Raw genomic sequence first — 72,089 nt, 5'->3', positions numbered from 1 at the left:
GGGAGTCGCCTGTCTATTTCCATTTCCTTCCCACTCTCCCCCTCGATTCCTTATTTATGTCTTAGCTCTTGCAGTATCTGAAATGTCATCAGGCTGAGTATGATAGTTAATTTCACATCCTTACTGTTCATGGCCTGTAAGAATGTGATTGTATTTTCCCTTCTTCCCTCCCTTGCCTTGAAGTGCTTTGAAAAACATTGTGTATAGGTGCTATATGAGTAAACAAATCATATCATATTAGTGGGTGAATTGTATACTGGTCTAAAATATTGGAGGCTGTAGTAGGATCTAGAAGTTCAAATTGGCCAGTTGATGAGAAATCCTGAATTATTTTGGTCGTTTGTCTCAGGTTTCTTTCAATGTTTATTTCTTTGTAGTATTCATTATTTTCTTTAAGATATTGCATGGCTTCTCTAACTTTGTCTTTTGTAGGTACACCATTCACTAGGGTAATCAAAGATTGATCTATTCGCCATTGCACTCCCAGAGTGTCTACATTTTCTTTAAGATCTAATGGCAAATAAACTACTTTGCCATGAATGCCTTTCAGTAATTCAGAAGGAGGCAACTTGGCTGTTTTCGGTTGAAAGCGTATTATCGCTTGAAATGGGTGTACTGTTTGGATTGCAATGCTCTCATACAAATTAAGCTGTTCGAGTGGTTTTGGCAGTTGGAATATTTCCAAGTTATTAGTGATAGCCTGTGAAGGCATTTGGTTATTGTGAAGTTTTCCAATGCAGTATGTGCAAAGTATTGAGGGGTTAGTAATTTCCTATTTGTTTTCTACTTTAAGATAGAGAGCTAATTTGAACCATTGGGATGCCTCATTGTCTTCTATTTTGTACATTATATCTACAGTTTTGGTGCTCCTTGTATAAAAGGTTCTGCAACAACACACACATACTTGGTTTGGTACTTCAGCAGATGTGCTTTTAAACTTTGCTATTTCTCTTTTGTACGTGTGTAATAGAAGGTTGGCATCTGCAAGGTTGTCGCTACTCTCTTCTAAAGTTACTGGATTTTGTAAGTGCCCCTCACTTCCAAAATATTTGCTTTGGATGTGGTCTATTTCTTCCACCAGTTCTTTGGCTGTACCACATAGGAGAATATGATTTAAATGTTCCAGTGCTAAAGTAGGACTTTTTGCATACTACAGTCTCTAAACAAGATTTTGTACAGTAGAATGGTGTGCTGCTAGCATTTTGATGTGGTAGAAGGTGCTTTTGCAAGCAAGCCCGGAAATGCAGGTTAATGAATGTCCTCATAGTCCTGTGTATTTGCGCACTGGACAGGAGTCCATGGTTTGTAATATTTAAATGTTTATTTTGTCTTTGGCTTTCACATATTGATTGAGGAACTGCAGCAAAGATTTGAAGGATTGTTTTCATACATTACAAATTGAGGTGCACAATCATTTGTAGAAGGGACAGATTGGTTTGGTGGAATGGAGAGTTGATTGTAGGTTTGTTGGGGATATTCTTGCAATCAGCATTTCTTCTGCCATAATGGAACTGTCTACCTATTCATACCCTCACCCTCTGTTATGTATGGCAATTGGGTTTGTTTGCTCTTTTTTTGTATGCCTCTTCATTGAAATATGGCTCTCTGCTGGTGGTGTGAATCCACTCACCTGCACAGACGTTTGCAACGGTATATATGTTGATATTGCATATGTTGCGAAGTACTTTTATAGTTTACTAATTCATTTTGTTAGTGGTTTCATTCTGGTTAAGATTAATATAAATAATTTCCTTTTGAGGAGCATTGCACTGTCTATTAGAGTTTCCAGGATCCGTTTTCTGAATTAAGTTTTAAGGGTGGAACGTGATTTCTCTCCTGTTTTTATAAGGTTCTGAAGGATTCTATGGTAGAACATTTTTTGTAAAATGATTTTTTTGGAATGCTTACTTATGGCTATGTTAACGTTGGTAGATGTAGTGTTGGCACTGCTGGTAGTTGCATTCTTCTTAATATATTTAATTTTAGTTGTACATTTTGGAAGAGAAGTCACACTTTTTTCCTGCTACCTGGTTCCGTGTTGCTCAGTGACTGTTTTGTTTGAACTTTTTGTACAAAGTCTGCTAGAGGTGGATGCCATTTTGCATGGTTTGAGTTTAATCTGCTCTATTTCTGCGTTGTTTTGTATGGAGTTGTTTTTTGGTAGGCATTGTCTCAAGGAAAGTGTTGGTTTGGAAGTTGTGCAATGTATTTGTGTGTACTGTGAATGAGTGTCTGAGTATGAGGATAGGTATACACAGAGGAGTGTGATTGTGTAAAGGGCTGTTACTTTTGGTTGTGAAGGTTTTACTGGTATATGTGTTTGTTACTGTGGCAAAGGTTTGCTTCAGTGTACATGACAGTGTAATGCGCTTGAGGAAGGAAGGACATTACAATGCTTTAAAAAAACTAGTGGGGATTAACATACTGGTGTTCGGATGACAATAGAAACAGTGGACCTGGGAAGGTGCAATGAGTAAGGGTGAAGGGAGTGCAGAAGGGTTGGATACAATTATCTAGGCTACAATTCAACAACACTGCACTGTCTGAGTAACAGGCAGAATACTACAACAGTACTGCACTTAATTTGTTGGATGTGAAGAGTAGGTTTCTTCTGGGTTTTATCGTCCAGCAGAGACGTCACTGGCTTTTAGGAGGCGGTTCTTCACTGCAATTGCAAAAGAAGTAAGTTAGTGGGTATGTGTGTTAATGGTACATTAATAGCAGTAGGAGAACTCATTGGGCATCATTACAAATCTCCCGGTATGGAAACAACGGTGGCGGTAAACCCACTGCCACCGTTCTTTCCATGCCGGGCGATCACAACTCCTGCAGGCGGAGGCGTAAAAGCCGCCAGGTCTGACCTGGCGGGTTTAACACTGCCCGCCTACAGGCGGACATGGAAACACCAGCACCATCACAAGATGGTGCCGGTGTTTCCATGATCCCCATTCCCATTGAGTCCTATGGGACTCAATGGGAATGGGGAATAACACCATTTCGCCTCCGGAATTCCTGGGACACCAGGTTTGTAATGCCCTGGTATTTCTGGGAGTCACGGAGGCGGAATGGTAAAACAAGTCCAGCGGTAACCAGGTGGTTTTACTGCCTCGGTTACTGCCAGACTCGTAATGAGGCCAATTGTTTTAGATTGTAGGAGGATTTGTTGTCAGGAAGAGTTAGTGTGTGTGCAATTGTACAGCACTGCATATGAGTGGGGACTTGGGAGTATTAGCATTGTTGGTATGGTGGCCAGTGCTGCAGTGATAACTGTGCCCCATGGGGCTGCAGTTTTGAACTGTATGAGTTGTTCTGCACTACTTGCTTTGGAAATGGATTGGTGCAAGTCATAGTAGGGTGAGAAAAAGGGCTAAAAGATGTACAGATTGGAAAGGAAAATGTTACCGTGTGTGGAATTGTTAACTTTCTCACACATAGATGCTTGCTACATGACTGCAGAAATCCCTTCCTGTTGTTTCATTTATTTATCCACATTTACAGATAGCACTGTTTTCAATGTACACATGAATTACTTTGCTTTCCTCACAATGGTGCATTTTGTCAATTGTGCAATGCATGTACTTGCCAGGCTTTCCTAACTTAGTGGCAGTTTCCCTTTTGTGTGTGCATTCTGGGCATTTCACATAGGATCTGGCACTTGAATGTGCTGTGCAAATGTTCCCAATGTGTTTTTTTATAACAAAATCACAGGCAGTGCTGCTGAAATTGAAATATGTGGTTTGCAGCTTTTATGCTAGTGGGCAGTACGAGAAAACTGTGAAAGCAAACAGCATTGTAAGTAACTGTTAGTTGATGTGAGGAGATGGTACAAATGACAGTATGAGTATTGAGTAGGTTATGCAGGGCAAGTGGCAGGCACCCTGTTCACATGCATGCAATCTATGTACTTGCCATAATTTGGTAACATACATGCATTTTTCATTTTCTGTATGCATTACAAAACATATGCATAACTGTAGTTTGTGTTGGTGGATGTAGATGTGGATGAATCTGGAAGTAGAAATCCTGGAGAGTTTTACAGTACTTTTGGATACAGGTGCTTGGGAATCATAGGAGACATGTGATCTGAGTGTTGAACAGTACATCTGCAGAGTTGATAGAGTTAGATGTAGAGATCTTGGAAGTGATTGGTGGATGGTTGTGGGACTGCTTACCAGTAGCCAATGAGAAAGTGCTGCAAAGTGTGAAGTGGAAAGCAAAGAAGCGCTGCACCTATGTTACGGGATCCGTGGACAACACGGTAGTCTGCGGATCACATGGACCACATCAGGGGCTTCTCAGCATGCCTGGCATGGAAATGGGACTCTGGGGATTAGCCAATCAGGTGTTAAGGGTGTGCTTTACAGGTAGGTAGGGTAATACTTTTTTCATTGCTGTGTTGGTGGAGTACTGAAGATGGCTGGAGTTATTGTATGGATAGTGGGAGATTCCTTTGTATGTGATCTGGAGATGTATGCAAAGGCAAGATGGTTTTCTGCAGATCTTGGTTTTCCAGGCCTGGAGGCTTTATGTTGTAGTGTGCCTGGTCACAATTTTCAGGCAATGCTTGCTCTTTGCAGAAACATGGCTACTTTTGGTAGTCCTGATGTTTTGCTGGTGCGCTGTGGTCGAGAGCATTTGGGCTACATCAGTTCCCCAAGTTTGATTCCTGTATTGAAGTTGAATGTGGAAGAACTAATGCTGCTTTTCCCTAGTGCAAATGTCTTTTTTTTTCCTGAAATACTACCAAGAGCACAATGGAACAACCCCAATGGCTTCAATCCCCAGCAAAATGTTGGAAGGTGCATTGTTAATAGAGGCATGGGCTGAGATGTCTGTTTTCTCCGAAAAACAACATTGACTCGCTCAGTGTGCACTATTTTACCGCATATGGCATTTCGTTGTCCATTCTTGGAAATGCTTGTTTCCTTTGGAATCTAAGGGATGCTTTGGAGAGCTTGATGTAAGGCAGTAAGGAGGAAAAGAAGAGAAAGAAAACCCTGCAAAAATACAAAATAAAAGCTGTTTGTTTCCAAGCACCGTTAAAAAAAGGCTCTTTTCAGAGCCACTGCAAAAGAGGAAACCTCCTACCCTGGTTAAAATGTCTTTCCCCACTGCCGTGAATTGCACGATATGTCCATGGACACCACAGTAGTTCACGGATCGCACACACCACATCTGGGGCTTTTGAGAATGTCAGGCATAGAAATGGGACTGTGGAGGCCAGGGGATTGGTCAATATGGTTTCCTGGGTGTGGTGTGCAAGGAAAGACTGTGGCAGAAGGTCTGTTTGCTGAGAGGAGTGCAGATGGCTATGGCTATGGCTGTGTCGTTCAGGAGGCAGAGTGAGTGGATTTTGGGGGACTCGTGGATCCATTGGTTTCAGGTGTATGCAGAGCACTATGGAGTGGCTGCACATCTTGGATTCCCTCATGTGGATGTGCACCTGTATGGAGTGCGTGGCATGAAGTGGCATATTTGCTTCCCCTTTGTGCCACTTTGGTGATGGAGCATCATCCAGCCATTATTATTGTGCATTGTGGAGGGTACAGTTTAAGCCGTGTTACTGCAATCTCTCTGCAGTTTGCAATGAAGGAGGCACTTGTAAAAGTCATGGACATGTTTCCAAACCCGTTGGTAATTTTTTCGTGCATTTCCCAGAGACAGATCTGGTTGCACTCTTCATCATTTTCTCCGCAAATGGAGAAAGACAGGCGCAATGTCAACAAGGCTGTTTGTGCATTTTTGTGAGATGTTGGTATGTCTTCCTTCCACAATGAAAACATTATATTTCGTGGCACCAACATTTTCCGCAGAGATGGCATACATCTTGCTGATGCTGGCAATCACCTTTTTTTGCGCAATATAGAAAATGCTTTGCAGCCATTATTGCAAGCATAGCAAGATTGTGTCATGTAGGTGTTGGCCACTTCAAAAGTTGAAAGAACAAAAAGAAAAAAAAACAAAAAGGCTCTTTTCAGAGCCACCACTTTCTCCCAGAAAAGAATGCAATGGTTAACATGCTGCCACTCCCCACATGCTTTGGAAGTCTGTGGACTACCACCCTGTCCGCTCACTTCTCGGACTGTACAGGGGCCTGCACCATTTCACTGGCACTTCTATTTTGTTAAAAACTGTGAAAGGTGGCTCTGAAAAGAGCCTTTTTTTTGTTTTTTTTGTTTTGTGAATTTTTGGGGATTTTTTAAACACAACACACAAGGGAGGGGAGAGTAGGAAGGGTAGGGAAGGGCCACCAACCACAGGGATAAGAAAGGGCAGATGTAAAGAGGAAGATGTTGGATGCGCCTCATTGAGGTAGGGGGACATTCCTTCATGGTCCCGGACAGCAGCCCAAAACCACTCTGGAGCTTCTCTCTCCTGCAGAGTACTGCATCGCAGTACACACACAAAACAGTGACCTTTGAAAGGTAAGGATTTACTGCGGTGTGTATGGCCTGCAAGGCTGTTGGAGGAATCCTCTGCCCCACAGGGGTGTCCAGTGTGGTGACAGGAGCAGATGTTGTGGATGCTGCAGTGGAACTCAACCTACTACCCTGTTTGAAGGGGACGACCCTCCGAACTGTTGCTTTATCGCTGGATCTTAGGTGTCGCTGCATGGAGGTAGTCCCATAACTGTACAGCCCAAGTTTACCGTGACTGAGCACTCATTGCAGCGAACCTTGGCCGCACTAGCCTTGGGCTTACCACCAAAGGTGGTAAAAAGGCTCCACACCCAAGACTTACATCGGCAGCTGGTAGTGGGGACTTCTACTACCTCATTCTCTTCTTCCTCTTCTTCCTCCTCTGCATCATCACGCGTGTTCCCCTCTCCAGGATCTTGGGGAGGTGGTGGGGGTGTTGGTGGGGGTGGGGATGATGCTGAGGCAGAGGCAACAGCAGAGGTAGACAAGGATGCCATTATCCAAGTAAAAGTAGCCTGGAACCAGGAACAGCTGGCTCAGAAAGTTCCAAAAAGTGTCCAGATCGCTTGGTCTGGGACCTCTGCAAGGGTGAAGTTTCACAGTAAAACACATTGGATTTGCCCAAAAAGCACTTTTTTGGTGTTCGGGAGTCCAGACCCTGTTCGCGAATAAGCGCCAATGCTCAGCATGGGTGCGGTCACATGGTGATGTCGCGAACATTCCTGAATGGGACAGCTGCCATAGGACACCTATCACGCGGGATCCGTTGTGCGCATGCACATAGGTGTCCTACAGACATGGCCGGGGACTCCAAACTAATTAAAAGTATGACACACGTGCAGCAGACAGTTCCGAACAGGAACAGTGTTCGTAAGGCCAATAGGATGAGATGCGCATGCGCCCAGGTGTCCGCTGGACATGGGTGGGGTCCCCAAACTAAAGTATGTCACTGCTTTGCAGACATACTGGACAGGCCCATTGTTCGTAGGACCCAGGGGATGAGATGCACATGCGCCCAGGTGTCCGCTGGACAGGGCTGGGGTCCCCGAACTGATTAAAAGTATGCCACAACTTTGCGGACATGCCGGACAGGTGCATTGTGTGTAGGACATAGGGAATGTGATGCACATGTGCCAAGGTGTCCGCAGGACAAGGATGGGGTCCCCAAACCCATTAAAGGTATGTCACAGCTTTGCGGACATGCAGACATGCATGTAGTCCTACGGACACCTCCATTTTGAATGCAGAATTTCCAGACAGGCGCGGTGTCCACAGGACACCTCCATTTTGATTAATTGCGGACATCCCGGACAGTACCGCACTCCGCAGACTCCTAACAGGGCTTTTAAAAAAGAAAACACACACACAGCAACAGTATACACATAGAACTTTATTTACACACATAAATACACCCAATTAGGAAAGGGAAGGGGTAGCAGAAATGGAAACATACACAGAGGAATTTGGGTTTTCCACAGATTGGGCATCAGGGGAGGAAGGGATTGAGGTCTCATCATAATGTCTTGATTTACAGGGAATTTGTGGGGATGGTTGGCTGGGATAGGGGGAAGGGGTACAGGTACAGGTGGGGCAGTAGTATTTAATATTGTCCATTATATGTCTCTGCACAAATTCTTTTAAGTCGCCAAAACTGTTCATTAATTGGTCCATTTTTGTCTCCAAGCTCACTGGTTTATTTTGCACAATGTGTATTAATTATCTTACTTTTCAAACTGCACTGTCTACCATTGGAGTTACTGATTTACAAGGTCCCTTAGCGCCATGGTGATATTAACGCCTGCTTTTTGCAGGCGTTAAAAACCATGGCGCTAAGGGACCATGGTGCTAATTATGCCACCGTAATTTACGGTGGCGTAATTAGCGCCTTCCCCACTCCCATTATGCCCTATGGGGCAAAAATGGGAATGGGGAAGGGTAAAATGGGAAATGAGGATTTACTGCCCCACTCACCTTGGAATGGGCCGGTAAATTCGCCATCCACCATGGTGTAAACGTAGTTTACACCATGGTGGTAAGGGTACGACCCAGGCCGTAACTTACTGCCTGGGTCGTAATGAGGCCCACTGTCTTCACTCATTTCATCATGAGGCAGATTTTCCTGAATCTACTCCAGGATGCTTTACATTTCTGTGTAAGAGAAACAATTTTTACTAGTATTGTACACAGAACAAACTTCACAGTTATAGTTTGCAGTACAGTTCTGCTGTCAGTATTTTGCACTTGTCCCACTGACAGTTGCTTCTCAGTTTGTATGTAATGCAGTATTGTGGTAATACTTTTGGAAGCACGTGTTATTTTCCTGCTTGGTGCATTCCATTATGTTGCACACTCTATGCAATCGCATTGTTGCTTTTAAAAGTACAGAGTTTGTAGAACTACTTCATTTTTCTTTATAATTCACTTATGTTTTGTTCTTTAAACATGTTCAGTGTCTTTGCTGCACGCTATAACAGTAAGACAACCCCTGAGCTTTTGAGCAGTGTAGATGCTACCCGAGGTCCGCAGACAGTCGCATAGTCCATGGACCCTGGGTTTATCAGCATGGGGCCAGAGGGTTCAGTATGTTGTATGGTACCTCTAGATAATTTAAGGGTATCCTGGTAAAAATCTATGAAATTCAGTGAAGAAACATTGTTAAAGGGACATTATGGTTAAGTTGCACTAATAAAAACCTATCAAATTCAGTGTAAAAACCTTGTTAAAGGGACATTATAGGTATTTTGCACTAATAACAACCTATCCATATTATGGTTATAAGTAAACCAAAAACCCCCAGAAATTCGCCACTTATGGTAAGCGAAGCAACCACCATGCACTGCTAAGACTAACACCCATGATATGAAAGATGACATCACAAATGTTATCAGGCGTGCTCCTTCCGCCACTCCTTCACAACCTCTGCCTCCTCATACACACCCACAATCTTGCACATGCGCCTTCTGCGCACTGCCACTGTTCACCTTGTCTGCCAATCCCAAGTTTCCAATACTAGCTCCTCACCGTCTTAAACTCTCCATGTCCTATGTTCAAACCTAGGGTGATGTCACAAAGCTACCAAAACAAGATAGGCAAATCAAATATTGCACACACACTATAATAGCCGTTACTCCCAAAACCACACAAAAACCCACAGCTGTCTTCCCATGCTCCAGGAGGAGTATACCAATATTCTCTTGTGATCGAACTGCACCCGCTGTGTCGGCTAGCGTGTGAAACATCTCACTCCAGGAGACTTAACTAGTTGACTCACCTTCGTAATCTAGACAAAGTCCCTTGCTAACCCTCACAGGGATACCATCTATGACCCGAGCTAAAACGCCCAACCCACAGAAATGTTCATATCTTCCGATAGACAGTCCTGTAGGTCGAATGCTCTCAGCAATAGATAGTTTCTTCTAAGGTGTGCTTGGGTTGATAACGATGGCATTGACATCAAGTAGAGACATCTTCTTCCATTTCACTCACTTGGTCCAGGATCAGAAGAATCATCCTCTGTGTCACTGTCTACCTCCATTTCTCTTCAACGTTGTCCTGCTTCCATCTCTTTGTACGCGTATTCGGGTTCGTAAGTGAACCCATGAAGCCCTGCCAATGAAATGTTGAAATGTGCTTGTTAGATACAAGATGCACAATGAAAAACACACAAAAGAACAGACCTAAAATATATTAAAAAAAATATACAAATGGGGTATTAGATTTCACATTATATTGAAAACAGGTTAAATGTCATTCCATCGTCCGTTTTTTTTTTCGCTGCTTTTTTGCTGTGGATTATTTGCCCCAAAAAACTCGTCAAATGTTTTTTTGCGACGTTACCCCCAATTCTCCCTTCTCAACTATTTACAACTAGTCCCCACACCCCCTACTGTATTTATCCCTTAACGCACCCCCCAAATTTTTCAATGACATTTTGGGGCATAAAATGAGCGGCAAAAAAAATGGGTGATGAATTAACGTTGTACCAAGGTAAAAATGGTAAGCGAGCAGTTTGTAAAAATAAATATTCAAAAAGGAAATGTGGGCAAAATGGCTAACACAAAGGCATTTCACAATACAAAAGTTACCAAATCTCTGCCTAAAACAAAGAATTTAACAATACAAAAGTTAGTAAATAACAGTGGATCACTGATGTAACAAACAGATCAGTATAGAAATATTAGCATAAATGCTTATAAGACAGTGGAAAATTCTTTCATTGTTAAAAATTATAGAAACAGATGTCTATGGATGCGCACATGTATACCTACAATAGCTAACGGTGAAATGCTAACAGAAATATTGCAAAACACTTACTTGGACTAATGGTACAGATGTTCAATTAAGTAGTACTTTGAAAAAGATTTAGAAATTGATATGTCAGATACAAACAAGTGAGGAGGAAAGTGAGCACAGGAAAAGGCTTTCTTGATATGTATTGCATGCTAAAGCATCTTGAGCATTTTCATGATGATAGGTTATTTATAAAGTGCTTAATACCCAGAGGTTTCTAAGCGCAGACCCAGGGATCGAACCTGTGTTGCTCCATGTTGTCTTGTCTCCAAGACGCACACGTTGCCCCTGAGTTATCTGCCCGAGACAAGTGACGTATGCATAAATGCGTCGCGAGTATGATTTGCTCCTGTAGCTGCATACATCACGAGCTAGGGCGTTTTGCTCTGTGCTAACACTGCCAGGACATTCGACCTTAATGAGATGACATTCGAGACGAACATGATTACAAGACAGCCATGGGGAAAACAAGCGGGTCGCCGTGATGCGTGCTTCGAACTGTAATTGAAGTGTCCCCAAAATGGATTTTAATACATCGCTTTGTGGTGCAGAGCAGGTGTAATGATGATTGGTGGAGAAAAAAACATGGGTTCATCGTAGCTTTAACAAGTAGGAAAAACCAAAACAGGCCAATAGTGTTTCCATATGGGTAAGCCATTTCCAGAGTCCCTGATGGCTGTTTATGACACCCTCCAGGGTCATCTTTCGCAGTAAACTTCCACAGGGTCTCCGTAGCCTAAGCCATAGCTGAATTGGTTTACACAGTGCTGCATATATAATAGGCTTAATGCCTGACTCCATATAAATGGAGAACATCGGAGCCTTCAAAGGGAGCAGCAATATCTTTTCCTAAAAACCTTTTTCACCAAGCTACAGGATCCTTGCTGATATGGCCCCATAGAAAAGCTTTAAATAGAATTGGCGCTCTAACATGAGCTTTAAAAACTTTGATAAAGGGGTATAACAGCCCTGCCACCATAGTGTTGTGAATATGATACCTTTACCCCTACCCAACACCCTAGACTGATCCTGCTATGTTCTGTTTGCCTAGACTAAGTCCCAGCTCTACTAAATATGATACCTAGGTATATAACAATCATCCTGTGGGATACGTTTTTCTTGGACTTGCAGAGGCTAATTTTCAAAGGCTTAGTTGGATGGCATGCAATAACCATTTTTTTGTGTATTCACAACTATGTTAACCTTGGAAACATAATTCATACAGGATAGCTAGTTGTTTTTTTGTGGCAGCAACAGTTTGCGATATAATGACCACATCGTCTGCGTACATAGGAATTTTAAACTTCCTTCCTCCTGTTTTAAGTGCAACTGCTTCTGCCTCCAGGATACTGAGTGCTCAGCCATTTATATACAACAGGAGCAACAAGGGGTGAGTGCACACCCCTAGCAAACACCTACACTTATGGGAATTCACGTTTTCCTCACCTCCCTAACAAAAGCAACTGTCAACTCTGTTGGTACTTTTTCTAAAGCCTGCCTTGAACCAGGTGACAATCAAATCTGCAATTACATTGCCATACTTTCTTGTCTGCTTGACTAGCCACCTACAAGAGGGAATGGTGGTAGTGGAATACATGCCTCTCCACTGCATCTTCCCAAACTGCATGCTCAAGATCCTCCTACTCATTGTCATACAACTATGCAGGCCTTGCATGCCAGCATTCCACATCAGCCTGTCCCTCCAATTCACTGCAAATAGAGTCACAGTCAAAACCTCCAGCAAGCATAACAGCCCTGCATGGCCACTAGTACTTGAGGTTTCTCTGTTAAGTGGGCTTGAAGGAAGGGGAGAGCTGAGGTCTAGTTCTGGTGTAATTCCTGATGATGTTTTGTACTTCCAGCATCATTTGATGGGCCTTCAGATACCTCATCTCCACCACTGGAGGGTGCTGTGGGGACAGGATCTGTGGCATGGTGGGATAAACTGAGAGACTAAGAGATGAAAGTGGGGTGACCTTAGGGGCCAGACCCCAGAGGTAGAACACAAGGTGCCCTCAGTTCCCCATCCCATACTTAGCCTTATCCATTGGACAAATCCTACTTCATATACTCTTGAAAACTCAATCTCACGCCGATTTAGGACCAACACTCTAAACCACCCTGCAAAAGCTGAGTAAAGCCCTTGAAGTGACTGCAGTCAAACAGCCTTAGAGCGAGCCTCAACATTCTTTTTGTAGACTCAAAGCTTCTGATTGGCTGCTCAACCTCCCTCCATGCATTTGAATGATCTTGAATGGTGCCTTTCATGAATATGTTGGATCCAATAATATTATTTATTTCCAAGAATCATTGTCCTTAGACGCTTTATTCAAATGAGGCCACATGAATTTCCCAATGATTCACCAAAAAATGTTGAGAGGGTGGCCGAGCAGAGGTCGGGTCAACCACATAGATGTGTGATTAAATGTAAATGATTTTCTCTTAGATTCAAGAAGCTCAGATATTCAAATCTTTAAACTAGCACTCCCGGGGAATTGTATTGAGGTGATATTACCTGGAGCGGTGTGTCTTCCCTGCCAGTAACAGCCTACTGCCAAAGTTAAGGGAACAAATGAAACAAGAGTCCGTAAACATGGGCAGTGGTGCAAGTACCGACCCGGTCAGCCTGCCGTTGGTGGTAAAATCACCATTAGAATCTGGGTAGCTCAAACGGCGGTGCTATGGCCTCTTTAGAGGAATAAAATAAAAAAAAAAACAGGCCTTAATCAGTAGTTCCTGAAGCCGCCCCACTAATAATGTCCCTTTTTTTGTTGATGACCAGAAAGTCATCAATGAAGAAAATAAATGTTACTAGTGATGCGGCTTCAGGAAATGCTGGATAAGGGTGGTTTCTTCCTTTTTTTTATCTAAGGAGCTCTAGGCCCCCGCATGTGAGGTCCATGGGTGCTAAGAGGCTTGGGGAGTCTGGCAATTGGGACACTGGCCATGATATAAAGGGCAGGCTTATGTCAGAGAATATAGCCTGTGTTCGAGCGTCCTAATTAGCCAGCATCCCCAATCAGGGTGCTAATGTCAATTAGAACCCCCACGAGGGTGAATCAGAATGTAACAACCATTCTGATTCGAGGAGGCTCGAAGCGGGGCCATCCCCGCTCCAGTTCTCCACACGGCTGGAGGCTGCCGTCGTCCCCAGCTGGGGATCAAGGTACTTTTTAAAATGTTATTGTTATTTTTTTTCTCCCCCTTCCCCTGCACACAATCAACCCCCCCCCTCCCAATCTGACTTGCCTTAGTATTTCTCCTTCTCTGGAGCGGATGCACTGGGAACAATTCTGTTCCCAGCGTGTCCGCTCCCGATGGCCGCCATGGAAAGGGAAAACGGAGTCCGTTTTCCCTTTCCCGATGGCCATTTCCTTTCACATTTTATTTTTTCTTTCTGTTCTGTTCCTGCACCGTTTCGTAACAGAAAAGAATGCTATTAGTACCCTGGTCTTGCAGGCCAGGTTACTAATAGCAATATGCCCCTCGCTGCGGGGGTATTACCGAGGCAGGTAAAATGCTCGGGGGCCTTCGTTAAGGCCCTTGCTTCGCTAGGCCGATAACTATGGGCCCCGGGGCATTACCTGACTCGGTAATGCCCCTGCGGCTCGGGGTATATTGCTTAAATATATATTGGAAGTCAAATCAGGGAGATTTGAATAATGAGATGTTAGAATCTTTGAAAATTGTTCTGGCTAAACATGGATTGTGCAAAGACAAAAAGTGATTTACATACAAATCTTTGATGGGAATTTATGGGATTTCAAAGCCCAATTTGAATCTGTACGAGAAAGGATGCGCAAACCTGCACAGGAAGATGCACTATGGAATATACATGAGGTCGACTGTGCAGCCCCCTGATGTATCAGAATGCCTGAAAGATAGCATTAACGTCTGCCAAATTTGGCTTGAGGACATGTAAAGTCCTTGGTACAGTAATATCCCAGCAAAACAACCTACTTCTTTAACACCATGGGTAGTCATCCAGGTTACATTTTAGTTAAACAGGAAGTATGGCACTGTGTTAACGAGTTCATTGCGGGGGGAATGGTTGAGAGTGACAGCAATCCAGGGTATTTACAGGTTGTCACTCAGAATTGTATGGCCACTGCCCTAGTAAGGGGTGCATCAAGTTGCGAAATTGCTGTGTCTAATAACAAGAAAAAGATTATGTTGTCACAACTCAATCTAGCTGAATCTCGTTCTGCTATTAAATATGCACCAATGCTTTTTTTCAGAATGTTTTATACATAACATCAGTGATTTTATTATTAACGCTGTCTATTCGCATTGTGTCATAGCTATGTAACTAAGCCATTTATATATATATATATATATATTAGAAAAAATGCTTTGAATGGGGTCAACTGGTTTGACAGGGGACTCTAGAAAAAGAAGAGACTCCTTATCACAACCACGAAGCATTCAAGAGAGTAACATTACCAGCTAGTCTGAAAGGCACTGTCTGATATAAACAGCTCATAATTAAGAATAGGCTGATGCAGAGAATAGAAACTGGGATGCCCTACTGAAGGCAAGGAATAATAAACCCCAATACAGTCCCTTAGCAATTGTGTCAGATGCAGTTGGCACACAGCTCTGCTTCAAGCTCCCCTCCACTGCCTCCACTTCCGCCTCTTTCATTCCTGACTGTCTGACTGCTATTCAGGCATGGTCTGCTGCCAACGATCTCTGCCTTAATGCCAGTAAGACTGAGATCCTTCTCCTTGGAACCCCAGCTCCCTCCTTCTCTCCTACCCTCTGCCTGCCCTCTATGTGTCCCCTCCCCTCACCCTCTTGTGAGGCAAAAAAACATTTTGTCATCTTTGACTCCGCTCGCTCCTTCTCTCCTCTAATCGCTGACCTTGCCAAGAAGGCCCACTATCAGCTGCAACTCGTCAGAGGCATTCTCCCTCAACTTCCCCCAGAAACTCAATGTCTCCAGAGCTCTGGTCCACTCTAGGATTGACTACTGCAACAGCATCATCCTCAATCTTCCTTTATCCTCCCTTCGCCCCCTTCAACTAATCCAGAATAAGACTGCAAGACTTATCCTTGGTCTCAAGCCCAGGGATCTCATCTCTCCATCCCTAAAATATCTCCACCGGCTCCCTGTTGCTACTAGGATCAAGTTCAAGACCCTCTGTATCATCCACAAGTCTTTCCTGGGCCTGGGACCGACCCCAATACATCCGACTCTCTCTTTCCCTAAATACCTCCCTCCTAGAGCCCTTCAGACTCCTAGCTCCACCTCTCTGGAGATCAGACGCTACTCTAAGCAGAGACTAGGGGGTAGATCCCACTCCTCTGCAGAAGCCTCCCTCTGGAATGGCCTACCTGCCCCTCTCAGGCTTGAGCCGGATCTCCTCAGTCCCAGAAGCCCCTCAAGACCCTCCTTTTCTCTTGTTCCTTCCCTCTCCCCCTCCCCTGCTAACACCCCCATCTGCCTCATTGACTGACTGCCTCATTCCCTCTGTTTCCTACAGGGCACCAGCCGCCCCACCAAGTCCACCCTTTTCTTTGCACTTAGCATGTGGACCCTCACTCCCTGCACCTCATGCAATTCCTGGCACTTGCTCTCCTGGACAACCCTTAGCACTCGCTTAGCCCCTGTGGCCCTCTTCCCCCCTTCTCAACTCCCTCTTTCACTTGCACTCTCTCTTCTTTGCCCTGCACTTCCCTTCCCACCCTAGCACTTCGCATTCACGCAGACTGGCTGTGCCGCCCTCCACATCCACTTCTACCTCTCACATCTTGATACTCCACTTGTAAAGTACAGCCATTCGATTCCATGAATCGACGAACGTGGATTTGGCAAATAATTCCATGAATCGGGCCCATAACAAGGAAAGCTGGCTATGGCCATAGACGGTATTTGAATTGGATTAAACACTTCAAACACAATCAGTTAGTGAGTTGAATAGTTCATTTCAGATACAAAAGTCCTTAAAACTACAACTAATACTAAGCATAGAGCAAATACAAAAATCATCAATTAAAATTAATTCAAATTCATGTGTCAATAAAAAAATGTATACAACATAAAATAGTATACCACATCAAAAATCCAGACATTTGTTTCCATTAAATAAGGCATATTTCAACATATACACCAGCTACTCCCCAAAGAGCATAATAAAAACGCCACCTGAAAATCGTGTCCACAATCACGCACATGTGTCAGCAGGACATGCCCCCCTTCTGGTGTCTTTTAGTTTGCAGGCACAGACCAAATATTTGGCCACTCTGCAAACCATGCACATATTGTGCATAGAATTGAAAATGGACAACCTTTTGCCTGTTGAAGACACAATGTAGCAACTAAAAACAGAGATCAGCCATCTTCTAGCTTACAAGTAAGCTGCGCATATAGGAAGCAAGTGCATTCAGTTTTCATTACTAGTAGGGAAAAGGGTACACACCAAGCTGGCATGATCATTCCAGCCAGGTTGAAACCTTGATAAGTACACATTTCCACATCTGAATTTCACATATAATGAGGATGCAAATCGATTGCTAATCACATAAAAGCAGGTTTCATAACCCAAATGGTTCTTAAGTGCTAAGCAACATGTCCCGGGAGGATAGGAAGCAAGACGACACAAAGCAACAAAGGTTCGATCCCCGGGTCTGCGCTTGGAAACCTCTGGGTATTTAAGTGCGTTATAAATATGCAACTAAGATAAGAAAAAAAACAAATTCTGTAACAGTGCTTTGATGCCCCTGGGCTGTGTGAGTGCTTTAAAAAAGCAAATAAATAAATTGCAAATAACTATTGTTACCTCCACTAATTAAATCTCTAACGTGCCGTTCCTCAAAGGGTTCCTTTACCACCCCCTCGAAGAAATCCCAATCCAAATCCCACATAGGGTTGGCCCAAAGGCAGCACAAGTCCAGCTTCACTAAGAAAAGCTTACCTTCTTGAACTAGAGCAGGTGGTTTGACCACGAGGTCATTAACAATTCAAGCATTTCTCTCCTATAATGAACACGCTTTGGAGAGTTCCATTGCTTGACCCAATACAAAAGTATTTTAGATTTCACTACATAGATAACTATCTTCCAGTAAAAGGCAAGTAGATGGAATGTTCATCTGAACAATCAATAAACTCTTAATAAATTTGAGTTCTACCACTAGAATAATAGTACAATTACTAGTGCACCAAATGTCTGCCCATATGTTGCTGCTGCCACAGCTTTATTTTTGAAATCATGCATAGCTGATCAAACGGATCTTCCCTAAAAATGCACTTTAATTGACCTACTTGCACTAATTTCCCTACTATGAACCCTTAAACCCAAAAGTGGTTTGAAGATTGAGTTAGTGTCAAAAGCAGCACCGGCTGATCCTTCTAGTTTGAATGCAGTTCGATCAATTCAGTTCAATGCAATGAAAACAGGGATGCTGGCTGTTCTGGCCCTCGGGATGCTGTGAGACCCACTGCAGGGGGCTCTAGTACCAGGTGAGTCCTTTCAGGTTCTGCTCTCCCAGCCTTGGGAGGTGTTAAGCAGAGTAGCAGCTCCCGGCCCTTGGCAAAAGTCACCCCCAATGTACCCTGAGGATGGGTATGGAGCAGAGCTTGCCTGTGCCTTAGGACAATTCTTCTTCACTTCAATGGCTGAGAAATTTGGAAAGATCAACTCTTCCAAAAGAGGTCCAAACAAATTGGACTGGGTGAGAGGCCCCCTTTTTCATAGCCAACATGCCCCACAGGATTGAAGGAAAGCAAGCCTGCTTCAAGGGGTCCAATCACAGTCCTTGTGACAAGTGGTCATTGCCTGTTTGGATCATACTCAAATGGTTTTGTGCTAAAGGAAGTGTAAGGGACAGGATGCAAGGAGAAGTACAGAGAAAAGCAAGATGTTGGAAACCTTCCCCCAACTGTTCTGATCTCTCACTGACTACACTTACACTTCCCTCTTGAAAAAAGGGACAGCAGCTGTTAAAAGGGCACATGTTACCTCTGAACCTGTTGTTCTGTGCCACTCGAGAGCAGAGGCTGCAGAACAGGAGACTCATGCAGCATGGCCCATGTGTCACTATTTATTTGGCAATGAGCTTAATGAAAGGAGGGTCTGGTTAGCAACCACCCTTTATGAGATGGAATTACCTACATCATTTTATTGATTATACAAATAAAAAAGCCAGGACTTCTACGCCATTGCAAGATAGCATTTCCTCACAATGAACAATAATAAACACATCAAAATATCTAGTAATATAAGGCATCGACAAACCTGCCTCATGTTTGAAAAGTGTATTGGAAGAAAACCTAGCCCTGGTGTTTTATTCAACGTCTCTCCTCATTCATCTTCTCCTCACTTTATATTGGTTTGTCCTCTTCCTTAAGTCCACGGCAGAATTGAAGGTTTAGCAGGTTGAAAGTTCTGAACTATTTGATGAAAGAAGGGAAGAAGGAGGACAACAGCACTGAGTACAAAAAATGACTCCTCTGATGCTCAATCAGCCAGCATAAGTCCATGCACATGGTTCCAGGCCCCTTGAGTCTGTATCCTTACAGCTTTGCAAGGTAAACCAGGTGAACATCAGGCATAACTGCACCTCCACAGGCAACCTAGACTGGCCAGACGGCCTGCCACGCTGTTGCAAGCTCTGATTTGGCTAACTTGGAGCATGTTTCTCTCTCCACGGCGATGATACTGTGCTGACTTTGTTTCCATGCCCTGCCCAGCCTAAACTGTCTCTCCTACTGGTGCTCTGCTTCAAAGAACCCAATCAATTGTTCCTCTAATTTCTTTGGGGGGTTTTCCTTTGTCTGTTCACACAGCATGATGTGGAAATGAGAGTTTCGTTTCTGTCCCATATGTCGTTCATTGTTCCCTCGAATCAGTAGTACATTTTCTGTTTCTTTGTCCTTTCGGTTTGAGTCTTAGGCGCAAATGGATTGAGCTCCTGTTATAGAACAAAAGGCTAAACCTTGACTTGGAATTCATGGCATGGAAGATAGAGCTTTTTAGAACTAGACAACTAGGTTCATGTATTACATCTTATGTCATGCTGTGCCACAGCTGATTCATCCTTGTTATTTCACCTACAATGTATAAACCTCTATTGGGCTCATTTTTCGAGTTCCCACTAATTCAGCAGCAAGGAATGCCCTTGTCCACCTCCCTGTGCCTCTGTAAAAAGCATTTGAGTTAAACTCCTACCTAATGAGTCTTGAGAAGTCCAGATTTCTGCCATTTGCAGTGCTGGGTTTGGTAGATTAAAGGCTTTAAGGAAAGTTCTCCCCCTGCTTCCCGCTGAAAATCAGACAACTTGTTAAACGGGAGATCATATTGTGCCTCCTTCTGTTTTATATTGGCCTAAGCCTAGTCGCTCTGCGAAGAAAACCACGTTGCAAAGTTTCGATTTTGGATCGACTTCGCTGCCATTTTAGAATCGTCCGCCATTTTGATTTCTGTTTGTATGTGAATTCTCTGTTCTAAAATGGTGGACTGTGTTTAACTTGCAACCAAGCCTTCCCGAAATTTGAAACTTGTTAATGGTTAGACTGTCTGAGGGCCGACTGTTTAGGCTAGGTAATGTGACCTTGCACCAAGTTTGACTTGTTGTCCCAGGATTGTCTGCACTAACAAGCTTCATCCACAAATACACATCGAGGACAATGTTATGTAAATGTCAAGCGTGGACACTGGCAGAACTACATTGTGAAGGGATATGCACTAAGGCTCACTGCTAAATCCAGGAATACACTTCGCCATTGTAACTTGTTGGAAACACAAACCCATGTAATCCATGTGCATATTATTGTATGAGCTATGTGTGAACTCGGCACAAACTCTAGACCGCAGATTATTAACCTGTAGTGGGGCTGGACAATATTGTAGGAAATGTATAAAAATGTAGATGTTAAGATGTCCAGCACTCTTCCCTCCTCACTCTGACGGGTTGGTACTCATTGCGGGGTGTCGAGAGCCAGATAGCTATCTGTATCCGATCTGTGTTTCTTTGTAACTGCGTAGTATTAAAGATCTCTGAATCTTTATAGCCCGTGTTTGGTGTATTTCCTTTTGTGGTACTCAGCCTCGATATTTCCTTGCTTTTACAAACTCTGGTGACATCTACTGTGATTAGTTCACTGGACTATTGTAATGGCATCTATCTGGGACAACCCACGTAGCAGATTCAGCTGATGCAAGTTCTGCAGAACGCTGCAGCTCCTCTGGCACTGGGGTCCCCCGTTTGACTTCTTTTCTGCCCTTGCTGCATCGCCTGCACTGGATCCCCGTGGCGGCTCGCATTGAGTTTAAGATCTTGTGTGTTGTCCATCGATCCATCCACAATGTGGGCCCTCACTTTTTGAAAAATAAATTGCAAAAATACCGCCCAACGAGAAATCTACGTTCGGATTCTCACCAGCTTCTTAGGATTTCCAAATTCTTTCCGAAACGTCTGGGTGACCGCTCTTTTTCTGTGCTGGCGCCCAGCCTATGGAATGCTCTGCCATTTGACCTAAGCATTTTGGCTGATTATTTTTCCTTCAGGAGAGCCCTGAAGACACATTTGTTTAATCTTTTCCTCCCGTTCTGCTAAGACATTGGTATCAGAGTACATTGAGCCTACCCCCCGCACCACGTCTCCGTTTAGCACCTAGATGCCCTGTTTGTGCCTTAGTTACACTTTATAAGTTTTAAATAAATAGGGACCTGTTATGTGTACATTTCCACATAAGTGGGTCCCCAACAGCGAATTTTGGTCATTTGCATGGCGAAGTGTAAAATGGGTGGGCAATTCATGCATGCTGATTTGTGTCCCCCCCCCTTTTGCACTCTGCCATGCAAATTGTGTAAATGCTCCCTGCAAATAAATCTCTATGGAGACTGCCTGCTTTTTGCTGGTGCAAAAACCCAGCGGACTCCATAGGGATCTCCATCATTCGCGGCGGCATGAAAATCCATGCCTGCGCAAATGCTGGAGTATTTGTATGTCGTGAAGGATGGGAGCAGCAGAAACAGACGTTGTATTCCGCTCTTCCTCTATGCCATACAAAGGATTGAAAATATTGCGCAAAATAAATCAAATGCTTAAAACCTTTACTCAAGGCTTTGGCACATTTTGTTTACATTACGCAATGAGGAAAGTTAGCTCCTATTTGTCTGTTTTTCGAAGCTCAGGAAGTGCATTCCTTGATGGTGCCTACCCCAGGCTTAAGGTATTTTTGTAGATGCACTGATACAAATACGAGGATCGCATGGTTATAATTTATTTATAGATATAAGACTGTATAGTGGTGCATTGTAACACATGTTCATTTTAATGTTTGCTATCATCTCTTTTATGATTCATATATTTGCATTTATGTGAAATTATTGAGGCAAAATGCCTCTAAAAAACGTTTTACGAACTAGCAGAATCATTGCGCGACTCTAACTCAGTCCAAGATATGAGCAGGATTCAGGCTCCAACTGGCCCATAGGGCAACATGACCATGGGCGAACCAAAAACACAAAATGCTGGTGTGGGCAGGTTTCTTTGGTCAAAGTGGGCACTTTTTTGGTCAATGTGGGCCAGTTTGATGAGTTACTTCACTAAGCGGCTAGTAGTTTTGACCAGTGTTGCTGAATTAATATTCTTTAAAAGGCACAATTTGCATCCCATTTCATCAAAAAACTCCCCCTTGTGTTCTATTCAGTGTCAAAAATGGAATGAATTCCTTTTTGCAACGGTGGGACACTTTCATTGGTGCCCGAGACAATGTTATGGCCCAGTGCGACCGTGGCAGGATTTCTAACGTGGAACACGCTTCTGGGGCCTAATTCATGGAACATTTAGGGCGGTGCAAAGTGACCTTCCACTGCCAACCAACACGTTGAACAGGGCCTAATTCACAAAGTGGTGCAAAGTGTATTTTTGCACGGCAAAGTTGCTTTGCACTGCAAAAGAACTCTTTGTACTGCACTAACTCCAAAAATAGCACTAGGTAGTGTGGACGCACTGTTTTTTTGTGAATTAGGGCCCTGGAGTCTTGTGATATTGCTTGACTCCCCATTAAGGATCTTTGTGGCCCACAGAGTCAGAGTACTTTTATGCCCACTCATTCCAGATAGATTTCCAGATTACATGAATTACACTAGTGCTAGGCAATTTTGCACTAATGCCAACAATGTTGCATTGGTGCAGGTATGTTTTGCGTCTCGGGAGGATAGCTCAGGGGCAACATGCTCGCCTTGGAAGCAAGACGACACAGAGCAGCACTGGTTTGATCCCCGGGTCCACGTAGGATGAACAGACATCCTGGTTTTGCCAGGACTGTCCCAGTATTTGTGGTCTGTCCCCCTTTCTCAAGATTATGTTCCCAATGGAAACTGCAGTGTCCCGGTTTTCGGTAGTAGGTCTTCATTCCTGGCAGACAGGAATGCACAACCTTGCAAAGAAGAAATGCTGCATTTTACAATTTAAGATAGTGTTAGTTTGTGATAAATGAATTATAATCTGTTTTTCTTTAAACAGTAACTCCTCTACTACTGAAGTGTAGTACCTTGACAGCCACTTTCAAGAGTTAGTCCTACCTTTATGTTAGCTGCCGTACCCCAGATTTTTACCTTTTAAATCTGGTCACCCTAGGTCCAAGCTTAGAAACCTCTGGGTATTAAGCGTGTTATAAAAAAGCAATTATGATTATAAAATTATAATTACATTTGCATCAATGCAACATTTCCGGGCACTGGAGCAACACATGCACGCCTGATGCATTGGGCATGAAACCTCTACTGATAAGAAAATGTGCTCCTACCTTGTAAACGCCCTTTTGGAAACGTTTCCTCCAGCCAGCCATCTCCCTGGCATTTCATCCCAACCCAAACCTGTGCAGCTTGAAGCTTTATGGACATCTGTCACAGAAACTTGTAGCCGGCGTAGTGCAACTTTTGTGCCAGTGTAAACATTCTATATTTGCACCGGTGCCGTTGTTGCACTGCCCCGGGGCAAGGTTTCTGTAATCTGGGACCTGGAAGAAGCTTGTACAATTCATAAAATAGAACATGCATGTAATCACACACAAAGAAGACTTGTGTATAACCCATGTAATACAATTCAAGTGTATGCATTACTGTTGCAATATGTAATGTTAAAACTGAATTCAGTGAGGTGCTGCAGCGTGCTGTAATTTATATTGCACAAGATGGTCCTTCAGTTTCTGTCACAGAACTACAACCGATGTTACAGGCTGCTAATAGCTTTAACTCAGAGTCACACTATGAAAAAAAGCGATGTTATGTTTTCTTAATGATGCTTGTTTTGTTCAGGGTCAGTATGGCAAGATCGCTCAAAAGCGCAAGTATTTTCCCCATCTGACTTCAAGTGCCCTTGCCAAAATGAATTTTCAGGAGTAATGAGGCAATTTAGCAGTTATTCAGAGAGTGGACCGTGCCCTGTGGCACCAGTGCACTCTGCAGCTTATTACAAAACAGTTTACAATAGAATTACAGACTACATCAGCAAAAACATCACTTCAATCTTAAACTTGGCCTGCCTTCCGCGTCCACGCTCATTGCTGCTAGAGGCAGGTTTAAGAGGAAGCTATGTACAGTTGTGAGTGGGGAAAAAATGTGTGTCGATCCCCACTTTTGGAGTTCATAGGACTCCATGGGGGTTTTGCAGATTTACCACAAGTGGTAATCCTGCCGTGGTAAATCCATTAACACTTGGAGGGAATGCTAGACCTCCAATTTCAAAAGGTGGTGCTGCAGTAAATTTAGCAGTAACTCCGTTACCACCAAAAAACAATGGAGTAATTGATTTCTCGCCAAAAATGTACCGGTACCCCCAAACTCTTAATGAGTCCCAATGAGTGAAGTGTTATGTTATGTTAATGAATTTATATTGCGTCAAAGCCCGAGGGCTGATCTCTGTATACCTGCAGTAGACCCGGTGACTGCGACAAGGCCTTCAGAAACGAACTAGAATCCTTTCCAGTGACAAAAGTAATCTTGCGCAGCCTCCTTTCCCTTTTGTTTGGAAAACAGCATATTTATTTATTTATTGTTTGCTTGTTAGGCACGTATACAGTAAGAAAAATACCGTTTGAAAACGCCGCCACAGGGCGAGGGGAGGGAATAAGGAAGTGAAATACAATACAAAATGCAATATTTAATAAGAACATTGGGGAAAGCGGATGAAAGGACAAACCTACTATGCCTTGTGAGTATTCAGAACGTGCAAGGGCAGCAAGGAAGAGGGTAGAGGCGGCAAGAGCTGTGGGTGGGGGGCGAGGGAAGCACATTGCAGTGATTTCAAATGTCAGTGACATTGAGCTGTGAGCCTAGGCTGAGGTTCATAAAGTTTGAATATTTAAAAATGGAATACATGGAGTGTGTGGGCTGAGCGTGGGTGTGCATTTCTGTGGCCATATTTCTCCTTTTCAGCACCCAAAATGTCTGTCGCATTGACAAATATTGACAAATATTGCCACTGGATTGGTCTCAAAAGTATCCTTCAACGCAGCTCATGTAGCCACGTGAGGTCTATCGTTCCACCACCAGCTGAGTCAGTCCATAGTGGTCATTCAACAAGCAATCAATTGTGTCTCTGTGCTCCTCTATAAAGCACAAGCTCCATTAGCAGCGTAAACCCTGCAGTTATTAATGCCGTTTTTATTGTGTACGTTTTTTAGCGAAAAAGTCAAGTTGTTCGTTTATAGCTATAGTTCCGGAATTCCATGTTCGATAAAAGCATTACAATAAAAGAATACTCGAATACAACGTAAATACGACTGAGTAAAACTTGTACTTTGCAAACCGTTACAATTGATTCTCCCAGCATTCATAGGCCTAGTTTACTTTGGTGTTAATTCTCCTTAGCCTGAGATCTGTCTCAAGATACCTATTTAAGGACCAAGCAAAAAAGTATCCTTCATTTCCAACACATATTTAAAGGCCGGAGGACAGTGCCTCCGGTTCAAACACAGTAAAAAAGGTTTTTAAAAATCTCTCCCTTAATTGTGAATAAGAAAGACAAATATGCATTAGTGACTATAAAGTATGTGAGAAAACTGGCAGATTGCGTCACTTATATTCCCGCTTTTGATCAACAAGTAATTTGTGTCTAGACAATTAAAATGAGCTCTGGTCAGTGCACCCCTATGTTCATGTTGCATCGACCATGTAAGATGGGGGGTCATTACGAGTTTGGAGGCAGCCATGGTGCTATTAGCGCCATGGCTGCCTCCAAAGTCGTGTCCGGGTCCGGGTAGTTGGAATGGGGACTTACCGGACATTCCAACCTATGTGGACCCGGTAAGTCCCCATTCTGAAAACCATTCCCATTCAAGCCCCCATAGGGCTCAATGGGAATGGGGAAGGAGCTAATAACGGGCCCGTTATTAGCTCCCTGGTCCCTTAGCGGCTCCCGCTAAGCGCGGCTGGTAAAACCAGTCGGCCTTAGTGGGTCCCGCTAAGGGACCTCGAAATGCGGCGGTAGGGGGTTAACAGCACCGGCACCCCTTACCGCCGGCCTCGTAATGAGGCCCATGGTTGAGTTCGGTCTTCCCAGAAGAATAATGAATGATGCCTCTTTGATGTTTTCCCCAATTCCTCTGATTGTGTCCTCTGTTTCCAGATCAGGAGGAAAGCATCACTGATTGATTTACTAGGTATCTCTGCAAGAGAAATAAAGCAGGGGGGTCAACCGGGTTATATTCTAGATTAAAACGGGTTAAGGACGGTAGACATAACATATTTAATTCAAGGTCCAGATCATTCTCTTTCACTTGTTCAGATATCAATAATGGCATATTTTGTCAAAGTGCTTTCATTAGCAATAGATTTTACAAATAGCACAACATGGGCCACGTGCATTACAACTTCAAGATAGGACAATCACAGCTCCCTGCGGCATGCCGATGGCGGGTCAGAGGAAGGCCAGCCCAATAGTTGCGTAAATAAGCCATTTGCCATTAAAACCCAAAGCTCCAGCACCATTTAAGTTAGGTCCATCTGAAAAACCTTAAGGCCTTCATTCATGGAATCATTTGGGTGTAAAACAGGGATTTGCATGCCATTCTGCCCGCAAAACCCCTTTGTCAAACAGTGATTTGCGAGCAGTCGCAGAGAACATCATACCTAGCAATTGAATTCTTCAACCCTAGGTATATGGTCGGACAATACAAAAAAACGCAGATAGCTAATATTTGAACTGCAAGAAAAAAATCACAGTTGATTATTTGAGCACGTTTATTTTGAAACGTTGCTCTTCCATATATGCTGAAAAGGCTGTCAGTAGCTTTTGAACTGATTGTGGAGTGTAACTGGAAGAACTCTCTGCAGGGGTCGGCTCATCCATAATGGACAAGGGGGCACTGAGCTGCCAGCACACGGAAGAGCCGCAAGTTAAACTTTCAAAGGGAAATCTGGTTTCCCGTTGACAGTTTTTGTTCCAAAGTGTGCCTTTACAATGGACCATGCAAGGATGGGTGCATTTTGTTTCCCCGGCCTTGCGGTGTCCATCAGAGATGCAGGCTAGGGAACTGCATGTCTGAATATGCAAGACATCCAGACTCAGTGGGGCACCGACAAAGTGGCGCTCCGGCTCTTGCGATCATGTGCAGGAATCAGGACATGCTATGTGCTTCCTGGTTCCTGTTCTTGTGCGCCGGAGCCAAAGGACCTTTGTCACAGGAGGTGGCATCGCGGTAGGAGCACTATCCGGATTGGGGCTAAAGGTAGGTGTAGAATTTTGTATGTATATCTAGTGTATGTTGTTATTTGTGTATGTGTGTGATCGTGAATGAGGAAGTGTATGGGTGCTGGGTGCATGTGTGAATAAGCCATTGTATGGAATATGGGAGCTTGTGTGAATGAGTGAGTGAATTCTCGGGTGTGCAAACCCCTGTGATCCTTCTTTCGTTGGTTTGTACTCCCACGTTATGCTTCGTTGCTCTTGTATATTTGTTGCAAATATTTATGCCACTACAATAAAAAAAAATCACCAGCCACCATCAGAAGAAAGTTAAATGCTCAGATAATTCATTGAGGATCCAAGTGATATAGAAAAATAATGTTTGGCAGAGAAGTTAAAATATAAAAGAAGATGAAAAACTGGAATTCATCCTGTCCAGACAGTACAGAAATTCAATGGCCATAATGGCTTTACTGTGAAATAGCGCACCAGTGGTTAACTATGGATGTAACGAGGCACTACGTATCATACTGCGAGTTCTATTGTTACTTGTAACGTTTTTTTACTCAGTTGTTGGAATGGAAAATCTTTTCCGTTTCTTGATCCTGTGTTAAAATTATCACTGAATCATTAAGCTTTAGCAGTTGCAAATACAACGTTTAGTTGTGTAGATTCCAAAACAACACCACACACCTAAAAACAAATCAGCAGAGTCATGATGTGTCAAATAAGTAAATAATCCACATGCAGATTAACAGAGAAATCCCAAATCAGGTCCTCATACACATTAACCCCTATTAATCTAAAAAGCATTCACACTCAGAGAAACATACAGATCCCCTCATGCAAATATATAGGTATTGTAACAAGCACATACATGAAAGTTAATAAGCCCACATCACACATGTCTAATAACAAAAACACAAATCTATTTAAGAATGTACCACTATTACAAAGACAACCACACACTAAAGATTTATAAAGAAATAGGCAAAATTATAAATCCAGGATTTCAGACCACGAGCTTGCCTCTCCTTTACAGCACCAAAAGATATGCTCTTGGTATGTCTGAGGGGCAACTCCGAGCCCATCTTGAGTCTTCTGTCCTAATCCCAACTTTATATATCTTGTTGAGAGTCCAGATCGATTGCATGCAAGTCTTTTTTTCTGTATTCAAGGTTTTGTTCTATTGTCAATGCAAAGAGAATTGATAATGTTGGATCATGCTTGTCCATCTCTCTTTATCTGAATCTTCTGACAATGATGTGTTCAATATCTCTGTGTTCTGCTACAGCATCAAATTCAAAAGCTTAGATGCTGTACAAATCTACGCTGGGCAAAACACTGACGATGTATACCTTTCCAACTCTTATCTTAAATCAGTACGCCTCCGTTAGAAGGTCTGTACTTGTATTTCAAATACCTAACATTCAAAAATGTACTATATTCCAGCATTTGCGTGAAGGAGAGATTTCCTGAGTCAATCCAGCTCTGCATTTCAATGTATCTCCTGTGCTGTGCATCAAAGCAGGATTGTTCCATGGCGCTAAAACATGGAGAAGAGTCTTACCTTGACCTGTCACCTTCGAAACCTCACCCCATGTATGGATGCCTTCTTTCATTGCTGTTGCCATTCTGTTCACTTATAATTAAGGAAGTGCATATGAAGGGGATAGTTTCTAAGTGCAGATATTATATCTGTTTCCTCTCTATTTGCATCCAGTAATTCATATAACTTGTTGTGTAATTGATTGTTTGTACAAGTAGAGATTCAGGAACCCGAATCCCCCATCCCGTATCAGGCTGTGAATTACCCAGGAGAATTATGCCTTCTTCCCCACATCCTATGGGAATTCGCCTAATACATTATGCATGTTTTGTAACTTGTTATATACCCCCTATGGGATTGTAATCAAGATAAGGGGGAAATGCCTGTGAGGCCTGCTGCCGAGTCCAGACACAGGGGCTGCGGTGATACAAAATGCGGAAAAGATCATTACCCTGGGGCGTGGACCATCGACCTTTACTGAGAAAAGAACTAACAGATCGGACTTACTGTCAATTTGTGACAAGGTATTGGCACTGCGGGTGTTGTCTTCAGGGGGCTTTAGTTTTGTGGAACCATTGGTTTATGAAGGAGGAAGTTGTGTACTGGCCCATTGTATCATTGTATCACTCCTGAAGTGTCGCCCTTAGTCAGATCACATAAGGATTCATACTGAAGGCGGGCTATCTGGTGGATTGCCCTTCACACACCTCCATCAGGAAAAAAGAACCCATGCCTTTGTTTTCCCAGGACGTAAAAGTCGGCACAGCGGGAGAGTGGGCGGGACCCCGCCGACACCAACTCTGACAGAGGATGCCCAAGGCTGGGAGTGGTTCAAAGATTTCCTGAGGAAAAACCTGACAGAAAGCACATGAACCAATGAAGCTGGTATCCTGCAATACATGGGGGCATAGCCATTTCTTGGCAAAAAATGGGTCATTGATGCAGGAAATTTGGTTAAGAAAACCGATACAGTTATAGGGTTATATTGTGTTTAGGCGCCTGGCAGGCAAGGTCCCTCGGGCCGTCCGTTCAGTGGTCTGATCATAGCCATAACACAAAGTTTGGACTTGGAGAGTGTTAGGCTGCTTGCCCAATCAGATCATGTGTTGGCCATTGAGGCAAGGATTAGAAGGGGGACTGCAAGTCATCCCATGCTCTTGGTAAATGTATATGTGCCCCACGGTAATAGTAAACCTGGAGGCTGAGTTTGAGATACTTGATTCGGTGTGTGCTGAGTGGGTCCTAAAAAAGGGAAATGAAGTTGCAATAATAGGGAGTGACTTAAATGCATGTTCTAGAGATCTTGACAAATGCAGAGCATATAACTCTGTGTACCCAGTTAGTGTGACAAAACAGAGGGGAAATGAAAAGGGGGAAAGCTCAGTAGCCTTTTTTAAGGAATGGTGTCTGATCATGTTGAATGGCAGAACAGAGGGCTATTGCCCGGGTAAAGGTACCTGGGACATGAGCAATAAAACATCTACTCTAGATTACGTGTTCATCAGCAATGAGTGTGCGGTGTGGGTAGAGTCACTACAGTTGCAAGGGACAAATGATAGCGATCACTCTATGTTGGTCCTAACCCTAAATATGGGTACTACCAGTCTAAAGCAAAATGGTGGGTATGGGGTAAATATAAACAAGGCTGGAAACCGAATAAGTTGGATGAAAAGAAATATCATTAAGTCTGCGAGGGCCACAACGCTCCTTTATAAGTGCGAGCTACCCCAGTTCTCTATGTACAGTGGGACTGACATGGGCGATCGCCCTAGTTTGCTGACACTCGAGACCGGCTCATTGCTCAAAGAGAGCTGGTGGTACTTCCATATAGGTGCAAAAATGTGTTTGACAAGGAAGTGTAGTAGGAAAAACGTAGCCTATATAGCAACGTTGGAAAAGTACAAAAAGCCGGTGGACCCATAAGTAATATGGAGGTTCTAATAAAAAGGCACAAACACACCTATAAAAAGTGGCTGTCAAGAAGTAAAAAAACAATAAAGAATGCACAGTGGCAGCAAATGATCAGAGTTATGTGCAGAAAAAACACCAGAGAAATTTAACAACAGCTGACTAAAGCCAGAGGAGACGGTCAATGGACCCTAGTAAATCCTGTCCCGGCAGCTAAATGGATTGAGCAAATAACATCTAAATACTCAATCCTAGTATCAGGGGCCTTCGAACATACTACATTAGACCCAACCAGATTTTAGCCCCGGGTCAAGCACCACACACAATATTCGATTACTCGATTCTGTGATTCAAGAGACTGCTGGGAAGGACAACCCGGTGTTATATATAATATTTGTTGACTTCTCAGCAGCTTTTGACTCTGTGAATTGCTCAAAGTTGTGGGAAGAGTTGTGCGAGCTAGGTTGCCCAAACTGGCTGTTGGACCTAACCATTAGTTTCCACACCAATACAAGTGTGCAGGTGAGGTGATGATGTGGGGACTTTGAAGGATGAGGTGACAGCAAACGGGGGTCAAGTAGGGTTGTGTATTTGCCCCTGTGTTGTTTAACCTGTTTTTATTGGATCTTCCTAAATCAATTTCATCCGAAATGGGCTGCTCTGTGAAGGTCAGCTCAAACCTAGTGGGGTGTGCACTCTACTCCGATGATCTGGTCCTTATGGATCAGACCAAAAATGGCCAAATTCAGGGCATTGATGGAATACGTAGATCAAAACGATCTTGCTATAAACATGCAAAACACAAAAATTATGGTTACAGTGGGTGATGTGATAGGTTATTTATAACGCGCTCAGACCCGGGGATCGAACCTGTGTTGCTCCGTGTGGTCTTGCTTCCAAGGGGAGCATTTTGCCCCTGAGCTATTTTCCCCTGAGACTGGGTGGCAAAGTCCATCGGATAAACTTAAGTTTTGAAGTATGAAAATTGGAACGAGTAAGCAGCTATATCTATTTGGGTCTCTAGCTGTGTGCAAGTGGTCACTATAATCCAATTGTTGAAAGGAAGAAACGAAAAGCCGGCCAATTAACGTATACCATGAATAGGTTTGCCAGGAAATTTGCAGGTTACACTTTGGAAGCGATCATCAAGTTGTATAAGCAGAGTTTCATGCCAGCCATACTTTATGGCCTGGAGGCACTGGCTATGAATAACCTGCCATGGTTGGATGTTCTAGAGGGGCACTTCTGCAGAAAGATTTTAAGCCTGCCACTGACAACCTCTATGGCATACTTAAGACTGGAATTGGGCCTGGTATCTCTTAAAGCCCAGGCGATGACCTGTAAAGAGTTGATGTATCTGAAGTCAAGGTGTGACCCAAAGTGCCCATTGTTGAGTATTGTGGGCCAAAGTTGTGTTATGAATAAAAGAAAGGCTAAAAGTAAATGTTACCAGAGCCTAAATGAGGAATGCTTTTGGTTGATCGACTGGATGCCCGATTTCAAAAGGGGCACCGAGTTTGAGACACTGAAAGGTATCTTCATCAAAAAGATGGCAAAATGGGATTGGTTAAGAAACGTTGCCTTCCTCGAGAAACTAAGAAATTATAGATGGTGTGTGCAAAAGCAGGGATACGACAGAGACAGCTAAGTGTTAGGGAGAATTCTCATAAATGGCTGATTTCCCTTACCTAATGAGTCCCTCAGCAGCTTTGCTGGATTTCTAGGATTTATTTTTTTCACCTGGTAAGAGTGTGAGCCTTTCTCCCACTCTTACATGTGTTTTGCCATGTATGTTTTTACCATGTTGTGTGTTCTTGGGCTCTGGAACCTCACCTACTCCATGAGCACCACTTTTTGTGTGTATTACACAGCACCTTCAGTGCAGTGACACAGGGTTGTCTTTGAGAATTCCCACTGACTCCATATTTCTGGGGCTGGCTACTGTCCCCCAGAAACCTGTAAAGTTGCCATTAACTTTATGTAGTCACTGTAAACCACAGACCCAGTACACCCCATCTTACATGGAGTATTGGAAAGGGTTAACTCTTATCCCTTTTTGTCTGTGCCTCTTGGAGCCGTGTTTCGCTCCCTTAACATTAAGACTTGGCTGGTGGCAGTGGTAACTACCCTAACTGTTCTACTGTGATTATCTTATATAAACGTGGTAACGTTTTAGGCTATTATATTGGCCTCGAACATAAGCCCGCTTGACCAAATACAGTTTATTTTGGTTCCGGCTGGGTTTATTCGGCATTTCTTTTTGTTAAAGTGTTTCTCGTGTTTTTTTCTGTGCGCCAAACCGGGGATGATTCCTTTGTTCGCTGTCTTTTCACGGCCTTCTACACAGAAGCCCTCCTTAAGGCGCCTGAAAGTTAGGGAGGCAGGATGTGAGGGAGGGATCTTCTGACCCCTGCCATGGGTTCCCTTGGTAACCCAAGTCGCACTCTTGTCGGACTGGCTAAGGGGGATGGCCTTGCCAGGCCACCCACCCTGCTGTATGATTGACAGCCAGGCTGTATGAATGGGGGAAAACTGCATAAAAAGCAGGTCTCTGGGACTGGAAAGACAGAGTCGCCACTGGAACGAAAGAACCAACGAGGAACTGGAAGAAGAGGACCCCTACCATGACTGAACTGCCCGGTGAAGCCCTGCAGCAGGGCCAAATCTCCGAATCTGATGACAGAGAAGATCCTCCAGGAAACTTCTATCTTGAGCTGGTGGGACCAACCAATTCACCCACACTGCAAGCCAGGACCCCTCCTCTGGGCAAATTTGCTGTAGAGAGCTACAGTGGGCCGGATAGCCAGGAAGTTCGGTCCCTGCATGGGGTTTAATGAGCGCACCTTTAATTTGTTGTTATGCTCTGCTGCTGGCTTCTTCCCTGGGTGGCGCAGGACCCTCCAGTCTTCCTACTTCATGTCAGTCCAACAGTTGCTTCAGGAACCATGAGCCTGCAGGAACCACCAGGAACGTCAGCGTCAGCTACAGCTCCCTCTCCGTTTCAAGGTACTGTGCAAATCCGGTTGCTCGTTTCGTTCAACCATGGTAAAAGTCTATTAAATCTTTTACCAATCCGAGGGCTTGTCCTTCTCTTCTCTTTGAACTAACTTTTCTACCAACCAACCTCGTCCGGAATCTGTGCCACGAACTTTACCACAAACTACCCTGAACTGTGTGATCATGAGAAAAAGACTTTTGACCCATTGACTTTGGCCCTAAGCCTTTTTCTAGCTGATCTCCTCACTATAGTTTCTCTTGTTCAATTGCCCTAAGTACTTACCTGTTGGTTTGCCTATTTTCTAATAACTTTGTCTTTCCCTCCCTGTTAAATTGCTGGAGTGCCATTTGGCTCCCACTTCATTTTGTGAGCTTAACTTGTCTGGAATTTAAGGGAAGTGGTGTGGTGTATTTATGATTGTAATGTCTTACTTGCTTATAATAGTGAAATGTTGTACAACTGTTGAGTAAATAAATATATATTCTTTTACTTAGAAACCTTGAGTCAGTGTTTGCCTGAATCATAATAATTGCTGTCCTTTGTGTAACTATTTGATACTGCTCACTTACTCTTGAGATAAGTCTGGCTGCTCTGCTCTGCTACCACTTTAACTGTGTAGTACAGGCTTGTACCAAAGGTGAAATTGTACTGTCACTTGTAGTCTTAATTGTGTGTGGTTCCCAAAGGGTACTGCATATAATTCTGCCTAACACTAGGCATGTTTTGACCCAATGTCCAGAAATGAGCAATTGGTATATGTGTCTACTGGGTGATTTTGTAAACCAATATGACGCAATGAAATAAAACTGATGCATTTTGGAGCTATTATTTTTAACACCGACACCTAGAGATTGCAGATCGCACTCTATCGACTATGGCGCCAGGTCAAAACACGGCTCTAATAGTTGGATTTGCAGAAAAGTTATCAGCGGAAAGTGACCCTACCATTATTATTATTAGTGCCAAACCTGGGTAGTAGAAAACAAGATATATGTTGCATACTCCTGTTTAAATGCACCACAATGGATTATATTGCATACTTTAAAATCGTAAAAGTGCAGTTGTGAGTGAAGGTTTAAATATTGACATTTTAGTATTTTTAATGTTTAAATGATGAATGATCAAGTGATAGTTATTTATTTATGTGAAATGGAAAAGCTGTGATGAAGTGGAGATGAAGCTACTTAGTGCTAAAATATTTATTAGAGCTGATAAAACTGAATGATGATAAATATAATGATGATAAATGAAATAATATTTTGTAAAGGTTTCTTTTTTTTACTAAAAACAAATACATTATTATTATTAGTAGTAGTACTATAACATTTGGAGATTCTGAACTAAAATCCCCTAGTTTGTCCCTTTACTAATTTGGACCTGTCACTATATCAGTCGAGTCCCATTTGTAATCTTTTTCAATGTGTCCGAATATCAGGTTCAGAGGAGTGAAAATTACATATTGACTGTGTAATGCTTTTATGAAACTTGCTTTTTATGATGTAACAAGTCTGGTACAATGATTTCCAGTCTCAATGTTAGTTTAACTTGAGCACTTAGTCATTTTCTTTCCTGGTTAGAGTATCAGGCAGATTAACAGAGAGTTCATGGAAACTAGTTTCCTTCCAGAAGTTACAAAGTCCATTAAACTACAAATAGTAGATACCACTCATCTGGAAACCCACCGAAGCATGGGGTATTGCCCGCCATCATGGACTTCATGGTAGAGTTAATTACCTCTATTGAAAATGGAAGAATCAGCTAATCTCGTAGCGGCCTGTCTAAATTTGACACTATTCATTTCACCCATACTTATTAATATCAGAATACAGATTTTCATAAAACTCTTTGGCAGTGGCACTTATTTTTTTTCGCTTTCTGTCACCAATGCGTAACTACCTTGGTAATTGCTGAAAGCAGGTGTGAACTCTCTATTTTATTAAGGTGATTAGCTAATAATATTCTTGCTTTTCTTGCCAAATTTTAAAAACCATTGTTCCCATCACTGAAGAGAAAATTTCACCTTTTAATTCGGAATTTGGTTAAGTTCACTTATAAATTAGATAGTAAATCCAGTTCCCCCACCACTTTGGAGGGTTGAACAAGAGATATGGATATGGGCAAATAATAAAGACTAAATGTATATTGCTATGTTATCTTCATCCTCTAAAAACAACGTTATTTTGTCAGATTTTAGTATGTTTTTATTGTGTCAAACACATGACTGAACATAAAAGTGCACATATATAGATAATAATATTTTGCAAGATGTTAGATGGAGAGAGAACTCGATCACAGGGCTTTGATTAGAGATTCAAGTGCGTGGAGTGTTATAGTGATTTCCTTTCCAATCAATATTGTGTAATGTGATGCGTATTGCATCAATGATTAGGCCTGTTTTGTTAAAGCAATAATATTGTGTAAAAAATAAAGAATTTGGTTCAGTTCAAATTGGACTCTGGTTAAGTTTATTAGATTTGATTCCTCCTGGGTCGATACTTAATTTATAACAATATTGTCCACTCATTATGGAGATGTTTGCACTTTACCAGGCCTCGTTTTTTTTAAACATAAGACATCTGACTAATAATTCACCCTTGCATATACACCTTTCAGGAACCTTGTACTATAATATTTTGTTCTGCAGAAGACACATTCTCATATCAAAACATTTCATGTCAGTCTTTAGATTTTTAATATATTCATCATCCTTCAGTCTAGCGCTGCTAAATGTAAAATCCCAAGGTGACCATGAAATGTGCTCATAAATGGTTCAATAAAGAACCACGTGAAACAAATAGATATACTTTAGGTTAAATGAAAAAAAAAACTAACATTGCTACACTGCCACTCTGATCAGAGGATTACATTCAAAACCTTGTATTTGACTCACAAAGCCTGTTGGAACAAAGACTAAAATATATCTCAAACCACATCTCACATAAGGGACCACAAAGAACATGTAGTGCTGCTTTGGGGAGCAGACTTCAGAAGAAATCTACCAAGAAAACAAGAAAACACAAACCTGCTCGCCACCCAATGCCCATCACTGGTAAATGTGTTTTCTACAGACAATCATTTAGATTTGCATGCCTTTGACACTGCAATCCAGAACTGGGGGAGTTGAGTTGACAGCTCCCGGTCACAATCGTAGCACACACCCCTGCTGCTGACACATTCGGCTGCTAGAGAAAAACATTCTCTTAAAGCATTTATGCAATCACATGTTGCCATGGAAACTTGGCAGACCCTCTCGCCTTCTATGCATTTCAACGCTGTCTTTTGCATGTTCTCACTTTATTATCCACGTTTCTGTCTTGTGTTTGAATGATTGAAACTACTTCAAAGTCTTCAGTTGTACTATACCCTATCACTTTCTACAGCTTGGTTTAGCATGTATTGGTGGAAGAAAGCATTGATGGATTAATGGATTTTCAAAGTATGTGTTTTGTGCTACAAATAGAACTGCAGCTGTCATGTCTGCATTTCAATAGGTATTCTCTGGATATGTATAAAAATAAATAAATATAGACACATAAAACTTTGTTAACATGTATTTTGTAGATTAATTTGGTGACAAGCATTTTGCTGTCACAATTCTCTCGATTTGTTAATGTTGTGATGATGTTTCTCTTTGGGAGCAGAGAGAGCTAGTGTTTATGACATAGGCAGAGCAGGGTGTCTCTATGATGTCATTGGAATGTTCGCTTGCATGTGATATTTACGTTCTAAATTTGTCAGTTGATGGAGGTTTTGATGGGGAAGGATCTTGTATGCTTGGGGGTCTTTCTTGCCTTCATTTATCTTAAATAAATGCAAATTCAACTTACCGGCGTCTGTGTGCTGCTTCGCAACAATGGCGACGAGGATGGGATGAAGCTGGTGAAATAAGAAGCACCAGTTGCCCGGCAAGTGAAGTGAAGGCAGACCCAGACTCCCGTGAAGTTTGAAGCATTGACCGTCTGCATCTGCACTGAGCAACGACCGCAGCTGTGGACTCTTCCGGATCGAGAGACTCGCCAGGCCACGTTGCTGCCGTTCACATCCCTCATGGCCCATATCCTTCCCATCCAGGACTTGTGCGGGTTGTCCGGGCCACTCCGCAGACGTGTTGAGCAGCCCGCGGGGAGCCCGCCTCCGTTCCTCCCTGTGCGTGCTGCTGTTGAAGGAAAGTCGTCCTTTTCTTGGATCCCCTGGAAAGTGGGGACTGCTCCACCCAGCAGCGGCGTCGAGCGGAAGAAAAGAAAGGGAAGCTTCTCAGACGCGTTGAGCAGCCCGCGGGGAGCCCGCCTCCATCCCTCCCTGTGCGCGCTGCTGAGGAGGAAAAGTCGTTCTTTTCCCTAATCCCACCTGAAAAGTGGGGACTGCTCCGTGAGTGTGAATGGTTTCAAGATGTCATTAATGGCCGACTCCGGGTCAAAAATAACGCTTATTTCTAGAAGCGTATTTGAAGCAGAGATGAGAGGGAATGTATCAGCACTGTCGAAACCGGACATAAGTCCAGGAAGTTACAATCAAGATCGAATCGAGTTGTTAGGGTACGTGTGGAGTAAGTTTGAGTTTAAAGGTCGATGTTGTGATGGAAAGGTGTATGTCACTAAGAAGGGACAATCTCTACTAGGATGGAGAGAACAAAAGGATTTGGGAATAAGACTTGATCCCAACCATCCAGACCAAGTGCTACAAGTTTCCGAAGAACCCGTGAGTCATGGCAAATATATGTCAGAGTATAGGAAAGTGTTTGATGAGTCTCTGGGAAGAATAAAAGGGTTTCAACACCAGATAATTTTGAAGAAGGATAGCATACCTGTAGTGGCTAAGCTCAGACCTGTGCCGTTTGCTTTACGAGGCAGTGTAAAAAGGGAATTACAAAAATTGTTGATGTCAGGTGTAATTGAGAGAGCTGGGGGAGTAGAGTGGGTTTCCCCAGTTGTAATAGTGAAGAAGAGTTCAGGGGATTTGAGGATGTGCGTTGATATACGAGAGTTAAACAAATGTGTGTTGGTGGACAGGCATCCCCTGCCCAACATGGGAGAGTTATTGACCAGGGTGGGCGGGGGAAAGTATTTTTCTAAACTGGATATGGCATCAGCATATCATCAAGTGGAGTTGGAGGAGGCCTGTAGGAAAGTCACTGCATTTATAACACATGAAGGTGTGTTCCAATTTAGGAGGATGCCATTTGGATTGGCATCCGCCTCTTCAGTTTTCCAGAAGATCATGGATCGTTTGTTGAGAGGGATGAAGGGAGTTTTTTGTTTTCAGGATGATGTATTGGTGAGTGGAGAGACTTTAGAAGAACATGACAAAAATCTGTGAAAGGTGTTGAAGATGTTTGAGGAGAGGGGTATCACGGTAAAGGGGGAGAAATGCAAGTTTGCTGTGACGAGAGTGGAAACGCCTAGAAACAAAAGTGAACTTCGTTCATTTCTAGGAATGACAGAATTTTACCAGAAATTTGTTACGAACTATGCCGATAAGGTTCAGGAATTAAGGAAAATTTTGAGAAAAGGTGCCGACTTCATGTGTGGAATAATCGATGTGAGGAAGAGTTCAATAGCATCAAAGAACATATAGATATGGCTCGTCCGTTAGGATGTTTTGACACTAGGAAGCCTACCGTCATTACTGTTGACGCCAGTGAGGGTGGTTTGGGAGCTGTATTGTCTCAGAAACAAGTTGATGGTTCTGAAAACATTATAGCTCATGCGTCAAGAGGTCTCAGAGGAGCAGAGATGAGATATTCGGTCATTGAGAAAGAGACCTTAGCTTGTTTCTGGGCTGTTGAACGTTTCAAGAGTTTTGTGTGGGGAGTGGAATTTACAATTCGCACTGATCATAAGCCTCTAAAAGCGATATTTGAGAATAAGGGCCTAGACAAAGTTTCACGCCGGGTGGCAGGTTGGGTCACCAGGATGCAGACCCACTGTTTTAAAATAGAAATCATTCCAGGAAAGGGAAATATTTTAGCGGACAGCCTGTCCAGGATTAGAGTTGCAAACCCTGAGAATGTGAAGAATGAGGATTTAGAATTAGTATTTGTTAATACTGATGGCATAGTCTCCAAACGAGAATGGTTGGAGGGTATGAAAGGAGACCATGTAATCAACAGAGTAATTCCATATGTTGTGTCTGGATCATGGCCAAATAAGGAGGCATTGGAGGAAGATACCAAGCCATATTTTCACACATGCGGTTTTGGTTTAAAAGCAGTGCCACACAGCGTCCTAGAGGAACAGACAAGTATCACATTGACTAAGAAGGAGTTGTACCTATAGATATATATATTATATATTCATTCAAAAAAAAATTTGTTTGGAAGAGGAGTTTTGCTCAGAGTTATTGCAAGTAAACGGAGATACTTGGGGACACAGCCACTCCGAAACCACACCAGCTGTACATTTCGTCATCCAGGCAGTCATGGCAGGTCCTCCAGGCATATCAGGTCCTCCCATTTTTATGCAGGAATGGCAAAGATTGCTTGGCAGCAATGGCGCAAAGGTTTCATGCACTATATGAGGGCGGCTGGTGGTATGTCGTATTCTGGTGAGAGGAAGCTGGCCTTATTGTTGCATTTTTTGGGCTTTGAAGGCCAGAGAATTTTTGACACACTACCACAACCTGAAGGAGACGGTAGTGGGGATAATTTGAATGAATTTGAAATTGCATTATTGAAACTCGACAAGCATTTTAATCCAAAAAGGAGCACAATTTTGGAACGTTACAATTTTCGCATGCAAGTTCAAGCACAGGGGGAGTCTGTTGAAGATTACGTCACTGCTTTGCGGCATCTGGCCTTAACCTGTAAATTTCAAGATAGCTTTGATGAACATATTCGAGATCAATTCATGACACATTGTCGATCTAACAAAATACGGGAAGAGTTATGGCTAAAAGATGAACCAGGTTTAGATGAAGTATTGGATTTGGCTAAGAGAGTAGAGCATGTGTAGCCAAGTTATCTAAAAATGAAGGAGAAGATACTAAGGAAGCAAAACCAGAGGTAATGAACATAGCGGAAGGAAAGAACAAAAGAAGAGGAAGAAATAGACAGTCAAGCAGGAACATTCCAGAGGAAAGAAGGAGTCAAAATACTTGTCACAAAGATGAGAAAAGAGAGGAGAAGAAAGATGATAGACTCTGTTATCGTTGCGCTAGTGCAACTCATTTTGCATCCTCTGTAGTCTGTCCGGGACGAAGAACTGTTTGCACTAAGTGCAGGAGGAGAGGACATTTTATGTCATGTTGCAAGAATTTTCAATTTGGGCAAGATAACCAAAGAAAAGTATTTTATGTGAATGAAGAGGAGGATAGGAAATCGTCAGATGACGATGTTGTTGTTGTACCTTCTCAGAATGTTATTGTCAATACGGTTAATGTTGTTCGTAGGGGTGATGATGAGGATGACTGTGAGCGTCCATATGCCACTGTGAGTGTGAATGGTTTCAAGATGTCATTAATCGCTGACTCCGGGTCAAAAATAACGCTTATTTCTAGAAGTGTATTTGAAGCAGAGATGAGAGGGAATGTATCAGCACTGTCGAAACCGGACATAAGTCCAGGAAGTTACAATCAAGATCGAATTGAGTTGTTAGGGTACGTGTGGAGTAAGTTTGAGTTTAAAGGTCGATGTTGTGATGGAAAGGTGTATATCACTAAGAAGGGACAATCTCTACTAGGATGGAGAGAACAAAAGAATTTGGGAATGAGACTTGATCCCAACCATCCAGACCAAGTGCTACAAGTTTCAGAAGAACCTGTGAGTCATGGGAAATATATGTCAGAGCATAGGAAAGTGTTTGATGAGTCTCTGGGAAGAATAAAAGGGTTTCAACACCAGATAATTTTGAAGAAGGATAGCGTACCTGTAGTGGCTAAGCTCAGACCTGTGCCGTTTGCTTTACGAGGCAGTGTAAAAAGGGAATTACAAAAATTGTTGGCGTCAGGTGTCATTGAGAGAGCTGGGGGAGTAGAGTGGGTTTCCCCAGTTGTAATAGTGAAGAAGAGTTCAGGGGATTTGAGGCTGTGCATTGATATGCGTGAGTTAAACAAATGTGTGTTGGTGGACAGGCATCCCCTGCGCAACATGGGAGAGTTATTGACCAGGGTGGGCGGGGGAAAGTATTTTTCTAAACTGGATATGGCATCAGCATATCATCAAGTGGAGTTGGAGGAGGCCTGTAGGAAAGTCACTGCATTTATAACACATGAAGGTGTGTTCCAATTTAGGAGGATGCCATTTGGATTGGCATCCGCCTCTTCAGTTTTCCAGAAGATCATGGATCGTTTGTTGAGAGGGATGAAGGGAGTTTTTTGTTTTCAGGATGATGTATTGGTGAGTGGAGAGACTTTAGAAGAACATGACAAAAATCTGTGCAAGGTGTTGAAGATGTTTGAGGAGAGGGGTATCACGGTGAAAGGGGAGAAATGTAAGTTTGCTGTGACGAGAGTGGAATATCTGGGTCATGAAGTGTCGGAAGATGGGATAAGACCCAAAGAAGATATGGTGAATTCTATAAGAAATATAGAAACGCCTAGAAATAAAAGTGAACTTCGTTCATTTTTAGGAATGACAGAATTTTACCAGAAATTTGTTACGAACTATGCCGATAAGGTTCAGGAATTAAGGAAAATTTTGAGAAAGGGTGCTGACTTCATGTGGAATAATCGATGTGAGGAAGAGTTCAATAGCATCAAAGAAGATATAGATATGGCTCATCCGTTAGGATGTTTTGACACTAGGAAGCCTACCGTCATTACTGTTGATGCCAGTGAGGGTGGTTTGGGAGCCGTATTGTCTCAGAAACAAGTTGATGGTTCTGAAAACATTATAGCTCATGCGTCAAGAGGTCTCAGAGGAGCAGAGATGAGATATTCAGTCATTGAGAAAGAGGCTTTAGCTTGTTTCTGGGCTGTTGAACGCTTCAAGAGTTTTGTGTGGGGAGTGGAATTTACAATTCGCACTGATCATAAGCCTCTAAAAGCGATATTTGAGAATAAGGGCCTTGACAAAGTTTCACGCCGGGTGGCAGGTTGGGTCACCAGGATGCAGACGCACTGTTTTAAAATAGAAATCATTCCGGGAAAGGGAAATATTTTAGCGGACAGCCTGTCCAGGATTAGAGTTGCAAACCCTGAGAATGTGAAGAATGAGGATTTAGAATTAGTATTTGTTAATACTGATGGCATAGTCTCCAAACGAGAGTGGTTGGAGGGTATGAAAGAAGACCATGTGATCAACAGAGTAATTCCATATGTTGTGTCTGGATCATGGCCAAATAAGCAGGCATTGGAGGAAGATACCAAGCCATATTGGGAAGTGAAGGACGAGTTGTCTGTAAATGAGGATATTTTGTTCAGGTGGGGTAGGGCCGTTGTCCTCATTGGATTGAGGAAGAAGGTTATAGAATTAGCACACAGCGGTCACATTGGAGTTACTAAGACAAAGGGTGTTTTGAGAGAGGACTATTGGTGTCCAGGATTTGACAAGGAAATAGAGGCAGTCCTGGCAAATTGTCAGTTTTGTATCAGGAGTGGTAAGGGCATTGTAGCCAGGAAACAGCCATTGGTGGATGTAGGTCTCCCATCCAGGATATGGAGTGATATTGCCATGGACATTCTGGGTCCCGTGGAATTAGGCTATGGTCGCGGAAAATATGTTGTGTTGGTTGTGGATTTATTTTCCAGGTGGACAGACTTTAAAATTGTCAGAGACATCACGGGGGAGAGCATGATAAGAGTTTTACAAGAGATTTTTGCTAATGAAGGCTTACCAGAAACTGTCTTGACAGACAATGGTCCCCAATTTATAGGAGAAGGTTTCACCAATTATTTGAGGAGATGTGGAGTGGGACATAAGAGAACTTCGTTATATCATCCTGAATCAAATGGTGTTGTTGAGAGGATGAATAGATGTGTAAGGGAGAGTGTGAGGATGGGAGAGGAGTGTGGTTTGGACAAGTTAGCCATGATACAAAACAGGATGTGGGCTCTTAGAATGGCGCCACATTCTGTTACCGGATTATGCCCGTTTGAGCTTATGAGGGGCAGGAAGCCGTTTTCTATAACATGCCCACCTTGGCTTGGTAGGAGTAGGGAGTCGGACCTGGTGGTAGATCAGGTAAGAAAGTCACTGGTAAAAAGAAAATCAGAATGGGTCATGCGTGAAAATATGAGAAGAGGAAAGAAAGAATTGCGTGTGGAATGTGGAGATTGGGTCAGGATAAGGAAAGGGTTTCTCAAAAAGAAATGGGATTCCCTTTATTCGGACCCGGTCAGAGTGGTGGCAGTCATGAAGGGTGCGGTACGTGTGACCGGTGGGCAAGTGTGGAACAAGAATAGGATAGCTACTGTGAAGAGGGGTCATGTGTGAAAGGAGAACACTTTTGGATAACAGACAGTTGGGTTAAACATTTTAATGTAGTTGTTTAAGAGGGTTAATGAATTCTTAATAAAATAAAAAAAAAAAAAGGGAAAAAAAAATGAGATGAAGGGAGATGTGTTGTGATGATGTTTCTCTTTGGGAGCAGAGAGAGCTCGTGTTTATGACATAGGCAGAGCAGGGTGTCTCTATGATGTCATTGGAATGTTCGCTTGCATGTGATATTTACGTTCTAAATTTGTCAGTTGATGGAGGTTTTGATGGGGAAGGATCTCGTATGCTCGGGGGTCTTTCTTGCCTTCATTTATCTTAAATAAATGCGAATTCAACTTACCGGCGTCTGTGTGCTGCTTCGCAACAGTTAATATCATGTTGGCACTGCACTGTGTGATTTTTTATTTTTTTATTGTTTAAAGCGCGGACCTAGCTCAAGAGCAGCAGAGTGCTGTACAAAGTGTAGGCATCCAGAATTTGGGCAGGTATCTTTTAATAGTTGCGCAGTACTGTGAGGTTTGTGCGTCAGTATGTGCGTACATTGGAATTAGTCCTTGGTCAGGTGTTGTTGATAGAACCATGTTTTGAGAGATTTGCGAAATTGGAGAATTGTGGGGGCATTCTGAGCCGACAACGGGATCGAGTTCCAAAGGGTGGGGCATCACAAGAGAAGGATTGTTTGCGGGTCCTCTCTTTGCGGATGAGTTGTGATTCAAGCCGGTTGGTCAGTTTGATGCGCGAAGAGCGTGTGCCACCAGATATGTGGAGCTTAGTCGCCAGGTACGCTGGTGTGCTACTCGTGACTGCTTTGTAGAGGATACATGCAGTCTTGAACAGTATCCTGGCTTTGAGTGGAAGCCAATGTAGGTTGCGTAGGATGGAGGCAATTCGGTAAAATTTCTGTGCTCCCGTAACAAGACGTGCTGCAGCGTGGTGGACTGCTTTTAGGGGAGCCAAGTGAGTAGCTGGGAGTCCTGTCAGTAGAGCATTTCCCCCATCGAAGTGCACCACAATGTTCTGCACTACGGTCCGGAAGTCATGCATTGGGATGAAGAGTTTCATTTTTTGATGGGTAGAGATTCGCAGCCAGACTATTTGGGCCTTCTTGGCTATGTGCAATAGAACAGTGTGGTCCAAGGGCCTATGTGAACAACCAGCGCTAATACTCAATATTAGGAATATGAAAAAGGCAGCGTTCAACTTGAAAATTTGAGGGTGCCAGGACCAAGAACCCTCAATGAGAGATAAGTTAAGTGTAATCAGTGAACTGCGCCAATTAACAATAATACAATAACAATTGAGTTATATTTTTAATTCCATTCCACAGCATGACACGTGTTTCGAGCAAAGCTCTTTTTCAAAGGCTGTACTTAGTTTCAAATATACAATCAATAGCATGTTCATTATTGTATACACATCATATCAATTGGGGAAACACCAAGGGGTTAAGAAGGGAAAATGGCCAAAAATAAATGTGTAATACATGACAACAAAGTTAACATCATGACGATATTGCACAACCATTATGGTTAAATAGCATAGAACAAATGGTACAAACTAGGCATTATTACAGATGTGGAAAAATGTTTTTTTGTTCTCTGACAAACCTACAATGCCAACTGCCTATTTTTTGCCTAAGATTCACAAGCCGTTTGACAAGATACCTGAAGGCAGACCCATCATCAGTGGCCAGGGTGGAATCGTGGAACCTACATCAGTTTATGTTAATGAATGTATTGCACCACTGGTCCACTCCACACCCACATACATACGAGATACTATGCATATTCGTGATATTCTTGCACAATTGCCTTGTATTTCTGAAGTATTATTGGTCACACTTGATGTCAAATCACTATATACTTCTATTGATCATCATAAAGCAATTGCCAGCATTACCTATATTTTCCGACACAAATCAGCATCATACCATCTTCATATTGAAATGATCAAATAATTTCTTCTTTGTGCTTTGCAAAATAATGTTTTTCTTTTCAATGACATTTATTACCAACAGTTGATTGGGATTGCAATGGGAGCTAGCTTTGCTCCTTCTGTGGCGAATATATTTATGCACCAATTTGAAGAACAATATGTGTTTCAGAACAAAGGTTTTTCTCACTTGATATATCTTTGGAAAAGATACATTGATGATGTTTTTATGATTTGGACTGGCAATGTGGCGGAACTAAGTGAGTTTGTTAATTTTCTAAATGCTAACAATTGGGGTTTGCAATTTGTACATCATTATTCCAATGATTCTGTGGTTTTTCTTGACTTGAATATCTCAATGTCCCCTACGGTTTTATCACTAAAACTTTTCGTAAACCTACCTCGGTTAATGCAGTTTTACACTCATCTAGTTCTCACAAACGTTCTGTTATCAACAATATTCCGAAAGGTGAATACATTAGAGCTAAACGGAATTGTTCCCTTAATGCTGACTTTGATGCGGAAAAACTGTTTATACATGACCAATTTGTACAACGTGGGTACCAACCAAATCTTCTCGCTAAGGTTGAACGTGAAGTGTCTAGTATGAAGAGGGCTGATTTACTTAAACCTAAAACTAGAACAAATTTAGCTAACACGCCTTTTGATAAAATCAGACTGATTACTCGATACAACAGTGATAGTAATGAGGTGTATGCTATACTAAAACGTCATTGGCACTTGCTCCACCTTGACAAGGATCTTACCAAACTATTGGAACAAAACCCATCAATAGTGTTTAGTAGAGCTCCTACTCTTAAAAATCTTTTATGTCCGTCCTTTATGGCATCAGCACTCACTACCAAAACATGGTTAGATCAAGGGCGCTTGAATGGGTTTCATAAATGTGGGAGTTGTAACATGTGTTCACATACATTTGAATCCGAGGCTCTTGATTTTGGCACAACAGGCAAGCATGTAATTAACTCATTTATTAATTGCAACACAAAGTTTGTAGTGTACTGCATCATATGTGTTTGTGGATTATTCTATGTTGGGAGCACCATCAGGCCACTCAAAATTCGGATCCGTGAGCATTTGGCCTCCTTGAACAAACAGGATGCTAAATATCCATTGGCATTACATTGGCAGACTCTACACCAGTTGGATGACTTCAAGGACTTAAAATGTATTGGGTTGGCTCAAATACATCCTTTAAAAAGAGGTGGCAATATGGAACTTAGACTCAGACAATTGGAAGCAAGACTTATTTGTAGACATAGATTGGTTAATTGTGGACTTAATTCCGACCATGAATTTCATGTTTTCTTATGATTTACTTCTCTTTTCAGATACTTTCTTACTAATGTATGGTTTTAATCAGCTTTAATTATATTGATTCTAACTTACATAGGTTGCATATAGTTGCTGACTCATGTGCTGCCTTATGGATAACTGGACCTTATGGAAATTTCCCATCAGACTTTGTTATTGAGTGAAATAAGTTAGTTTGGTTGCTTGTGCCATTGACATTTAGGTAGCTACACTCGACTACCGTGCTCTTTATGCTATCTATTTTCATTTTTATTTTCTGATCATAATGGGAGCTAACCTGTCTGTGATTATGCCCTGTGATGAATTAATGGGTGTGTGCGGTTAATTACACAACCTAGGATGACAGATCTTTTAGAGCGCTAAGACTTATCCTTCTTATCACAACAATAATATATATAATTGCGCCAGATGATTCGGATCAATTTTTCAATTAAAGTGTAGTCTCAAGTGGTAATTCAGGTTTAGCAGCACCAATAGGTGTATGTGTTGAGTACATAACCAGGATTCACTATTTTCAGTGCGCTAATTTTAATTTTATTTCGTATCAACACCTAAATCATGCATGTAAAAGCACTAACACATCCGCTTCAATCTCATAATTCATTGGTGGATCCTAATGTTTAATTACGGCTCAGGAGCATGTCACTTGACTGTAGCCGGTCCTCTCCCTCACCTAATATGGCCGCCGCTGGATGTTCTGTCATGTTGATGCCTACGCGATCTAGGTTTCTTCTTTAACTACACGAGCAGCACTACGCGTGCGCGCTCTCCCTTGGATACTGTTGTTGCCGGAAGGCTGATAAGCGGTCTGCATGTCCTTTTGATACGGTCCCTGTGTCCTAATCAGGTGCTTTCACCTAATTCCGTGCTTGTTTCCCCCTTTTTTCCTTCTTGTTAACTGTTCAATCATCTACTGACATTGGATACGTGGTTCACCCTGAATTGGTTGATTACTGCTTCCTTACGGGCAACAATTCCCATTCGTCCGTGGTTTACTGCAGATTTCCTCTAATCGTTATTGCAATTGCAAGTAATATTAAGGTAATTACTTTTTATACTAAATGTCATGGAATTTTGGTTGGGCTATGGACGTAATAGCTATGGCAATCGATAATCTTTGTGAATTTTTGTACAGATTCTTCTTGGACAAGGTTCATCGGTAAATATATCTAAATAGTCTTGACTATTTTAGTTGATTCCGCATATTAATTCATCTATGGTTGTTTGATCACCGCACGCACTTATTCTCCTACCATGTTGTTTTGTCATCCCTTTTATTGGTTTTGGAACCGGATGGATGCCTTTTATCAAACGGTAATTGACTGTATGAATTTGACAAATGTTTTCACTATCATTCTATGCTATTTAACCATAATGGTTGTGCAATATCGTCATGATGTTAACTTTGTTGACATGTATTACACATTTATTTTTGGCCATTTTCCCTTCTTAACCCCTTGGTGTTTGCCCAATTGATATGATGTGTATACAATAATGAACATGATATTGATTGTATATTTGAAACTAAGTACCGCCTTTGAAAAAGAGCTTTGCTCGAAACACGTGTCAGGCTGTGGAATGGAATTAAAAATATAACTCAATTGTTATTTTATTATTGTTAATTGGCGCAGTTCACTGATAACACTTAACTTACTTCTTGGCTATGTGTTTCTGGAAGGACAGATTGCAGTCAATGGTGAAGCCTAAGGATTTTGAAGAGTCTGAGAGTTGTGGATTCTTCTAGGTGCATATCATTGTGCTTTTGTTGGACAAATTGTTTTTTAGCTGCCGGACCGATGAGGACGAATTCAGTCTTGGGTGGGTTTAGTATGCGGTAGGTAGGTGACATCCAGGACTGGATGAAGGCTAGGTAATCGCAGAGATGAATGATATCCTGCATGCCATTTGCTCTCATACAACTGAGTATTGTATGCATATTGGTGGATGGTTTCATTGGGATCTTTGAGGAGAGTGCCCAGAGGCACCATGTAAAAGGTAAAAAGGAATGGTGAGTGGGTGGAGCCTTGGGGGACTCCAAAAGAGACCTGGAGTCAGTTAGAATGCAACAAGTTCATATGGACAGCCTTGTGTCTGCCTGAGAGGTAGGAGGTAAACCAATTAAAGACAATGCCAGAGAATCCCATCCTGTCCGCAAGGAGGGAGAGAAGGATGCTGTGCTCGACAGTGTTGTATGCACCGAGAAATCAAGGAGGAAAAGGAGGCATGTGTCGCCTTTATCCATGATTTGGAGCACATCACCCACCACGTGGATGGTGGCTGTCTCGATGGTACAGCGTGGGCAGAACCCTAGGGGATGGAGTTGTTCGAATCTGGCAAGTAGTTGTGTAACAACTACTTTTTCCAAGACAGATTTTGCCAATAAACGGGAGGTTCATAATGGGCCTGTAGTTGGCCTGGACATCTGGATCTGGGGTTGGTTTTTTCAAAAGAGGTCGTATGAGACCAGTCTTGGGGATGACCGGGAATTATCATTCTGCCAGGGAGGCATTGATGATGCTAAGGTGCGCATTGAGCACCAGGCCCATCAATTGCTTAATGATGGAGGACGGAATTATATCATCAGAGTAAGAAGTAAGTTTCAGGGAGGCAATCATTTTTAGGAGATCCAGGGCAGGAGAGGAGAGAATTTGGTCCAGATGGGCAGTCTGTGTGCCAGGGTGCAGGGGATTCTAATCCTGTGAGAGGTTGATTTGATGGTCTATTGGATTATGTCTATTTTTTCAATAAGAAATGTGTGTATTCTGTTGCATATTTCCTGAATTGCAGGTGCCTCAGGGTCAGGTGAGGGTTTGGTACAATGCTTTACTACTTCAAAGAGGTCTTTGCTCCTGTGTTAGGCTGTCACAATGGTGGTGGAGTAGTAAGCAGCTTTGGCATCAGTAATTAGAATCCTACAGTTTGCGTGCAGCAATTTGAGGTTAGCGCGGTCTCCCGAGTTATGGTTTTTTTCACCACTGTTTATTTAGGGCTCTGATTTAGCGTTTGTTGAAGGCTAGCTCAGGGGTTTACCATGGGGCGATGGTTTGGTCTTAGCCCGGCTGGATTTTAGAGGGGCATCAGTGTCCACCAGTTTCATAGCAGAGTTGCCAAATAATTCCAGGAGGCCTGAGGCATTCCCTGTGTTGGAGAAGTTTGCCAAGTTTGCTTATAGCTCATTGAGACGTGTTCAAGCCTGATCTCACCTTATGGTTGGCAGGCAGGCTATATGCAAAGCTTAGGTAGGGATTTTTGCCATGGCCGTTAACAGGTCTCGAAGCTAATACATTTTAAAATGTGCTACTAGCTGCACCTACTGTGTATGTCTTGAATAAAATAAATGAACATTTTATATCCTCTCAACATATGGTACCATCCTGTGCCAAACAATGCATACACTTGCTGGATTCACAGCCGAATTGGAACAAAGGTGCATTGAGTCCTTTCTACATGTGTGTGACGTTCCATCCGCGAAGAATTCACAAGATCTTCTGAACATTATGCTGGTTTTAGGAGTCTAGAAGACATTAAATAAGGGCCACTCCATTCAACTTGACTCCGGCACAGATCCACACCCTGTATCGCCTGGACAGGGACACCATCACCGCCATTGTGGATCTAATACACAATGACATAGTCAGCCTGATTGAAATCTGTACCGCCATTCCTGCTCTACTGAAGGTAGTGTATGTGCTCCACTTCCTGGCCACAGGCACCTACCAGCACACAGTGGTGCATCTGCATGGCATATCACAACCATGATTCTCATGCATGCTGAACCAAGTGCTGGATGCCCTCCTGAAGCACGCAGGGGACTACATTTCCCTACCACGGACTGGCCAGGTGGTGAGCGACACAAAAAAAGGTATACATGCACTGGCAGTCATACCACATTGCATCAGTGCCCTCGACTGCACCTGCATGCCATGGAGGTGGTGTACCGCAATCGCAAGCTATACAACTCCATCAATGTGCAGATGGTATGTGATGCCAGCAAGATGATCACACATTGATGTGCCTGATTCCCCGGATCAACACACGATGCAATGGTGCTGCGGAACTCCTCGCTACCCCACTACATGTAGCGACTTCTGCACGACGTGCCTGGTTGCTGGGTAAGTTTGCTCACAGGCCCATGGTAGTGTATGGGTGGGGGTGAGACATGCATGTGCTACCTGGGTGTGTTTGGGTTGGGGGGGACATGCATATGCTACCTGGGTGTGTATGGGGGGAGAAACATGCATATGCTACCTGGGTGTGTTTGGGGGGGCAAAATGCATTTGCTACCTGGGTGTGTTTGGGGGGGGAAACATGCATGTGCTACCTGGGTGTGTTTGGGTGGGGGGGGAAACATGCATATGCTACCTGGGTGTGTTTGGGGGGAGAAACATGCATATGCTACCTGGGTGTGTTTGGGGGGGCAAAATGCATATGCTACCTGGGTGTGTTTGGGGGGGAAACATGCATATGCTACCTGAGTGTTTTTGGGGGGAGGGAACATGCATATGCTACCTGTGTGTGATTGTGGTGGTGACTGGACACTGTCCATGCTGGCAAACACTGCAACCCTTATCATCCCAACCTGACCATGACACTGACAATGTATGCCGACATAATCTGGCCGCACACCAATGTCAAAATGTCAGACTCTCAAGCAGCGCACAACCCTCATCATGTCCACTGCACATCATCAGACAGTACCCACAGCACCACAATGCACCTACATGCAGTCACAAAGGGTAATATAAAAGACTGCATCAAAGCACCTCACAGATCATGCATGCATGAGTGCGTAGAATTAAATCCTGCTCAGGGAATCCACTGTCACTGGCCCTCCACCACAGGAACAACGCATACCACCATGGCGAAATGTGTAGATGAATGCCAACGCAATAATCTACTTGTGTCAAGACTGCTGGAAATCCAACCCATCAAGTAGTGCACATCACCTATATGCGTGCAAATGGAGTGGTAAACATCCACTGCACATGAGTACCAGCATGCAAGTGGCCACCCTGCATCATCAAACGAACACATCCGTACACTTGTAGACCATACCACCGAACACATTGTGGTATGATTACATGTGTGCAGACGTGTAGGGACATGTGCATGGCATCATCAAATAACAGCAAGCATGATACTCAAAACAACGTGACATGGTGTATATCATCAAGCACTGCCCTACATGAATTTGGTCATGTCACCTGCCACACATCCCCCACATGTCAGTGCATCAGGGTCCCTCTCACTCCATCTGGGTGAGTGGTGAGTCTGATGTGAAGTCTCCTCAGTCCTGTATGTCACACATGCCTGCCACCATGGCTTGGCAAGCTGTGAACCTGCCAGATAGTTGCGCATATGTGTAGTCAATGGCTGCCATCAGAAATATCCTGCATATGAACATGAACAATTTACAGGCTGAGCACAGATGGAATTTAAGATTTACCCTCACACATACCTTATTGTGCTCCCATGCAGGTGATGCAGGCTATCCCCTGAAGCCATGGCTCCTCACCCCTGTCAGAAATCTGCGGAACAGGCACAAAGAGGACTTCAATCCGGCTCCTACACGTACCCGTGTCATGATCGAGCAGACCTTCTCAGGCCCATACAGGAGTGCCCCACCGACCTGCTGAGGCAGTGAAACTGTGCCTTCAACAAGCCGAAGGTCTGCTCGATCATCATGGTATGTACCATGCTGCACAACATGTGCATCCGACGGAACGTACCTCTTCCGCCTGACATTGACCAGCAACCATCGGGTGAGGATGAGGATGATGAAGGAGAAGCGGTTGCACATCAGCCAGGTAGTGATGAACATGAGGGACGTGCTGAGCGCCCGCCTCTGATAGACCAATTTTTCTAATGCACTTGAATGCAGAGGCTGCCATGGATGTGTGGCTCTGGGCAGTGGATGTGGGGGAAGATGGACACTGTGCACTGTAATGCAATAAATTCACATGCAACCAATAAGCAATGTCCAGTCATGTGTTAGTTTTACATAACAGGTGTATTAAACAGGTGATATTTACAACATGCATAGACCCTCCACCTCACACACACTCCATCCCTCTCCCCCAAAACCCCCGCACACCGCCTCCCCCCTCCTCCAACACCCCCCTCCCCCAAACACCCCCAAACACCCCCTCTTCCCTCCCCTCAACACCCCAACACACCCCCTCCCCCCAACACCCCCACACACCATCTCCCCCTTCTCCCCCCAACAACTCCACACATGAAGTGCACAAAATGTTTCGTGATGCACTTGCAGTCAACACATGCAGGGTGCCCCTGCTACTTCTGGCCCCTCTTCAGAGAAGGGGGTTGCATTTCATTGCGCTGCATGCTGCGCAGGGACCGGCGCACAGGGCTGGTCTGCGTAGAGCTGGCAGGTGTGGCAGATGATGAGGTGGATGGTTGTGGGTCGGTTGGCGCTGGACGCCCCTGCTCCATGTTGTCAGCTATTCGGGCCAGGATCTGGCCCACTGCTGCAAAACCATCATGGACCCGCTTGCTGTTCCTCTTTATGGCCTTGATGATGGCCACGGTATTGGCACACATTTCACACCTACTTGCCTCCCCATCTGCAATGTACTGTTTGACAGTTCACGCATCGCCTGTTGCCAGCCCTCCATCCGTGTCATGCGCCCCTCAATGTCCCAGATCGTGGTGGAGGTGGATGGTACATTTGCTGAGGTGGCCAATACAGGGCTGTTCTCAGATGGGGACCACTCTGCACGTGTGCCCTCGCCTCCAGACTCAGGCTGTGGGGTGACCTGTGGGGTGACCAGGGGGCTTGGGGTTTGCACGGCATCCTCAGACATGGTGTCTCCCTCGTGAGTGCGCTCCTCATCATAGCCCTCTTCCTCATCGCCACTATGGGGCGCAGATGCAGCTAACTCCCTGACAGAACTTGTGCCAGCTGACTGCGTTCCCTCATGCTCCGAATCAACGATTGTGGCCACGTCCTGCGTGACGGTTGACTCCTGGGGTGTGGCGGCAGGTGTTTGTTTGTCCTGTGCTGGTGGCTCTGAAGATGGTGGTGCACTGGTGTGTCCCGTGCGTGCCACTCGGACCATCCGACTGCCCCTCGATGTCGATTGCCTGGTACCATCGTCCCTGGCACTGGCCCTTTTGGCAGGTGTCCTGGCCTGGGCACCTGCTTCATGGTCATCACTGTCTTCATCTGTGCCTGTGAGGGACAAAGAGAGGCAGGGCATCAGTGATGGTAGTACTTGCATCATGCATGCATTGGTGTCTGTGCAGTTTGTGCCGTGTGGATCGTTGCATGCTTGTTGTGGCGGACAGGGTTCATGCTATGTTAGGTGGGGTGGAATTGGCATCCCTCAGGTTTGATATGTTTGCCGTGGTGTCTGCTGTGGGGCCTATAGGTGTGTTGTGGCTTGTGTGCAGTGTGACACATGCTGTTTATCTGTGTGTTGGGTTTGTTTTGGGTATGGGTGCAGCATGCATGTTGATGTGACAGTGGTGGGGCCAGCATCTAGACAGGGATATGTGTATGTGTGAAGGATGGGCCGTGTATTGGTTTGCATCACTATCACATTTGTTGGCCGACATTGTAGTTTTCATTTCAGTTGTTTGGGGAGACACTCGCCTTCATCAGCTGAACCACAAAGCTGCATCCCCGCCATCTTGATATTTATATTCTCACTCTCTTCAGTGCTGATGCACACAAATAACACAGAATACCATACGTAATATCAATGTAAATAATTATAATATGTGTTCATTGTTTGATATAGCCCAAGACAGAAAATGGCTGCAGGACTATTGTACAGGCCCTTCATATGGGAAAATCAAGAGTTGCTACACAGAGACTGCAACTGTGCTATTATCATTCTTTCAAGGAAATGATGTTCAACTTGCCATGTTTACACATCATATTATATGTTAGGCATATTTTTCCAACTTTATTAATCTATGTGTTTCAAAAGTGTTTTTATGAAAACAAAAGATTTTAATAGTCAGGGCATGAAACACACATTCTAATATGTTTTTTTTCCATAGAGGTCTAGGAAAAAGAAAGATCAAAAAAACTCAGAACACACCACATACAAGGGATGAAGGCTGTCACATGACAGTTACATGGCCAGATTTGATCTTGCGGCAATCAAAACCACCGGCAAACTAACCACCAAAGTCCGATTTGCCTGGTGAAAAGACCATTTTTCCAGTATGACTGATTACCTCTGAAGCACCAGAAATATCTCTTTTAGAAGCTTCATAAGTGCTTGAAAATATTTCTAATAATCAAGAACTTGACCTAGACTACAATATGCCTAGTGTAGAAGAACGTTTAAAGCAGAAGAAAGTGAATTGTCAAATGAGGGCCTGTTGTGGGAACCTAAATATATCATTTTCAACTGCTGTCTGCTGGATATTTTAAAGATGTTGAAATGCACCATTTCGGGTGATGATTAAGCTTTTTGGAAACCACTGATTCAAAAACAAAAATGGAATTAGAACCAAATGACTAATGCAAGGCATTGTGTGGGCGAACAATACAGATTTTCTTTGTCTGCTCAACCTGTTCTTCGGTTTAAGTGGGCAATCTGCTCAGTCCATGTGCCCTTTTGTCTAGTGGGTCGACCTTCAGCAACATGTCAACATTTTGTGAATGAAGTTGTAGGTCTACAGTTCATGTCCAAAAATACCAGTGTGTCAGCCTAGGCTATAGTGCAAAATATTGCCCTATCATTTTCAGGATTGTGAAATAAGAAATATTATAAGCTCTGTCTTTGTACAGGATAGAGAATGTACTTCTTCTGCTGCGATCAGCTACGATGGAGTAGAATATTCTTATACAATTGCTTGAACAACTTAAATCTAGACTGTGCTCAATGTAAGATAAGAAAAATAACTGAATACCTGACTAGTTTGGATGACCTGGGGGCACTCTTCCATTTCAGAAGACACGGCACTAAATTCCATTTACCCTGGGCTGAAATAACTAAACCCACAGCTGTGATAATGGAGAAAAGACACAGGTAAAGCTTCTTACCTAGGAGAAGACAAATATAGCATAGTCAAGAACTGCAAGAACGAACAATTTTGAAGCCATTGCAATAAGTGAAGGATACAATGGGCCTCATTACGACCCTGGCGCTAAGTGTTTAACGGCGCCGTAAAAAGCTGCGGCGCCGTTAAACACTTAGCGCCTTACTACGAGGTCCCTTTGCGGGACCCGACCTGAACGGCTGGTTTAGACCAGCCGTTAAAGTAGGGACCCGCAAAGGGACCTTGGTGCTAAGTATGGTACCGCAATTTGCGGTACCGTACTTAGCGCCTTCCCCATTCCCATAGAGCCCAATGGGGCGAAAATGGGATTGGGGAAGGGCCATGGTTCAATGGGGAATTACTGCCCCGCCAACCTTTGAATGGGGTGGTAATTCCCCATTGAACCATGGCGGACCTGTTACAATACCGGCACCAACCATGGTGCTAATAGCGCCATGGTTTAGTGCCGGTGTTGTAATGAGGGCCAATATCTGATGTCAGCCTTTTGAGAGTCAGAAATGTTCATGGTGCCCGCCAACAAATCACATTTGCAAATTAACCAAAAGGTTTGCCATCGGAAGCACAGAATTGTTTCACTGTCATGAGAACTTAAACTTGTGAGCAGAGAGCACAATGGTTTTTCAACCAATGGCGACTCGATTATGATTTTTGAAAAAAGACCTAATGGAATGTATATCCACTCTTTAAAAATCACTTCTACAAGATATCTGTCTTGAAAGCAGAAATTAGATATAATAATGATGACTGGGCATTAGTAGACTTATTTTTTCAAAATGAGAAACCTTAACTCACTGAATAAACCTTCAAGGTTATTTTATCTCTTAGGGAATTGGAGTATAGACATTGCATGAATACTTGAAACTCATCTAATTAAACAATATGATCATAGGTTACCGCACAAAGACTTCCCAGCTCAGGAATTTGCATTTAACAATCTGAAAAAGGCTGGAGTAGGTATAATATTTCATGAAGACTCAAAAAAGGAGAAAGATTTGTAACTAAACTTCTTGAATGCAGGGAATGGAGCCCTCGGGTGTCTGCATGAAAAACAGAAGGCAAGGAACCATCATAACAGTATTCACTGAAAACCGTCACATATATTGCCATAGAGACAGATGCATTTTAAGAAAGCAAACCTTATTCACATGTAGCTGTTGAATATATTATGTTTCCTCAAAATGAGGCATAGGCAGTCTTAATAAATGCCCCAGTGAGTTCCTAAAATGATTTCAGTTATTTTAGAAACATATTGAAGTGAAAGATGTAAAATACATTTGGAAAGCAGGTTGTGATTTACATGTGTCTCAGACAGGATCAGAAGATTTGCTTTGCAACCTCTATGTAGTGTCATGACCTTGTAGTGAATTCAATACGACTACTAAAGTGTACTGGCTGTTATACTATGTAACAACTACAAAATGTTTTGTCATTCTTTAAATAGTGCAGTGTGCAATGTTACCTCAGTATTGCCCAGGCTTCAGAATGACTTTGTGGCTTGCATACCATGTGCAAGTGGAAAATGCATTGCCCATTTATGAATGGTGCATTGTCTGTGGTGAGTTCAGTGAGCTTCATGCCCTATTTTTGTATTTTGTATTTGTATTTTTGTTGTATACAGTGATACCTTACTGTGAAGGCATCATGAAGCAAGACACAGACAACAGATTCAAAGTTCAAAACAAAACGATGTATTGAATCAAATGTTATGATGATAGAAGGCCTAACTTGTCCTATACTAAGGTGGGATTTCCCTACCTGAACAAAACTAAGAAATGTCTTAGTCAGAGAGTTCTACTTAAAAGTCTGACTGTGTCAGAAACCTATGCTTGCCCTCGCAACTAAAGCTAAACAACGTGTAGGGATGTCAATAATCAAAGAAATGGCAATTAACACAAAGTTCTGAGCTTCTTCCAGCTCGTAGCTTCCTTCTCAGCTACTCTTCCCCAAGTTCAAGAAAGTTCCAAAAAAGTCTTCAAATTACCTTTCTCAAGTTCAAACAAGTTCCACAAATCCTTAGGGTTCGCTTTCCCAAGTTCAAGGCAACACAGTTAAAAAGAAAATAGTCTTAAGCCTTTGTTCTCAATACAACCTTGGCAGTTCCTGAAATCTCTGGGTTCCCTTCCCCAAGACTTAAATTTAGGCACTTGTACTTGTTTTAGTCTTTTCAAAAGATCAACACCACAATGTCTTTTGGTTTTGCAATTTAGGGCTCACTGGTCTATGGGTAGTTATCAGACCACACGGTCCACCCATCACAGGTCATGCAACCAGGATCCCTAGGTTCTTCAGCCCACAGAGGTGCTTCTGTACTTGCCCCTGTTTACAAAATCACACTCGCTTGGCTCTCCTTTGTCAGCATCTTGGCTCTGCCATTATGTGTCACACACGTCCTGCTAGTCTTTGGTATTGCTGCGCTGCATCCATTCATAAAATTCACTTTGTGATGGTTTTACTCATGCCCATCTTTCTATGGCTCTCTTTTAGGTTTGTTCTCATATCTTACAAAGGCTTCCATTAATATTATTTGCTTTCCCTCTTTACTTTGGCAGTACATGTTCCGTTTTGAAGCCTTCTATTGGCTTTGGCAATGTCAGTTTAGCCCCTCAGTCACCCTTTCAGGATGCTCACTTTGATTTAGCTTCCAATACAAAGAAACTCACACCCTCCCGTATTGAAAACATCTTAGCATGTTAATTGGTTCAACAAAGGATAGATACTTTGTACGTTATCTCATTAGTTTGCTTCATTGAAGGATTGGCTTAATAATAAAAAGTACTTTGTTCGCATAAAACTTCACTTGCTACAAAGTTATTCTGAACTTGGGATTGCCTACATAGCAGCCCTGGGGTTTCCCTGCTTACAGAAATTCACTGGTTCTTCTGTTCGCATCCGTTCATACGTCAGGTAAGTGCCCGACCTCCTGTGACTCCAACAGCTCCAAAAGGGGATCTCTCTACCACTATGGCACTCTGGTGTTCAAGCAACATCCGGAGCTGACAAGCAATTAGAAGGGTCTTTACTTGCTTGGAAACGGCCCACCCCGGCACTGCTTCCCGCTGCGCAACCTCTGCAGCAAAGAGCCCTCGCTCTTAGACCAGTCTTGAGATTCGACTCCACCTACACAGGGGTCATGGGCTTGGCATCCTCTGCCTCAGCTAACGTCAGCCACAGCTTCAATTCCCACCACGCTTCCTTCTCCTCTGCTTCAAATGTACTCTCTTCTATACACTGGCAACCCCTCGATAGGTTGCAGGTGTGTGTTATGAATTGGACTTGCAAGACTGTATGTAGAGGGACATGCCTGACCTTCACGGCACTCTGCAGGAATCGTCCTCATCTCACTACCAGAGTGGTGAAATGAGTGACTAGTGTTTACTACTCCTAGTCGCCTCTTCCTCGTCCCAGTACTGTCATAGGTAAACTGTGGGAAAATGATGGGAGAGGTTTTGCAATAGCCCTTAAAGGTCTGGGGAGGGTTAGGTTGGTCATCAAAAGGGAAAGGAAGATGCTATGTCTTACTTGTGGGCACCCCATTCCCAATCCCAGAGCACGCGCCACCCAGGTGATCCTCCCTCGCTTCTCCACCCCCAGGATCGGGATCCAAGAGTGATGGCCTTTTCCTGGCCACCTGAACAGAGGATCCAGGGGGAATAGGAGTGAGAATACTGTCAGGTTTCTCACACTACCAAGGAAGCAAAGTGCACTGTGCATGTTATTGAGGGTAAAATATGAGGTAAGGATGGGGGACACAATACGTGGCACAGGATGTTCCTTGATAATGGGTGCAAACCAGTAGAGCTTAGTCACTCAGGATTTTCATTGTAGATGTCATCTGTCCTTACCCATTAAGGGTTCTGAACTGTAGCGTCCAACAACTGTTGGTGAAAAGTGGTACTGGAGGGTTGTCACCTTGTTTTGTGATTGTGAGTGCCTTGCTATTCCTGGCTCAAAACCTAAATCTAGGTTTATACCTTTTAAGATAATCATAAGCAAGCAGCATGCTATCGCCACCATCCTGCCTGTCTCACAACCAACCTAAAGCTCACTGATTCACATTAAGCCATCATCAACGCTGCCTACATCACATACCTCATTACCACACAAATACTCTGCCATTAAAGCACACGCTGATTCAAAGATTATTCCATACAGTTCCTGCAGGTCAATAGATTCCAAAAGAGCACAGCACAAAGATTCTAAAAGAGCTATATAAATACAATGCTGCAGAAAGGTTCTCAAGAGTACACAAGAGTGTTCCTCATTGATGATCTGTATACACCTAGTTACTACAGGACACAGGACAGAATTGTAGGAGTAATGGTAGGAAAGTGGCTGATGTTGACCCTTGCGGCCTGCTTGCAGCCTACTATTGAGTATGCATTGGTGATTCAAAAGATTTTACCCTTCATGTTGTTAAGCCTATTTGTCCCAGCTTCCCCGTCTCACATATTACATTGAACTGCTCCATGGAAAACCTGCACAACACAGCAGAAACAGACAAATCAGTGGCAACAGTAAGGTAGAACCAACCTGCTCGTTAGAGCTATGTGCAGAACACAGTTGCCTTGCCCTCCCAACTGCTTGACCAAAGCCAAAGTATTCCCGTTCTTCACTGTTACCACAATGCTGCGGCTACCTGCCCCACACAATCAGCATTGCTGCCCCCAGTAAAACGGACAGACTTTCGTTTAAGACTTCATATGTGCTCCCAAAACCAATCCAATAAGACAAAATAATGAAGTGCACCAGGTGCAAGGAAAAACCAGCTTTATTTACTTTATTTTGCAAAGGTAACAGCCGGGAGCAATCAAGAAAAACTCAAAACACCCACATTGGGCAAGGGTTATAATGTGCAAAACCGCAGGATTAACATAATTACAAAAAATAACATTTCATACAATTCTAACATAGTCATTAGCTACTCTAATCAAAAACCCTTTAGAATCATGTACATTGGAATCTACCATTGGCTAATCCACTATCTCCGTAACCACCCCCACCCAAGTTCAACCCATCGACTATAACGTCATGACCATAATCATCATTAAACTGCAGTTTAATTGGCTGACAGGTTTCATGCTGACAGTGATAAAACGTTGTAATGCTTTTGGTTGCCACTCCCTGGGGTGGCCTTGGATGTTGCATCCCTCCGAGACAGTCGAGTTATTAATTAATGTGAACAGAGTGATCGAAACTTGGCTTCAGGAAAAAACAGATCCTCCAATCTCACTTCCCATCTCGGACCCCAAAAATCCCAGACCGTTCCCTAACCTTGAATGGCTAATTCTGCAACTCCCATCTTGATACATGTTGCCAATGCAGGTGCACAGTCTTCTAATTAGGTCATGGGATAAATACCTGTTTTAGAAAAAACATGGCAAAGGCCCTGTGTGCAGGAAATAATTTCTCATATTTGTTGGTTTTACCAATGCATTCTAGTGCGGGTGCAATGGCACTCATTTATCGTTGGGGCACCATGTACGCAGCCTAGCTTTGTATGTTTGTGTACCTGGCGATCAATGCTCTGTGTATTCATCTAGTTATCATCTGGAGCTAAAATAATTGTTGCATATCTAGTTTTGGGTCCTGGGATTTTCACAGCTTCTGCTAACACTGTCCTAACCTCCCTTCGTTCCTGGCCTTGACTGCATGGTGTTGTTCAACCAGAAGCGAAAGGAAAATCTTTTAATTAAACAAATAAATTGTCCCATTTTAAATGGGGCCTTCTCTCAAAATGGTGATACCCCTGCTCAATGTTACAAACAAAACTCAACCAAACTAATGTCTTAGTTTATACCCTATTCAGCCAAATATGCGTGTGTATTCAGCAACTTAAAACTCCCTTAAGTGCAGCAAAACGAGTTTCCTGAAGTGTTGCAAAACTAACTCTATTTTACTAGTGTTCATAACCTACAAAACAACATGACAACTTCTAAAAAAAACAAAAAGGCCTGAAACATTTACTAAATGTTTTCTCATTTTATATTTCTGCTCTTGTTTGGGAGGTGTGAAAGGCGGTGCATGATGTTGCATCCGCCCTACCTGCACCATCACAACACAGTCATTTCTTTCAGTCCAAAGGTACTCATATGTTTGTCTCTGGGCTCCTTCCTGCATACACCGAAGCTTGCCCACGATGATCTCTCTCAGTATGATGTACAAGCTCAGTTTTGGCTATTAACTCCTGCTGTACTTCCAGTGCTTCAGTTTCTTGCCAGCTCTTTTTCAGATAATGTGCAGACCTGGTTGTGGTGGCAGCTCCATTTACTGTGGCCTGTATGGTGGCCACATGCAGGTTTTAGTGTTGACTGGGACTTTTGCCACGCATTTGAGAAACAAATGTGGCTCTTCCAAAAATACCTTTTTATCAGGGCGTGAATAGGCCTTGGTGTGCGCGTAGCGCACTACAACAATGCACGGAGCCAGAGCGAGTTGACTTATGTCTGCTTTATTTAACTTCTACAAGAACCCTTCCTTGCCCCGCCTCTCCCACCCATCACTTCCTGTTCCCCTTATGTCACTTCCCCTTTCCCCAAAAGCCCGCCCCCCGTAACTAAGGAAACGTCAACATGACATCTCCCCCCTTTTTAAACAGTCACCAGGTCCTTCACAACAGGTGAATGTCTGATGTGGGTTGCTAACCCTTTTCCTCAATCCAGCAGCACGGCTTGTTCCGAGCCCTTTGAGGACGTGCACTTGCAAGTTCTGGAGGGCTTCCACTGACCTCACACTCGGGGAACCTTCCAGGTCCGACTCATCCGTCTCTCCCTGGTCTCCCTGATATGGATCATCAGAGGCATAGTCAATAGGGATAGCCACGCGCCCGCTCAATCGGCACAATCGGCACAATCCCAGCAGGGGAATTCCTTTGAAATGCGATGAGTTCCGAGTGACGGGCCTCCCGTGCCTTGCGCCGTGGTCATGGATCCTTTCTTTTGCGTAACCAGTAGCGGCTACTCCTGGAAGATCAAGGTGTGCTTGTGTGTCTGGGGTTGCTTTACAGCAACAATGTCTCCCACCTCAATCTGGGACACTCTCGCCCCTCGACCTTGATCTGCATATTCCTTCATTCGTTCTTTGGCGGTTTCATCTCGTGCTTTAAGGTCCTTGTCAAGGTCCTCAGGCTGACCACTTTGTTGGGCCTGCGGGATCCTCGTTTAAATGTCTCTTCCAAACCTCACCTCGCAGGGGTTCTCCCGGTGGTACTGTGGGGAGTGCCCCTGTAGTCTCTCATCAGCTGGTTTAGTACCTGCTCGTAGGGCAGTCCCATAAACTTGGATATTTGGAGGGCCCTCTTCAGGTTAGCCATGAATCGTTCTATCATTCCATTCGCCTGTGGCCATAGCTGGGTTATTTTCCGGTGGTGGAGTCCGAGGTAGTTTGCAAATTGTGTGAATTGATGCCCATTGAATGGGGGCCTGTTGTCTGTCTTGAGCATTCGTGGGATGCCGTAGGCGGCGAATATGCAGTCAAGCGCTGGTATGACATGATGAGCGGCTGTCGAGGATATGAATTGCGCTTCCGGATATAGGGAATATTCGTCCATCACCACCAGCACGTACTTCCCTCCTTCGATGGGCCCGAAGAAGTCGGCGGCTACTGCTTCCCATATTCCCTGGGGAAGTGCCGACATTTTTAAAGGTTCCAGGTGTCGGTTGGGCATGATGAGGCTGCACGTAGGGCATGCCTTCAAGGCTTCCTCCACCAGGGAGTCCATGCTGAGAAACCAGACCTTCTGGTAAAGCATGTGCTTGGTCGACACCATCCCTCTGTGGTTCTCATGGGCGAGCTCAATGACTCTAGCTCGTAAGGATGGTGGAATCACCAGCTTACAGTCTTTTAGGAGCAGGTGCTCGTCAGATAGTGCCAGTTCATCCTTCACTTGTACCAGTCTTTCTACCTCGATGTACACCTGGTCCCCTGCCGCTCTCCCCCTCTCTCTGGCTCTTCTCCACATGCCTGATTCAAGGCCCTCACAGATGATTTGGCAGGCCAGATCATTTTCTGTCTCTCGAGCTACTGTCTTGATGGCTATCCCCTCTGGGGTAGTTTGATGTATGAGGTACCGAAGGTATCTGTCTGCTGCAGAGGGTTATGGCGTACACCCCTGCCAGGGCCTTTTGGACAAGAAGTCCTCTGGATTCTCTCCTTTCCCTGGGCGATACACGATCTCGAAAGCATAATCTTGCAGTCGGAGCCCCCATCGGGCTATCTGAGGTGGCATCTTCGCCTGGGGGTTCCCATACAGGAATAGTAATGCCTGATGATTTGTGATGACTCGAAATGGTTTGCCATATAGGAAGAGGTGGAAATGTTTGCTGGCCCATACCACAGCGAGGCCTTCCTTCTCTGCCTGGGAATATGCCTGTTCAGTGGCAGAGAGGCTTAGGCTGGCATATGCAATGGCATGCATTCGCGAAGGGTCTTTCGGGTCCACTTGAGCCAGGATGGCTCCCGGTCCTACAGGGCTGGCATCTACTGTCAGTTCAGTTTGGCGGCTGGGGTCGTAGTATGACATATTCTCGGCCTTAGCAACCCTCACCCTGATGATCTCGAAAGCCTTTTGGCACTCATCAGTCCAGCGGAAGGTGGCGTCATGTCTGGTTAAGAGTTTTAGTGGCTCGCAAAGTACTTGATGTAGCGCGTACAGTAGCTGGCGAGCCCTAGGAATGACGGCAGCTCTGAGACGTTGGATGGGGGTGCGGTGGCATTTAGCGCGCCACTTTTTCAGGATCTGGTGTCATGCCTGATTCCAAAAAGATATGTCCAAAGAATCTCAACGTGCTCTTCTGGAACTCGCACTTGTCCCAATTTAGCTTGAGATTCGCTGCCTCCAGTGCTTTGCACACTTTCATTAGTGCCTCATCATGCTTGTTGACGTCCGCACCGAAGACCAGGATGTCATCACTATAATTGAGGCAGTTTGGTATGTGCTTGATGACATTGTGCACTTTGGCTTGAAATATCTCTGCTGCCGAGGACACACCGAAACTTAGCCTTTTATAGCAAAAGAAGCCCACATGTGTGATGAAGGTGGTGATGTTCCTGCTTTCTGGGCTCAATACGAGTTGGTGATAACCTTTCTGTAGGTCTAGCTTGAAGAACACTTTGGCCCCATTCAAGAGATGAATCATGTCTGAAATACGTGGGGCCAAGTGTCTTTCTCTCTGTATGGCTTGGTTGGGGGGCCTCATGTTCACGCACAGTCGAATTGCTTCCGATCCTTTCTTGGACACCGGCTCTATTGGGGACACCCAGGTGGAGGGGCTGGTTGCTGGTTCGATGATGTCTTGGTCGAGCAATTTATGTAGCTCGTCCACCACCTTCTTGTGGATGTTGACAGGGATCCCTCGGTAGTGTTGGGCTACGGGGCGTATGGATTAATCTATGTGCAGCTTTATGGGTCTATTCTTTAGTTTCCCGATGCCCCTAAATAGGTGTGGGTAGAGGTTGTTTATCATTTCAACTGGATCAATGTATTTGTGAACCATGATGTTGTACAAAATGTGGATGAGTCCCATATTGGCCGCTGCCTTGAAGCTCAGAACGCACCCGCTGTCTGTTTCTGTTGCTCGGACGTGAATGGGTATTTTCCTCTCATGGACTTGTATCGGCAGGTGCCCTTAAACTGTACTAGGCCCTTGAGGGGTGTCTTGGCGCCATAGGCGTATATATCCACCTTTGCAGGGCACAGTTTTGGCTATGTGTGCAGTTCCTTAAATATGGTTTCGCTGACAACATTGACCGTGGCCCCTGTGTCGATGAGGAATTCTGTGGGCTGCTCATTTAGTTTGATGATCACAGTAGGACTGTGTGCTGTGGCAGTGGGGTTTCCTAAGGCATATACATATGCCTTCTTCTTTTGATTGCTTCCCAACAAGCTGGGGTCAGAGTCAATTGGTGATTGTTCTACTAGATAGCGCACATGGCACCTTGATCTTCGCTCGGGCCTCGCACACATCACGTATCTCCTTCTGTCCCTCCTCTCCCTTCTTTGCCTGTCGTCCCCTGAGTCCCTTTCTCTTGGGTCTAGGGGTGTCTGGTTTGCTGGTCCTTGGGGAGATGGGCCAGGGTGGCTCCTTGAGGAGGGGTTGGCTTTTATTTTGGGTCGGGTGGCGTCTCTCTGGCCGCTCCCAACCTTTGTCCCGGAAAAGTCTGCAGACCGATTTAAAGTGACCATATTCGCCACACGTGGCACAGCGCTGACCGATCGATGGGCAGCCACCTTCATGGGGGTATTCAAACCCGCATTTGTAACAGAAGAGTTCCTCCAACCTTCTCTCCTGCTGTAGCCAGTGAATGCTTTCTCCCGGTGTAGGATTATTGAAGCTCTATACCTGGGAGTCTATGGCCCTCTCGGCCCGGGCTAGCGCGAGTATCTCATCTAGAGTGCGTTGCATCTGTAGCAGCTTCCTCCTGAAAGTCTGAGACTCACATCCTGCTATGATTTGAGATCTGAGCGCCTCATTGTTGGAATAGTTGGCGAAGTCGCAGTGTTTCATTTTCGTGCAGAGCCGCATGACATAGGCATCCATGGTCTCACCTTTGATTTGCTTGGTGCTGTGGAAGAGATGCCTCTCATTAGCCACATTGGTATATGGGGTGAAATATGCAGCTAAAGCGTCTTTTAGGTCCTGGATGGAGTCAATGGAGTCAGGGGGCATCTCGTCGATGATGCCGCATGTGGAAGAGCCCACTGCCAGATTCAAAAGACATATTTGGTGAGCATCCTCTATGGGCCCTGTGGCCCCCATGTATAGGTCAAAGTCTCGGATCAATTTGGTCCATCTGGGACCCATGTTGCTCATGTCCGTAACATCAAATGCCACTGGCATCTGTGTCACCAGTGTGTCTGGTAGCCTGTAGGGGGATCTGATCCACTGCCTGTTGGCCCTGCCCAGGCTGTCCTTGGCCCTGTGCCTGCGCCCTCTGATCATTATCTTGGCCCGACATTGTCCACTCTGGTCTGCTTCTGGGGCTCTAGTATAAGTGATGGGTGTAGTATGATCCACTCTTTGTGTCCTCACCCTGAGAATGGCTGCCTTCCTTGGCACGAGCACCATCAGCATCAGGGCTGTGTCTCTCTGGGTGCACCTCTACCCCTCAGAGGACAGGGATGGCCGCCTCTAGTAGGCACAAGCACCATTCGTTAACTTGCCAGTGTCTGTAGAGCCTCCTGCCCTGGGGCGCCTCCGTGCTGATGGGCCATTCCCCCGCTCACCTCACATGTTGCTGGCTTCTCCCTTTGATGATAGGGGCACCGGCTGCCTCGCCGGGTTTGTTCTGTGTTCCCAATCACAGCTGCGGCCCGGGAATAGAGCGTCTGCACAGTGTTATCCATTGACGCAGCCCAGATCACCTCCCCGCCCACGTGTGGACGGGCTCCGCGATTCCGCTCGGCGCTCCTGCGCCACACGCGAGCGGTCACCTCGCTGCTCCGCTGCCTCCTTCAGCATTCTACGCACCATGCGGAAGGCCGCCCGCCTCGTCGCCAGTGTCAGGGAATGAGTAGGCCTTGGTGTGCGCGTGGCGTACTACAATAATGCACAGAGCCGGAGCGAGTTGACTTACGTCTGCTTTATTTAACTTCTACACGAACCCTGCCTTGCCCCGCCAACCCCATCCGTCACTTCACGTTCCCCAAACCCCCACCCCGTAACTAAGGAAACGTCAACATGACACATTTGTCCTTCTCTTTCTGTTGTGCCAAGTACACATTGTGCTTTGTCGCCACAGCTTTGTATTTGACACACCAGTAAAAGTCCATGTGGAAGGTTACACGCCTAAGCAAGCTGACGCTACTTCCAAGCAGAGATTTTCATTCATATGGCACTTTTTTGTTCTTGAGTGGTGCCTTCAGTAAACCAGGTAAAACGTGAATGGCTTTGGTTTTGGAGCTGTGCTGATATCAGGTAACTAATGCCCCAGACTCTGAAGAAATGTGTTTACATCTTGCCAGAATTTAGGGGTGCCGAAAGCGTTACTGTACAGCAATAAGGAGAAAATACTAAGTAATAATTCCTGATATACAAAAAATAATATAGAACTGGGCAGTGTATATGCACATTGCTCATTCAAGGTCATGGTAAGAAACTGAAGCATTACAAAAGATATGCAGAGGTTTTGAAAGGGTACTAATAGTGATTGGAGTGTACATACTATGTACAGTGCACGTTGGAGGAACAGTTTAACTCACGATTCACTGTGTTTTAAAAAGCATGATAAAAAGCGTTACCGAAAAATCTCTTAACCCTCGTGAAGGAAACTAAATGTCTGCTATGAAGTGATTGAATGGGAATGACGTCACATCAATAACACAAAGACATACTTTGGGGAAGAGAGCATCTAGAGTGATTGAAGCAATCACTTACAGTGATGATGGACCATGGTGCATCCATCACCAAGACGCCATCAAATAAATGCTCAAAGAGAAACTCCATTAGACACGGGTTCTCGAGCAAAGTGAAGCAGGAACATGAGTAGAGAAATGGCCTGGTTAATCAAGACGACAATGGGCCGAAGTGGAGGAGAGCAGTTGTCCGCAGATAGGCAAATAAAAGCACTTCCCCACAAAAATGATTAAGTTACAATCATGGGGAATTGTCAGATCGAACTTTTTTTTTGCTAAATTGCCTGGGCACTTCTGGTTCACTGAGTTGGGAGTCGAAGTCACACTTCCTTATTAGCAAAGGAGTCCATCACTTTAGTGGGTAAAAAATGGAAATCTCGGTTATGGTTGCAGGATATCCCTGTTTGGAAATGTCCAGCGGTACACTAGAACAGCCAGCACTCTCTTCTGCAATTATGTGTGTTGTTAGTTTCGCTTTATTATTCAACTCCATGAGTGAAATTGAAACCTTCATAGGCTTGTCAAAAAAACGTGTGTTTGTTTTAAAATATGAGTACAGGGTAAAAGCTTTAAATAACTGTAATCTACGTGTAAACCCCTAAGCAACAGGCAATAGAATATTGCACATGTTTGTAGGACTCCAGACAAAAATAAGAACAGTGTCATCCTCGGTACTACTCGTATTATGAAAACGTTAAATTCATGCACGAATGCTTTCCATTGGAAGGAAATACACATATTGGCCCAGTTGACAGACTGCTTGAAAATAATCCTTATGCGTTTACAATTAATGTAAAGATAGAAAACAGAAGCAGAATTCGCTAAATGTACTGAAAGAAGGTGCTTTATAGTCTAAGAAAAGTATCCTTACTACATATTGTACATGTGCAACTGATTTCAACAGCTATCACTAGTGACTCAAATGGACATCTCTTGGTGCGAATGAACAAAGGAAATGACCAAGGATACAGGTGGCCAGATGACTGTGCAAATGAAGGAGGGGGCCACGAAAATCAGCAGGAAGCCATTGTCCCTGGATGGAAGCAAGGTGAATATGAGAACACTGTCGACCATGCCACGCCCATGCCTAACGCAAGCAAATCTGGCAGCATCTGAATCATATTGTAAAGTTTTATATCAGACATATACAGTACACAAAAATCAGCAAAGCAAAAATTACATATTCTGTAGAAATATTTCCAGCAAGGCAATGGCAAGAAAGAGATGATGCGAGAAACAGAGATGATAGGTGGGGAGCAAATGATGGAAGTGAATTCCACAATGCAGGGCCATGTCAACAGTGAATGTAGAAACAATGAATGCACTTGAGAACGTAGCAAACATCCAATTCTCTAAACCGTTGGTCCCCTGATTGGAGTGGAAAATTGACCCTACTCCCCAATGAAGAGCAGGTGAACTTGCATGCTATACACACTGGAATTAACATTAAGGTACTGGATTCAGCGTAAACCCATGTGAGGCCTCAGGTGCTGGAAAAAATAGGGCACATGCAAGAAACTTATAGAACACTCAAAGGAATCACCAGAAATGTAGAACAGAAAGGCACTGACCTCACTTTCTGTAGTGCTATGAGACTTGTGTGACCACTTCCATACGCCAAAAAACATCATGGTCCACCATTTCTGAGATCGTTGGCAGGTGAAGAAGGATCAGAAGGGACAGAAATCTGTCTGAGTATCCTAAAAGGTGATGCTAAAGCACTATTATAATATGATGCATTCTGTGCCTATACCAAAAAGATGGGTATCCCTTCATCGTGGTCATAGGGAAGAAATGTAAGCAAAAGCGATGAGGGATGTCTCATAGAATCATAAAACATGACCAATGTTCGTGCTATCATTTACACAAACACATGGTACTGCTAAAATCAATCCAGTTTGTCACAAATCGAATAAAAACGTTTATCAAAAAAGTTTTAATGTGCAAAAAAAACTTTCACAGTGGTAAATCCTATGGTTATATGTTAGAGGCAAACAATTCCCATAACCTCCATGTGGAGCATATATATCATCCTCTACACATCTCTAAATTGCTAATTGTCATATCATAAAAAGGGCTAGGTGTCAACTAAAGGTATCCTAAAAAGGAAAGATAAATATGTATCCTCTAATGAACGAATATCCCTTCATTATAGTCTCGACGACTGATTCATCTAGTTTTTAAATCACAAACTGATGTTCGTCTTCCTCAGGACAAAGTAGCATATATCACAAATATACATTTGAAGACATAATGAGATGTTGTCCATGGACTTATTCTTGATTCTTTGAATTCTTTTAACACCATCCTGGAATAAATGCATACAACGTGTTCACAAGTGAAAATAATTTAAAACAAGTTCAAACCTGACCAACACACAACTCCATTCTACAAAGACAAGAGTTCCATGCATTTAAGAAGAACAATTTACTCTTGTTTCTTCTAGATTCAGGAGGAGGGAATCACTTCATCCTCCAACCAGAAATAGATAAGATAATAGACAACGTATCTACAGAGACATGAAAAAGAGAGAGACAACTGGGGTTAGAACAACCCCTAATTCAAATGCGTGGAATTATAAATGACAACCCGCATCTCATAGACAAGAACAAATCTCACTGACCTCTATCTTAAAATGATGGAAAGCCAGCATTACCTTTCCCAATTAGGCATTAGTTCCTGCAGGTAACGGGGATCATGTGGTTGTCCATACATCCCAACATCGCTGCCTCCAATATGTGTCTGCAATAGTACCACAATAAAGAAACTGCCTGTACAAAATCGGGCTGTCCTGCGATCATATTTCGAAAAATAATCGAAATTGTTCTCAAAAGTTGACACAGAAAAATACTGCCATTTACTCAATAGTGTAATAATGGTGCAATATTTTTGTAGACCGCCTTAACAATAGTGGAGGTAGCTGATACATCAGTGGCTACGTTAAACAATTAATGGCTAGCAAGTAATTGAAGGAATTCCACAGGGCCATGGGCAGTTACACGAAAGGTATAAACATTAAAAATGCTATCGACCTGTTATGGTTGATATGGTGTTGAAAGAGGGGGCGTTACACAAGGTTAACTCGCAGTTACGAAAGGATGAGTTAAGATAAAAGCATGTGTGGAAAAATGCTCAACTCGCGCTGAAAAGCCACGAAAGGCTGCCGCTTGCGAACCGCGGTACAAATGTCCCACGTGGCCAAATTTACAGAAAGCACCTCTATCATGGTTACAGAAAGAGGTCTAACAGATAAAGAGTAT

The sequence above is a fragment of the Ambystoma mexicanum genome, chromosome 1q (assembly GCF_040938575.1).
Source record: "Ambystoma mexicanum isolate Mex_15411 chromosome 1q, UKY_AmexF1_1, whole genome shotgun sequence".
NCBI classification, from domain to species: Eukaryota; Metazoa; Chordata; class Amphibia; order Caudata; family Ambystomatidae; genus Ambystoma; species Ambystoma mexicanum.
This window is presented reverse-complemented; position numbering follows the sequence as displayed.